Genomic DNA, 71,372 nt, shown 5'->3' on the forward strand with positions numbered 1-71,372 from the left:
TGGTAGCAGCTACAAGCATAGCCAGCTTCAAGAGGGGATTGGATTAACATATGGAGCAGAGGTCCATCAGTGGCTATTAGCCACAGCATATTATTGGAATTGTCTGGGGCAGTGATGTTCTGTATTCTTGGTGCTTGAGGGGGGGGGGTGCGGGTAGCAAAGTGGAAGGGCTTCTAGCCCCACTGGTGGAACTCCTGATGGCACTTGGGTTTTTTGGCCACTGTGTGACACAGAATGTTGGACTGGATGGGCCACTGGTCTGATCCAACATGGCTTCTCTTATGTTCTTATGTTTAAGTTGGGGCCCTTGGACTTAAAGACTCATCCCAGCTACCTTGCTTCTCAGATGGCAGGTACTGCGGCCCAGTGGAAGAGCCTCTGTTTTGCATGCAGCAAATCCTGAGGCAGCCCCATACATGGCTTTCTAGCTAAGGTTGCCAGCACACCCAGCCACTGGTGGGGGGATGTAGGGTTGCCAAGTCCAATTCAAGAAATATCTGGGGACTTTGGGGGCAGAGCCAGGAGATTTTGGGGGTGGAGCCAGAAGACATCGGGGGTGGAGGCAGGAACAAGGGTGTAACAAGCATAATTGAACTCCAAGGGAGTTCTGGCCATCATATTTAAAGGGACAGCACACCTTTGTAAATGTCTTTCTTCCATAGGAAATAATTAAGAATAAGGGCACCATCTTTTGGGGCTCATAGAATTGGACCCTCTGGTCCAATCGTTTTGAAACTTGGGGGGTATTTTGGGGAGAGGCACTAAATGCTATACTAAAAATTTGGTGCCTCTACCTCAAAAATAGCCCCCCCAGAGCCCCCAATACCCACAGATCAATTCCCTATTATTCCCTATGAGAATCATTCTCCATAGGGAATAATAGAGTGCCCAGTAGACATTCCCTCCCCACGCTTTCTAAAGGGGGGGAGGGCCTCCAAACCAGGGAATCCCCTGCCCCCTCCCTCTCTCACACACACAAATACTTACTAGATCTTCTTCCTGCAGAACATTACTTGCTGTAAAAACAAAAGCAAAAGAAAAGGAGGGGCCGTTCTCCATGGAAACTATTACTGACCCTTTCCAATGAAGCCCTTCCTGTTTCCTGTGCAGCCTTAAAGGCACTCATTTTACAAACGGATCAGTTTGCAGGTTTCTAAACCTGCAGGAGCTCTACAACTACATGATGCCTACACGCATGTTCTCCCCCGCCCCGCTTCTGGATTTTTGGAGAGCGGGGGAGGAGGCTGCAAATTTGGGGGTCCCCCACCAGGGCAGGGGGGTTGGGAAGCCTAGGGGGATGGGAGTAGGGTTGCCAAGTCCAATTAAAGAAAAATCTGGGGACTTTGGGGGCAGAGCCAAGAGACTTTGGGGGTGGAGCCAGGAGACATTGGGGGTGGAGCCAGGAACAAGGATGTGACAAGCATAATTGAACTCCAAGGGAGTTCTGGCCATCACATTTAAAGGGACAGCACGCCTTTTTAAATGCCTTTCTTCCATAGGAAATAATTAAGGATAGGGGCACCATCTTTTGGGGCTCATAGAATTGGACCCTCTAATCCAATCGTTTTGAAACTTGGGGAGTATTTTGGGGAGAGGCACTAGATGCTATACGAGAAATCTGGTGCCTCTACCTCAAAAAATAGCCCCCCCAGAGCCCCCAATACCCACAGATCAATTCCCTATTATTCCCTAAGGGAATTGTTCTCCATAGGGAATAATAGAGTGCCTAGTAGACATTTCCCTCCCCCACACACTTTCTAAAGTGGAGGGAGGGCCTCCATACCAGCGAATCCCCCCTCCCTGCCCCCTCCCTCTCTCACACACACAAATACTTACTTGGTCTTCTTCCAGCAGAACTTTGCTTACTGTGAAAACGAAAGCAAGGCTGCACAGGAAAAGAAAGGAAGGGGCCGTTCTCCATGGAAACTGTTACTGACCCTTTCCCATGAAGCCCTTCCTGTTTCCTGTGCAGCCTTAAAGGGGCACACATTTTAAAAACGGATCAGCTCTACAACAACATGATGCCTACAGGTATGTTCTCTCTCTCCCCCTGCCCCCCCTCCCGCTTCCAGATTTTTTGAGAGCGGGGGAGGAGGCTGCAAATTCGGGGGTTGGGAAGCCTAGATGGGAGGTAGGGTTGCCGGATCTAGGTTGGGGAATTCCTGGAGATTTGGGGATGGAGCCGAGGGAGGACAGCAACCTCACCAGGGTGCAATGCCATAGACTCCACCCTCCAAAGCATCCATTTTCCCCAGGGGAACTGATCTGTGCAGTCTGGGGATGAATTGTAATTCTCTGTCCTCCCCAGGGGACCACCGAGGACAGGGGATCCCCAAGGAATACCAGCATTGCTATGCAGGGGCAGGCAATTGCAAACCACCCCTGAACAGTTCTTTTCTTGAAAACTCTATAGCTTTGCCAAAAATTGTCTGCAACGATGACAAAAAAGAAAAAACAGTGTTCAGCTGTTAATTTTTTCCCTAGAATTCCTCTTGTCTCCTCTGCCACATCTTTTTGCTCAAATAAATGTATCAACTATTAGAAAATTACTGATGGGTTCACGCTCCCTATATTTTGCCAAAGGGACAGTCTTTTAATGAACACCCACGTATAGATTAAATGACTGAGATAATGTCAGAAGTTATTCATTAAGCCCAGAACCGTAGTACCATAAAACCTGACAACGGCAGATGCTTTTCCCAGTCAAGACAAAGGCTATTGAGTGCTAAAGGGAAATGGGCAACTTTCACGTAAGTAAACATCTCTCCTCCACTGACTCCTTCCCTCCATTTTTGCTCTGATGAGCTAACCGTCTGGCTTTTCCTAGGTGCTGCATGAATAAAAGGGAGCCCATATTAATATCTGGGTTGAGAATCAAAGGATTTGATCTGGTTTGCATCCTGAGGCTATTTGGGCTCCTTTATCTTAACTGCAATTCTAATCTCGAATTAAACATGCCAATTTTGTTGGTCCTCCTCAGTTGTGCGTGCATGTTAATGTCTGTAGATCTATTTACGCTTATTGTGCTGGTCCAGGCTAGCCTGACCTTGTCAGGATAAACATGCCAATTTTGTTGGTCCTCCTCGGTTGTGCGTGCATGTTAATGTCTGTAGATCTATTTATGCTTATTGTATCAGTCCAGGCTAGCCTGACCTCGTCAGATCTCAGAAGTTAAGCAGGGTCAGCCCTGGCTAGTATTTGGATGGAAGCAAGGGTCATTTTGTAGAAAAAGAGGCAGTGGAGCTCATCCAGGAATTGTTATGCTGCTGCACCTACTGTTCAATGGACACGGTGCGGGGGGAGGAGGCAGAAGCGTCAGAAAGGTTCAGGAGCTGTGTGTGCTCCTGTGAGCTCCTGCTGAATCCAAGGCCTGGATGGGAGACCTCCAAGGAAATACCAGGGCCCTGACATGGAGGGAGGCAAAAGAGAGCCAGTTTGGTGTAGTGGTTAAGTGTGCGGACTCTTGTATGGGAGAACAGAAGAAGAAGAAGACTGCAGATGTATACCCCGCCCTTCTCTCTGAATCAGAGACTCAGAGCGGTTTACAATCTCCTATATCTTCTCCCCTCACAACAGACATTCTGTGAGATGGGTTGGGCTGAGAGGGCTCCCACAGCAGCTGCCCTTTCAAGGACATCTCCTGCAATAGCTATGGTTGACCCAAGGCCATTCCAGCAGGTGGAGGAGTGGGGAATCAAACCCGGTTCTCCCAGATAAGAGTCTGGACAGGTAGGCTTAACCACTACACCAAACTGGCTTTGATTCCCGACTCCTCCACATGCAACTACTGGAGTGACCTTGGGTGAGTCCCAGTTCGCTCAGAGCAGTTCTGTCAGAGGTATCTCAATCCCACCTGCCTCAAAGGGTGTCTGTTGTAGGGAGGGGAAGGGAAAGGAGATTGTAAACCGCTGAGACTCCTTTGGGTAGTGAAGGGCAAGGTATAAATCCAATCTCTTCTTTTCTTCTTCAAACCACCTCTGAACATCTTTTGCCTTCAAAATCCTACTGGGTCACCATAAGTCTGCTTTGACTTTATGCCCAGAAGAAAAGTGCTTATTGTATCATTGAATATGTGTGTATCTGTGTGTGATGTTAATGTTTTGAATGTTTTAATGTTCGCTGATGTTCGCTGCCTTGGAAGATGCGTAAATGTACCACATTGGGGAAGTGGGGGGCGGGGAACCAAAACACTTTCTAACAACACTGAATCTGGGACAGATAACCCATGTTAGGGTTGCCAGCCTCCTGGTGGGACCTGGAGATCTCCTGCTTAGATCGGATCTGATTGGATTAGATTGGATCTGATCTCCAGCTCCCCTGGAGAAAATGGCTGCTTTGAAGGGTAGACTCTATGGCATTGCATTAGGGTTGCCAATCCCCAGTTGGGAGCAGAGGATCCCCCAGTTTGGAAGCCCCGCCCCCCTGCTTCAGGGTTATCAGAAGGGGGGAGTGCTGGACACTATTATTCCCTAAGGAGACTGATTCCAGTAGGGTATAATGGAGAATTGATCTGTGGGTATCTGGGGCTCTGCGGGGGGGGGGGGGGCTGTTTTTTAAGGTAGAGGCACCAAATTTTCAGCATAGCATCCGATGCCTCTCCTCAAAACAACACCCATGTTTTGAAAAGATTGGATTAGAGAATCCAAATGTATGAGCCCCAAAAGCAGAAGCCCCTGTCCTTCATTATTTCCAAATGGAGGGAAGACATTTAAAATTTCCAGGTATTTCCCAACCCTACCTGCCCAGCCCTATGGTTTTTCCTGGGACCAGGTTACCTGTCAGTGTGGTGTGGTAGTCCAGATCAAAACCAGAGAGATGCTTCTCTCCCTACTGTGTCGTGATACTAACTGAGAAGAATTTGGGCCAGGCACTGTGAAGATAAAAAAGATGAGACTTACACCATCCAGAGCATCTTGGAGAAAGGGCAGGACTTTAAAAAGGTGAACTGATAGCCCTGTGGGAGAACGGTGCAGTTCTGTATTCATGTAGTGAAACAGGAAAAGAGGCCAACCCACCTGGGCTTAAGGTCCATAAAGATCAATGCAATCAGGGATAAAGGAGACTTTTCCCAGCAGTTTGAATATTTAGGTGCTGGGGAGAGGGGACAGAGGAGGGACTTGGGCAGGTTCTGTTCTCTGTTTTTAAAAAGAGGAGCAGAGGACTAGATTAAAAAGTCATAATTGACTTCCCAGCTGAGCTCTCTTTCTCTTTCTTAGCCAACCGTTCGACGGCATCATGATTTCAACGCAGAGCGAGATGCCAAGAAGATACATAAAGCTTGCAAAGGGATGGGTAAGTAAGAATGCTGCCCGTTGTTATGTGAGAGTCCCAGGGTTGCCAACCTACAGGTAGTAACAAAACAAATAGGAGAATCATGGAAAAAGCACCACACCCAAGTATAACCGTGAAACTAATAATGAAAAAAAAATATTTGGAAAATAATATTTTTTAGAATGCATATGATTTTTATCAAACATGCAAAATTTAAAGTGACAACATAACACTATAGCCATATCACAATTACAAAACTCAGGGTGATGCACCCATAGAAAACTAACCACACATTCACACACACAATTATCACAGACACACCGCGCTCTCAAACTCACAACAATCTCTACACCATTATTTCCCATCCAACATAACACTACTTTTCAATAAATGGCTGCAAGGAGTCCTTTGAAAATTACGACAGAACGGACTCTTATAAGCGCTTTTAGTGTACAAGCACTTTTTTCCCAATGTTTGTAAAGTATTATTCTATTTATTGTCTAAAATGCAGTATGGTCCTGTCCAGTGTTCCCTCTAAACTGCAGAGTCTTGTGAGCAAAAATTCTACTTTGTGAGCTACTGGCATTAAAGTTGTGAGCTACTGCACACATTAGTGTGCTCTAGGGCCATTTTTCCTGAGCTAAGACAAAAATGTGTCAGCTGGAGGCTAAAAATCTGTGAGCTAGCTCACGCCACTCAGCTTAGTGGGAACACTGTGAGCTACTGGTATTAAAGTTGTGAACTACTGGCATTAAAGCTGTGAGCTACTGCATAAATTATTGTGCTCTGGGGCCATTTTTCATGAGCTAAGACAAAAATGTGTGAGCTGGAGGCTCAAGATCTGTGAGTTAGCTCACACTAATTCAGCTTAGAGGGAACACCGGTCCTGTCTCACCTTTTGTCCTTTCATAACAACATGGGAATCTATTCCAGAGGGGTAGCCAGGAGTTTTTTTGTAGAAAAAGCCCAGGAGGAACTTATTTGCATATTAGGCCACACCCCCTGGTGCCAAGCCAGCTAGAACTGTGTTCCTGTGCGTTCCTGCCAAAAAAATAAAAATAAATAAAAGCCCTGGGGGTACCATATTGTTTGTGCATGTTAAATGCTGTCAAGTCGCTTCTGATTTAGGGTGACCCTCTGATGACCTCCAAAATGCCCTCTCCTTAACAGCCTTGTGTAGGTCTTGCAGGCAGAGCTTCCTTGACTGAGTCCATCCATCTCATGTTGGCTCTTACTGTTTTCCTGCTGCCTTCAACTTTCCCGAGTGCTATCGCCTTTTCCAGTGACTCTTCTCATAATATAATACTGGGGTGGCCAAACTGTGGCTTGGGAGCCACATGTGGCTCTTTCACACATTGTGTGTGGCTCTTGAAGCCCCCATCACCCTGTCAGCTGGCTTGGAGAATGCATTTGAAGCTGAAGTTGCTTTCTTTCCACCTCTCTTTCCCTCCTCCCTCCATCTATTTGCCTTCTTTCCTTCTTTTCTGTCTTGTGGCTCTCAAACATCTGATGTTCCTGTCTCGTGACTCTCAAACATATGATATTTATTCTACGTGGCTCTTGTATTAAGCAAGTTTGGCCACCCCTGCTATAATACAATGCGACCAAAGTCTCTGTTTAGTCATTTTAGCTTCTAGGGAGAGTTCCGGCTTGTCAGGCGCAGCAATAATAAACCTCCAAGGTGCTGCTGGACTCCTGTTTATATTAAGTAGCAAGTGATTATACGCACGTACTTCTGCAATGCAGCTTTATTTACCTGAATATCCTTGCAACCCGGATAATAAGATAAGCAGAGGTATCAATTACAGTAGATTACGCAGCTATTTAAGGGATGCAGAAAGGCATGGGGCTACCTGGGGTTTCACTTCCTTGAAGTTCAGATAATGGGCCATCAGCTATATTCATTGTCAAAATTGTTTGTGATTGACTGTGCCAGTTCTTTGGCATTGTTTGTTTACTTTTATACTCTTAGGCTATTCATATGTGCATCTCTTGACAAAGGTACTAATCGAAACGGGAAATATAACGATCGAAATTTCGTTGAGAACATATTTTATGCACAGTGGGAGAATATATTTATTTCGCCTTTGAGTGTTGTACAAGTCTTTACATATTCCTTGGAAGCCTGGAACTGTAATGGAACTTGGTGGTTTGGTTTATGTTATTCTGGATATTGTATTTTTGGCAACAGTGTGTGTGTGACAACATTTTGAATTTTTCTCATAAGTAATACTAGTGTTTTGTGCATTATTTGTATGCTGGAGATATTAGTGCATTGTTTTCATTATACAAGGGAGATATCTGGTGTTTTCTGGCTGTTTAGTTCTTTGGTGCCAGCAGTGGGCCCGTAGGTGTAGAGGAAATAAGTGAACCTTCCTTTGCAGGTAACTCTGAGGGGGGTGATGGTGTTACATTCTCCCGATCATATTTTGTAGGGACCGATGAAAAGGTTATCATCGAGCTCCTCTCCACACGTTCGTCCGACCAGAGGCTACAAATGAAACAGAAGTACAAAACCATGTATGGCAAGGTATATTCATTGGGATAAATTTGTGTGCGTTTGTCATGCGTCAACAGAGCCATTTCTGATATACGCTAATGAAGAAAGGTGCCATTTCTGACAATTAATGATATTCAATATTTAGAGTTCCCAGCCTCCCGCCAGGCGAAGGGGTTCCCCTGATTTCAGGGCCCCAACCCATCACGCAGCTGGCCAGCAGGGGGAGCTCCGCCCCTAAAGCCTGCCAGCACCATAGAGTTTTTCCCCAAGTGATACAACATCCCCCCACTGAACCCATCACGTAGCTGGCCAGCAGGGGGAGCCCTGTCCCTAAAGCATGCCAGCACCATAGAGTTTTTCCCCAAGTGATACAACATTCCCCCACTGAACCCATCACGTAGCTGGCCAGCAGGGGGAGCTCCGCCCCTAAAGCATGCCAGCTCCATAGAGTTTTTTCCCAAGTGATACAGTGTCCCCCCCACCCCTGGCAATGAGCTCAGTGTGATAACATCACTTCCAGGTGACATCATTGTGCCACACATGCTTCATGCGTGTAAAGAGGATTCCCCATCGGGATCTGGATAAAACTTGGCAGCTCTATCAATATTATTTTTAATGAAACATGGCCACTTAAGGCTAGTTTCCAGTTCCTAATGCAACTGGTTACATGTTTAGGCCCACCTCTCATATATTTTATTACGCTCTCCTGGTGGGGACCAGAAAAGGTGCTGTTGAATGCCCCAAGGGGCACCAAAAGGGCTTTTTTTTTACAGCAGGAACTCCTTTGCATATTAGGCCACACACCCCTGATGCAGCCAATCCTCCTGGAGCTTACAGTAGGCTCTGTACGAAGAGCCCTATAACCTCTTGGAGGATTGGTTACATCAGGAGAGTGTGGCCTAATATGCAAAGGAGTTCCTGCTCCTAAAAATCCCTGGGTATCACATTGGGAACTAGGCTTGCCAATCCCCAGGTCCAGCGGGGGTTCTCCCGCTTTCCCAGGCTCCTTCCCACCCCAGTCAACTGACCGGCAGGGGAAGCCCCGCCCCCACAGCCACCATGTGACTTTCCACCTCAGACACCTTTTGCAAAGGCTTCCTCTTTGGATGGTGTGCCTGCGTCTTTAAGGCTGAAGGGGAGGGGGGGAGGCAGAACAACATGGCTGTGAATGCAGCCCAGACCCCTCCCCCCGTTTGTTACACAATCTTTGCAGAGGTCGCTTGCATAGTGTGAAGGAAAACTTGAAACTTTGGTTACCCTGTGTTACTGTGAAAAACTTGGAAGTTCAGCAACTTGTGAGTAGAGGTGCCAATCCCCTGGTGGGAGCAGGGATCCCTGGTTTAGAGGCCCTCCGGAGCTTCAGGGTCATCAGAAACCAGAGTGGGGGGGGGGGGGGCGGGAAATGTCTGCTGGGCCATATGGTATATTAATCCTGTGGTATCTGGGGCTCTAGAGGGGAGGTTTTTTGAGGTAGAGGTACCAAATATTCAGCGTAGCATCTGATGACTCGCCTCAAAATGCTCTCCAAGTTTCAAAAAGATTGGACCAGGGGATCCAATTCTATGAGCCCCAAAAGAAGGTGCCCCTATCCTTCATTATTTCTAACGTAGGGAATGCATTAAAAAGGTATGTGGTCCCCTTAAATGTGATGGCCAGAACTCCCTTTGGAGTTCAGTTGTGCTTGTTACAGCTTTGCTTATGGCTCCACCTCCAATGCCTCCTGGCTCCACCCCCAAAGTCCCCAGATATTTCTTGAATTGGACTTGGCAACCCTATTGGGAACCCCTGCGATAGGGTTTGGATTGCAGAAACAAAGTCTGAGCAATAGTGTTTAGACTGCAGAAATCTGAAAGGCAGAAATCAGACACAGCTGGAAAAAAGCTGGAACAAAGCATAAGCATTTAAATACAAAATATCAAACAATGCAGAAATTACACATTAAGAATAGTTTAATGATAATATGGGTTCAATCAGATTGATTGTATTCTGATGCAGGAATTATTGCCTTAATGTTAATCTTGTTTTCATCTTGATCTCTCTCCTTGGATAGAAAATGGTCTACGTATCTAGACACATCTATATAACTTAAAATTCTTACTAGATATTTTATTGTATGTAAGTATTTATGCTTGTTTATAACCTGATTCCATAAGATTAATTGTATATGATTATTAATATTGATATTAACTTGTATATTTTCAAAATTCAATAAAATATATAAATGGGAAAAAAAGAATATACTTACAGTAACAGCCAGTACCCAATAGTATAGTTCACAGTCCCTATCCTTTTACTAGAGCATATTTCTGAATTATTCCATTATAGTACCACACTATTACCTGTGTTTTTAAAAAGCCTGTTTGTGTGCACATGAAAGCTTATAATTTGAATAAAACTTAGTTGGTCTTAAAGGTGCCATTGCACTTGAATTTTGTTCAAATTGGCATAGTCTGTGGAAAGCCACAAGAGTTCTCCCTTGCTGGACTGGGGTGGTGCTCTCTGAACACTTCACACCCATCCTCTGACTTCCAGTCTGACTGACATGTCTTTGTACGTCTTTGCTATGATCTTTTGCTCAGGATTTGGAAGAAGTTCTTAAAGGAGAGCTGAGTGGGAACTTTGAAAAGACAGCACTGGCCCTCCTGGACCGGCCATGTGAATACAATGCCAGAGAACTTCGGAAAGCAATGAAAGGAGCAGGGACTGATGAATCTGTACTCATTGAGGTCCTTTGTACACTGGTCAACCAGGTAGGGGGGCTGTATTTTTGAATCTTTGGCATGCCTTTAAGAAAAATGACTGCAGAGGAGGCCAGTCTTAGTCAAGAAGTCTTGGGATCAGTGTTCCCTCTAAGCTGAGTTAGCGTGAGCGAGCCGACAGATCTTTAGCCTCCAGATAATACCGTTTTGTCTTAGCTCTGGAAAAATGGCCCCAGACCACAATAATTGATGCAGTAGCTTACTACTTTAATGCCAGTAGCCCACAAAGTAGAATTTTTGCTCACAGGACTCTGCAGCTTAGAGGGAACATTGCTTGGGATGGAACTAGAAGTCAACGTTCTGGTTTAGAACCCCAGGGTTCTGAATCCCACGTCACCATTGGAATGGAAATGCAAGACAGATGTAGTTAGGGTTGCAAGATACCCCCTCCCCAGCCACCCATGGGGGGATGGGGAAAGTACAATTGCCAGATCCAGGTTGAAAAGCTCCCAGAGATTTGGGGATGGAGCCTGGGGAAGGCAGGGACCTCAGTGAAGTACAATGCTCTAGAGCAGGGGTGTCGAACTCATTTGTTATGAGGGCTGAATCTGACATAAATGAGACCTTGTCGAGCCAGACCATGTCGGACCAGGCCATGCGTGTACCTATTTAAGATTAGGTAGCAGAGTGGTAAAGCTGCAGTAATGCAGTCGGAGCTCTCTGCTCACAACCTGAGTTTGATCTCAGCAGAAGCTGGTTCAGGTAGCTGGCTCGAGGTTGACTCAGCCTTCCATCCTTCCGAGGTCGGTAAAATGAGTCCCCAGCTTGCTGGGGGGAAAGTGTAGATGACCAGGGAAGGCAATGGCAAACCACCCCATAAAAGGTCTGCCGTGAAAATGTCGTGAAAGCAACGTCGCCTCAGAGTCAGAAACGACTGGTGCTTGCGCAGGGACTACCTTTACTTTTTTTTAGGAGAGCTATAAACTTTATAAAGGACACAGACAAACACAATTCGATTGTGAGACCCGATAGATGTTGTTTACCTTGACTTCCAGAAAGCTTTTGATAAAGTTCCTCATCAAAGGCTCCTTAGAAAGCTTGAGAATCATGGAGTAAAAGGACAGGTCCTCTTGTGGATCAAAAACTGGCTGAGTAATAGGAAGCAGAGAGTGAGTATAAATGGGCAGTCTTCGCAGTGGAGGACGGTAAGCAGTGGGGTGCCGCAGGGCTCGGTACTGGGTCCCATGCTCTTTAACTTGTTCATAAATGATTTAGAGTTGGGAGTGAGCAGTGAAGTGGCCAAGTTTGCGGATGACACTAAATTGTTCAGGGTGGTGAGAACCAGAGAGGATTGTGAGGAACTCCAAAGGGATCTGTTGAGGCTGGGTGAGTGGGCGTCAACGTGGCAGATGCGGTTCAATGTGGCCAAGTGCAAAGTAATGCACATTGGGGCTAAGAATCCCAGCTACAAATACAAGTTGATGGGGTGTGAACTGGCAGAGACTGATCAAGAGAGAGATCTTGGGGTCATGATAGATAACTCACTGAAAGTGTCAAGACAGTGTGCGTTTGCAATAAAAAAGGCCAACACCATGCTGGGAATTATTAGGAAGGGAATTGAAAACAAATCAGCCAGTATCATAATGCCCCTGTATAAATCGATGGTGCGGTCTCATTTGGAGTACTGTGTGCAGTTCTGGTCGCCGCACCTCAAAAAGGATATTATAGCTTTAGAGAAGGTGCAGAGAAGGGCAACTAGAATGATTAAAGGGCTGGAACGCTTGGGACTCTTTAGCTTGGAGAAACGTCGACTGCGGGGTGACATGATAGAGGTTTACAAGATAATGCATGGAATGGAGAAAGTAGAGAAAGAAGTACTTTTCTCCCTTTCTCACAATACAAGAACTCGTGGGCATTCGATGAAATTGCTGAGCAGACAGGTTAAAACGGATAAAAGGAAGTACTTCTTCACCCAAAGGGTGATTAACATGTGGAATTCACTGCCACAGGAGGTGGTGGCGGCCACAAGTATAGCCACCTTCAAGAGGGGTTTAGATAAAAATATGGAGCAGAGGTCCATCAGTGGCTATTAGCCACAGTGCATCTGTGTATATAACATTTTTTGCCACTGTGTGACACAGAGTGTTGGACTTGATGGGCCGTTGGCCTGATCCAACATGGCTTCTCTTATGTTCTTATGTTCTTACAATTAAAGATTTTTTAAAAAACTTAAAAAATAAAACATGCTTAAAACATTAACACTCATTGGTCTCAAAGGCGTTTTCCTTTTATTTCTTCCATGGTATCCTAGGAACTGGGCAAAAGAAACTCTGGCTCTTTCCTTCCTTCTCCAGGGGAAGAGGAGGGGGAGGAGCCTCAGCTAACAGAAGGAAGGCTCAGTAGCTCTGCTGTGCGATTGCAAAGCAAGCCTTGCAAAGCAAGCTGATATGCAGAAGGAAGCAAGAGAAAGGGAGAAGGAAGCAGATGACAGCCAGATGCTCAGGGGCCTGATTTGGCCCCTGGGCCACATATTTGACATCCCTGCTCTAGAGTCCCCCCTCAAAGCATCCGTTTTCTGCAGGGGAACTGATCTCTATAGTCTGGATATGAGCTGCAATTCCAGGGGATCTCCAGGTCCCCCCTTGAGGCAGACATCCCTTTCTCAAGTATATTTAGCTAACATCAGGGCTTTTTTTTTAGCAGGATCACACAGCAGCGCAGTTCTGGCTGGCTTGGCACCAGGGGGTGTGGCTTAATAGTCAAATGAGTTCCTGCTGGCTCCCCCCCCCCCCAAAAAAAAAAGCCCTGCTAACATCATCAAACTTCCTCTTGAGAGTATTCCTGTAAAGATCCATAGATGGTTAGAAGGTTGATATCTTCCCTTTGGGGAACAGTTCACTGGCCTCTGCCTCCAGCAACTCAGATGGCGTACTTTAGCACAAAGGCTTCCAGCAAATTATTAACACTATTTAGTCATTTTCTGCAGGGAAACTGGTCTCTGTAATCTAGAGATGAGCTGTAATTCTGCGGGATCTCCATGTCCCAAATGGAGGTTGGCATCCCTAGCAGAGAACACCCTTAGTACAAACAATATTTTGCCAGTCTGGATATAATTTAGAGAGAAGGGCTGGCTGGGAGGCAGCGGCGTTTACTCATGTTGCCATAAATCACAGTTTGCAATGATTTCCAAACCAGCGTGGTTTCTAAAATCATGTACACGTTACTGATCATGTGTGTTTATTATCTCTCTCCCAGCAAATCATAGCCATGAAGGATGCCTACAAAAGGAGTAAGTGAAATCTTTTTTATAGATAGAACCTGCTCCCATTCACAAAAACAGCTGTGTGTACTGGTGGTCAGTGTTCCCTCTAAGCTGAGTTAGTGTAAGCTAGCTCAGAGATTTTGAGCCTCCAGTTCACACCTGAGCTAAGACAAAAATGGCCCCAGAGCACAATAATTTATGCGGTAGCTCACAACTTTAATGGCAGTAGCTCACAAAGTAGAACTTTTGCTCACAAGACTCCGCGGCTTCGAGGAAACATTGCTGCCGGGTGCTGGAAAATGTTATCAAGTTGAACATATGAACATATGAAGCTGCCTTATACTGAATCAGACCCTTGGTCCATCAAAGTCAGTATTGTCTTCTCAGACTGGCAGCGGCTCTCCAGGGTCTCAAGCTGAGGTTTTTCACACCTATTTGCCTGGACCCTTTTTTGGAGATGCCAGGGATTGAACCTGGGACCTTCTGCTTCCCAAGCAGATGCTCTACCACTGAGCCACCGTCCCTCCCCAGTTGCAGGCAGGCTGTGGAGTTTTCAATGCAAGAGGCGGTGGTTTGCCATTGCCTTCCTCTGCAGAGTCTTCATTGGTGGTGTCCCATCTAAGGACTGACCCTGTTTAGCTTCCAAGATCTGACAAGAGCAGGCTATACCATACCATTCCACATCCCATATTACATTGGCGGTGGTGGAAAATGCCGTCAAGTCACAACTGGCTTTTAGTGACCCTGTAACTAAAGGCAGGCAAGAGATGAACAGAGGGGGTTTGCCATTGTCTGCCTCTGCATAGCAACTGTGGACTTCCTTGGTGGTCTCCCAGCCAAGCACTTATGGTGACCATGTAAGGTTTTCAAGGCAACAGGGGGTTTGCCATTGCCTGCCTCTGCATAATAACCCTGAACTTCTTTGGCAGTCATCCAGCCAAGTGCTAACGGGCTGCTTAGCTTCTGAGATCTGATACGAGTGGGCAAATCTGGAACATCCAGGGCAGGGCAGGGCACACAAGGTTTCTCTTTTCTGCACAGTTTTCGACAGGAACTTGGAATCTGATGTTCAGAGTGAGACGAGTGGGTCCCTAAGAAAGATCCTTCTGTCTGTGCTGAAGGTAAGAGTCTGGTTGTTGCTGTATCGTGACTGAGAAGACACTAGAAAGACCTGATCTAAAAATGGTCCTGATGAAGCAAATAAATTCACCAGTCTGGCTTTGGGCACTTTCACATGCATTAAATAACACCCTTTCAATACACTATGAAACTGGGTGAAACAGCAAAATCCACTTGCAAATGGTTGCTGCAGTGGATTGAAACTGCATTATTTAGCATGTGTGAAAGCATCCACTAGCTGTGATCACACACATTAAATAATGCACTTTCAACCCACTTTAAATGCACTTTCTAACTGGATTGGACTGTGTGAACTGGCAAAATCCAGTTGGAAAGTGCATTTAAAGTGAGTTGAAAGTGCATTATTTAGTGTGTGTGATCACAGCCTTTGTCTGCCCCAGTAACTTTAAAAAGGAGCTGCTACCCATGCATAATGTGTTTAGTTCCTTCCTTCCTTCCTTCCTTCCTTCCTTCCTTCCTTCCTTCCTTCCTTCCTTCCTTCCTTCCTTCCTTCCTTCCTTCCTTCCTTCCTTCCTTCCTTCCTTCCTTCCTTCCTTCCTTCCTTCCTTCCTTCCTTCCTTCCTTCCTCTCTTTCCCAGATAGACAAGATAAATTAAAATCAAATAAATATCAGCCCTCCTGGTATGGTAGCCCCGCATACCCCACTGCCTCTTATTTTTACAGTGGAGGAAAAATGCTTGGAGAGCCAGTTTGGTGTGGTGGTTAAGTGTGTGGACTCTTATCTGGGAGAACTGGGTTTGATTCCCCACTCCTCCACTTGCAGCTGCTGGAATGGCCTTGGGTCAGCCATAGCTCTGGCAGAGGTTGTCCTTGAAAGGGCAGCTGCTGTGAGAGCCCTCTCCAGCCCCACCCACATCACAGGGTGTCTGTTGTGGGGGAGGAAGGGAAAGGAGATTGTGAGCCGTTCTGAGACTCTTCGGAGTGGAGGGCGGGATATAAATCCAATATCGTCTTCTTCTTCTTGGTGGGGGGAACAGCATTGTGCAATACTACAGCATTGCAACTGTAAAACTGGAATTGAAGTTGCCGCATCACACAATGCTTTAGGAATCACCCCAAACGCTGTGGTTTTTACCACAGCATTTTGGTGAAATCCTAGAATGTCCGGTGACACAATAACATCACTTCCTCTTTTGCCAGAAATGGTGTCATGTGGTTCTGTTTTGTATGTCTCTGTCCCCTAATCCTCCTGCCAACTGCCAAGCAAGGGCTGGTGACCCTACCCTTTCCCCACTCTTGTAGTATAAAGATAAAGATAGACCACTGCTCAAGCACCAGTATAGCCCCCTCATTATTCAATACCATCAAATGAAGTCAATACCATCAAATGAAGTGACTGCTAGGGGAAGAAGAAAACAAGGGAAAGATCCTCATTATTCAGTTCCTTCCCTGACAGGTCGCCAGATCCAGCCTCCTGTGTCATGTCGCACGTTGCCTAGAAAAATCTCTTGCCTTTTTAGTTCCTTTTTGTTAACTTTTTGCAGAGAACAAAAAGCTTCTTTTTGCAGGAGGAAAGGGAAAGAACTGCCTTTAGCGTACATTTTCCAACATGACAATATTCACTAGAGGGCAGTATAAAAGTTGTGAATGTCTTTGTGAGACTTCTTTTTACATGCAAAAGAACCAAAGTATCCTGTGAGGTAGCACAGTTACAGAGGTGTGTTTCCAGAAAAGAAAAGGAAGAAGAAGGGGAAAAAACCCTGTTTCATTATATGCAATGCATCACCTGTGGCTGTTGTTAGCACAGGTAGAAAAAAACCTATTTTAAATAGAACATTATAGACAGTGCAGGTGATGCAAAGAAAATGCAAAGAAAATGCAAGGGAAGTTGGCCAAGTTTTCTGGGGGCTGACCAGCTCCCAGAAGCAGCATTTTGGGGGGCATTTGGGGCCACAGCAGGAAGGGGGAAGTGGGGTAATCCTATTTCCACAGTTGGGAATGCCATCTACTGAAATCTAGATAGGATCCAATTGCCAACTTTGGGAATTCCCCCAACAGCCGGGTCTTTGAAAAATACCCAGAGACTTTGGGGCTGGATCCAGGAGAAGGTGGGGTTTGGAGAGGGGAGGGGCTTCAGCAGGGTACAATGCCATAAAGTCCACCCTTCCAAGCAGCCATTTTCTCCAGGGGAGCCAATCTCTGCCAGCTGGAGATCAGTTGTAAAAGCAGGAGATCTCCAAGCCCCACCTGGAGGCTGGCAACCCTAATCCAAACCAAAGTGTTGGTTTAGGAATGGGCCCTATTCAGTGGGGAGACCAAATTCCCACTCTCCCATGAAGTTCTCTGGGTCACCTTGGGCTACTCATTCTTTCTCAGTCTAATCTTCCATGCAGAGTTTTTGTGGACATAAAATGGAGGAGATGAGTGTTGGAATAAGCGACTCAACATGCCTGGAGTAGACGTTGAGGAGCACCACATTGCTCTAACTTTATATAAGTGTTATCTTCTTCATGAGGGTATCTCTGTCTTAACCTGGGAGCTGCTCTCTGACCCTTTGTCTGTGTGACTTTCACCACTTCTCCTCATGGCTCTTCACAGAGTCTAGGGTTGCCAATCCCCAGGCGGGGGCAGGGGATCCCCCGGTTTGGAGATCCTCCCCCCACTTCAGAGTCATCAGAAAGCGGGGGGAGGGGAGGAAAATGTCTGCTGGGAACTCTCTTATTACCTATAGAGATTTATTCCCATAGAAAATAATGGAGAATTGATCCGTGAGTACCTGGGGCTCTGGGGGGGCTGTGTTTTGAGGTAGAGGCACCAAATTTTCAGTACAGCATCTAGTGCCTCTCCCCAAAATATCCCCCAAGTTTCAAAACGATTGGACCAGGGGGTCCAATTCTATGAGCCCCAAAAGAAGGTGCCCCTATCCATCATTATTTCCTAGGGAAGGAAGGCATTGAAAAGGTGTGCCGTCCCTTTAAATGTGATGGCCAGAACTCCCTTGGAGTTCAATTATGCTTGTCATAGCCTTGATCTCGGCTCCACCCCAATGTCTCCTGGCTTCACTCCCAAAGTCTCCTGGCTCCACCCCCAAAGTTCCCAGATATTTCTTAAATTGGACTTGGCAACCCTAACGGAGTCAGATGCATCTCTAGCTCTCTTCAGCAGAAGCTGTGGCCTCATATTTCCATGTGCATGATGCTGATTTAGCTAGCCACTTGTGATAGGGATTAGTATTCTTTAGATTAGGGATCTCTCTCTCCTTTCTGCTGCAACCTGAATATGAACCAAATCTACCTATTGGCAGCAGAGGAGAAGACTCACAATAATAGGTTGGGTGGGAAAGTACCGGCTGCATATTAGGAAAAAAACTTTTTCACAGTAAGGTCGTTTTCGCACTCACCTTCCGCCGGCGCGACCCCCCTCTTCACCGCGCAGGATCTGCGCGGATTTTGCACTAAACGCTGCGGAGCAGCCAGAAAAGCCGGAAGCTCCCGGCGCAAAAGCCGCTCAAACTGAAACCGCCAAAAAGCAGTTTGGCGTTTTGCGCGGCTTTTGCGACGGGAGCTTCCAGCTTTTCTGGCTGCTCCGCAGCGTTTAGTGCAAAATCCGCGCAGATCCTGCGCGGTGAAGAGGGGGGTCGCGCCAGCGGAAGGTGAGTGCGAAAACGACCTTGTTCAACAGTGGAATCAGCTCCCTAGATAGGTGGTAAGCTCCCCCTCCCTGACAGTCTTCCAGCAGTGGTGGGACAAATGCCTGTCAAGGATGTTCTAGGTTGATCCTGCATTGAGCAGGGGATGGGACTAGATGGCCTGTATGGCCCCTGCCAACTCTGTGATTCTATGATTCTACCTGCATAAATGTATGTTTTACTTTTGCAATATACTTATTGGGAGTTTTATTTACTGCACTGTCATGCTTCTCTGATTGGGCCAACTCTGCTACTGGAGAGCCAGTTTGGTGTAGTGGTTAAGTGTGCAGACTCTTATCTGGGAGAACTGGGTTTGATTCCCCACTCCTCCACTTTCACCTGCTGGAATGGCCTTGGGTCAGCCATAGCTATCGCGGGAGTTGTCCCTGAAAGGGCAGCTTCTGGGAGAGCTCTCTCAGCCCCAGGGTGACTGTTGTGGGGGGGAGAAGATATAGAAGATTGTAAGCCACTCTGATTCAGAGAGAAGGGTGGGGTATAAAACTGCAGTCTTCTTCTTCTGCTATATTAACCAAATATCTCAACAAGGAGAACTATCAGCGTCACCCTGAGCCCCTAAAAATGTGTTAGAGAGTACATTCTTATCCTGGCTTTCCTCTGAGGAACTCAGGGTGACATACATGGTTCTCCTCTCCTCAGTTTGTCAGAAATGAAGTTTGTCTTATGGAAGTTGATACCCCGAAAAATGTTGTTGGTCTGCAAGGCACTACTGGACTTGAATTTTCTTCTGCTACAGCACACTAACATAGCAAACCACCTGAAACTACTTCCCATTGATGTTTGACATCTTTTTTTATTGTTTGTTCCCCACACAATATCATTTTCACCAGGCTAACAGAGAGGAAGGACTGGAGATCAATGACAGCCTAGCTCAAAAAGATGCCAAGGATCTTTACGAAGTAAGCATAACCTTAGTGCAAGATGGAAATTGAGTTGGTACGTGGAGAGCACAAAGCAAGGTTGTCTGCTCTGGGTTGGGAAATACCTGGAAATTTGAAGGTTGGGGCCTGGTTAGTAGGGTTGCCAGGTCTGTGTTGGAAAATACCTGGAGACTTTGGGGGTGGATCTGAGAGAGGCAGGGTTTGGGGAAGGGAGGGGCCTCAGCATGGTACAATGCCATAGAGTCCACCCTTCCAAGCAGCCATTTTCTCCTGGGGAGCTAATTTCTGCCAGCCGGGGACTGTTATGCATTGTGTTGTACTGGGGTCTTGTTGCCTGTACTTGAGACTGACACTCCTTGCAAACCAGGATCCTGAAGCCTGGAAGAACTGGCCAGTCAGGATGCTAGGCATATAACAACTTGTAACGAAGAGATGCAAATGAAGGATTCTGGAGATAGCCAATCAGGAGGCTAGGCATGTAACAACTTGTAACAAAGAGATGCAAATGAAGGATTCTGAAGTGAGCCAGTAGAAGTAACTGTTGCCTGCTGGGAGGGCGTGGTTAATTATGGCCAGAGTGTATATAATGAGTGAAATGCATGTGCTGTTTGTGACTGTTTCTTCTTGCAATAAAGTGCTCTTGGTTAATTCAGAACTGGCTGAATTCTATTTCAGGGATCACTTGTAAAAGCAGGTCTCCAGGCCTCACCTGGAGGGTGGCAACGCTAGGGCAGGGCTTGAGGGGGCATCAGCAGGGTATAATGTCATAGAGCAGGGGTGTCAAACGTGTGGCCTGGGGGCCGAATCAGGCCCTCAAGCAACTGGCTGTCATCTGCTTCCTTCTCCCTTTCTCTTGGTTCCTTCAATATCACAGCTTGCTTTGCCAGGCTTGCTCAATTGCACAGGAGCTACAGAGCAAAACCTCGATTTTCTCCATTGGTTAAGGCTGCTCCCCCTCCTGGTCCCCTGGGGAGGGAGGGAAAGAGCCAGAGCTTCCTTTGCCCAGGTCCCTGGATCCCATGGGAGAAATACAAAGAAAGCACTTTTAAGACAAACAATTGCTAATGTTTTAAGCATGTTTTATTTTAAGTATAACAGTTTGCTTTGCAAGATTTGCTCAATCACATAGGAACTACAGAGGAAAACCTCTATTTTCTCAATTGGCTGATGGAGGAAGGTGGGGAGGGATAGCCTGCTCCGGCGGGGAGGACAGGATATAAATCCAATAAACCTAAATCTTTGTTAGGCTCTCTCAATCGCACAGCAGAGCTAATGAGCCAAGTCTCTCTTTCCTTCAATTGGCTGAGACTCTTCCCCCCACCCCCAGTTCCCTGGGGAAGGAAGGAAAGAGGGGTTTGGATAAAAATATGGAGCAGAGGTCCATCAGTGGCTATTAGCCACAGCATATTATTGGAACTGTCTGGGGCAGTAATGCTCTGTATTCTTGGTGCTTGTGGGGGGGGGGGGGGTGGGCAAAGTGGAAGGGCTTCTAGCCCCACTTGTGAACCGTCTTTTTTTGGCCTGATCCATTGGCCTGATCCAGCATGGCTTCTCTTATGTTCTTATGTAAAGCGTCAGGAAAGCACTTTTAAGACCAACGTGCTAATGTTTTAAGGATGTTGTAAGGATTTTTTAAACATTGTGTTTGCCTGTGTCCTTTATAAAGTTTAAATCTCTGCTACCAGATCATAAATAGGTACACACATGGCCAGGCTGAACCCAACATGGCCCGGCCCAACAAGGTCTCATTTATGTCAGATTCGGCTCTCATAACAAATGAGTTTGACACCCCTGCCATAGAGCCTGCCCTAAAAAGCAGCCATTTCCTCCAGAAGAGCTGGTCAGCTGTAATTCTGAGAGATCTCCAGGCTCCATCTGGAGCTTGGCAACAGAGACAAGGCAGTGCAGCTACCCAGAGGAACCCCTGTGCCCTTAAGCAGGTTGGCAGCCAAATGAAAAAACTCTCTTTTTATAGCTCCAGTTCTTTCTCAACCAGCACAGACCAAAACAACAACAACACGGGTTGATCTCTTCACCCTACGCTTTCTTCTTTCCCTTCCCTAACATTCCAGCCAGGCACTTGGAAACTGTCAACTGCTCCTCAGTTCCTATTAAGCAAAGTCTGAATGTTCACAATTTAATTTATTTATTTTAACATGGAGTTAAAAGCTTCCTTGGCGGCTCGCTGCATCGCTGAACGGCCCTTATAAGTACGGACATCTTCTCCCCCTGGCCTGAACTTTTAAATTACACTTGCATTGCTGTTTAAAATCTCGGGTGGGGGTTGTCCTCTTCGCGGAAGATTGGGCAGCAAGGCCAGCCTGATAACCATTTTCCGTTTCTGAGGCAGGAGAAGGCCGCTGGGGGACGGATGAATCGGCTTTCAGTCAAGTCTTGGCACAGAGGAATTACATGCAGCTCAGAGCTACCTTTGAGGCCTACAAGCGTGTAAGTATCCTTGTTCAGGATGCGGCCTAGGGCTGGCGCAGGGTTGATTTACCAGATTGAGCTATTTGCTACTCTCTTGCTTGAGAGCATGTTCTCTATAGCTACAAAGCTGAGGCAGAAAATAACTAAAAGCTAGGGTTGCCAAGTCCTCTTCAAGTCCCAGCAGGACTTTATACCATAGAGTTTTACCTCCCAAATGGCTAGATCATCCAGGAAAACCATAGAGTTTTCCAGAAAATGCCTAGAGCAGCCCACGTGCGCGCCACCATTTTGATGATGTCACTACCAGGTGACGTCATCGTTCCAGCAATGCAGGGGGGGGGGGGCTGCGAACCTCCCGCGTGGGAGATTCCCCGCCCGGACCAGGGGCTTGGCAGCCCTACTAAAAGCAATGAGTCCTTTGTATATCTGTTTTTGTTTCAGCTGCTTTCTGGTGGGAGACTTTGTACTGGCAACCTTCTTTACACACTGCTACTATGAGCAGCAGCAGTGGGAGGGGGGGAAACAGCAATATGGCAGTATCATTACATCACTTCTGGTACAGTGACACAGGGTAGTTCTAGGAACTGCCTGAAATATACCATAGAAACTTTTGCCATCGAGTTTCTGATGATACTTGGAGCTGCCCTTTGTCACTTCCAGGTTTTTCTCAAAAGTGACATAGCAACACAGCCAACATGTCCCCACCCTCCAGACCTCTCACCTCCAGGCTCAGCTTGGCAGAGCCAGTTCTTTCACTAGGCAAATTAGGCATTTGCCTAGGGCACCAGGTGGGGGGGGGGCACTGAATTGGGCACTCCTCCCCTCCTGGTGCTCTAGGCAAATGCCCTGGTTGTAAAGCGGCTGGCTGGCTCCACTTTGCCTCCCTTTCTGATAGGAGCAAAGCCAACAGTTGCATAGCAGCCTGCTGGCTTTGGTCCATCTCCCAATCAGAAGGGAGGCGGAACAAAGCCAGCCGTCTGACTGGCTTGCGCAGCTTTGCCTCCCTTCCTGGGTGCCCCCCCCCACCCTACTTCATGTGAGCGGCAGAGGGGGCACTGCAGAGGGGGGGCTCTGGCAGTGGCCTGCCTAGGGCACCATGCACATTTTAATTCTCCAACTAAGACCGCTGTCTTTCAAGACAACCACTGATCAGTCCTCTTGAAATGTACTGGGTCTCAATTGCAGGAGACTCATTGCAGTTGATCGTAGCTCTTTATGGGTGATCACAGCACGGCAATGGTTAAACTGCTGAACTGGGTCAACAGGGCCAACTCAAAGTCCCCACGCTTGAACATCATTGGATCATTTGAACCAGCACAGGGATGGCAATTGGTCTGGGGAAGTGAGATTTGAATCCTGCTTCCCACTGTTTCAGTGTCCCCAAGCTCAGTCACGTTTGCTTCTTGGGAGGACAGCTATGGCGAACCTGGGCAGTATGATAAAAAGTAGAGACATCACCCCGCCAACAAAAGTCCGTATAGTCAAAGCGATGGTATTCCCAGTAGTAATGTATGGCTGTGAGAGCTGGACCATAAGGAAGGCCGAGTGCAGAAGAATAGATGCTTTTGAGCTGTGATGCTGGAGAAGACTCTTGAGAGTCCCTTGGACTGCAAGAAGATCAAATCAGTCAGTCCTAAGGGAAATCAACCCAGACTGTTCCCTGGAAGGTCAGATGCTGAAGCTGAAGCTCAAATACTTTGGCCACCAAATGAGAAGGGAGCACTCACTGGAGAAGACCCTGATGCTGGGAAAGACAGAAGGCAAGAGAAGAAGGGGACGGCAAAAGATTAGATGGCTGGACAACATTACTGATGTAACTAACATAAATTTGTGCAGACTTCGGAGGATGGTAGAAGGCAGGAGGGCCTGGCGTGACTTTGTCCATGGGGTCGCAAAGAGTCGAACTTGACTGTGCGAATGAACAACAACACATACACAACGCCTCTTGAGAGCTAAACTCCCCTCCTAAATAGTTGTTTTGCAACTGCAAGAGAAACATTGATTTTCTGATTTCCTATTCCATTTGCCATCTTTTTGGTCCTGCGTCCACGTCTTTAACAACTGACTGGCACACACAAAGATTTTCCCCACCCCATCATTATTCCTGGAAAAGCTTGTTCTGGACCAAGAGCAGGGCTAGAAAAATAAAACTCTTAATGTGATTTGTGCCCTGACACAATAATCTCCAGCACCGTAAAAATATTTACATTATTCCTGTTGTTTTGATTACAGTTAACCGGCAAAGACATTGAAGACGCGATTAAGAGTGAAACTTCTGGAGATCTTGAGAAGGTTTATCTAACTCTTGGTAAAAATTGATTTTTTAAATCGTGATCACTTGGCATCCATAATGGGTTGGACTGAATTGGTAAATGCCACTAATCCCCCTTTCTCACTGCAGCCTCACCCCCTATTGCTTGGGATTCTATAGAAAATGCCTTTCATGGAATGGATTCAGAGGAGTTAGCTGTGTTATTCTGTTGCTGCAATCCAGTGAAGAGTCCCAGAGCACCTTTAAGACCAGGGCTTTTTTTGTTGCAGGAACTCCATTGCATATTAGGCCACACACTCCTGACATAGCCAATCCTCCCCGAGCTTACAGTAGGCCCTGTGCTAAGAGCCCTGTAAGCTCCTAGAGGATTGGCTATATCAGGGGGGGTGGCCTAATATGCAAATGAATTCTTTCTACCAAAAAAAGCCCTGTTTAAGACTAACAAATTTTATTGTAGTGTAAGCTTTCGAGAAACACAGCTCTCTTTGTCAGATGCATGGAGGGTATGTAGAAAGTGGCCAGAGATATATAGGTGGTAAGGGGGCAGTGGATATGGGAAGTGAATGCCATGTAAATATTTCATGGAATAGGCTGCAGTGGGAAAGCAAGAGACAGGAAAGTTCCATCCTGCTAATGGAAAATTTAGTCTGGGCAGAATTTGCCCAGTCATAGATCCATGATATTGCATGCAGTAAATAAATTTCCCAAGAAGTATATTGCAAATTTATAGAACTTAAATTTATTCAAGTCGATTCAGTTCACATGTGGGTTGCAGTTGAAAGGAAAGAAAAAAACCTAATCTAAAGAGTACTTTCCCTCTCACAAGTGGCCAGGTAAATCCTGCATTACATATGTGGAAGTATGAGGGCATTGTTTCTACAGGAGACACCTGCAGAAATGTGTGACTCCAAGAGCCATGTGAGGATTGGGGGGAAACAAAGTGCACAGAGAGAAAGAGAGGAAGGGTCAGAGGGCAGCTCCCAGATGAAGACAAACAGAGGCAATCTAATTCAAAGAGATAACACTCAGGGGTGGAATTCTAGCGGAAGTGTCTTTGCATATTAGGCCACACCCCCGATGCAGCCAATACTCCAGAAGTTTACAAGGCTCTTTTTTATAAGCTCTTGGCTACATCAGTGAGTGTGGCCTAATATGCAAAGACACTCCTGCTAGAATTCTACCCCTGATAAGACTTATACAATATTAGAGGAATGTAGCACCTCTCAGTGTCCAGTCATACTGAGTTGCTTGCTCCAACAATTTTGGGAGGACCACCACATTGGCAAAATGGCATCATCTTTTTGGATCAATCAGTGTTTCACAGTCCACCCTTCTGGTCTCTAATGCCTTTCAAAAGTTTATTAGTAAGATGGAGCCAGCCTGATCTTCAGTGTGTTCTCAGCATTTACGAATGAGTTGTAGATGGCCACTTAACATGAAAGTTCTGCTTTAGCTTTCAGAGCTAACAAGCCATCGAGAAGTGGCATCGTGTTTCTCTTTCACACACGTACTATGTCTAAAATGAAACCATGATAAGGCAGATGAAAAATCTGCAAATTTCAGTCCCACAATACATAGTGTGCTGCCCAGAGAAGGGAGATAGCTTAATCAAAAACACCACCCAGCATATGCATACAATTTCAACAGTAATCCTTAAACAGACTTACTCCAGTACCCCAATTTTGTCAGATCTTGGAAGCTAAACTGGGTCAGCCCTGGTTAGTTGTCGGATGGGAGACTACCAATGACGTCTAGGGTCACTGTGTAGAGGCAGGCAATAGCAAACCACCTCTGTTCATTTCTTTCATTGAAAACCCTATAGGGATGCCATAAATTGGCTGCAACTTGATAGCACTTCCCACCAACACCAAAGCTCATCCAAGCTCAGTTGAACTGCCTGGATGACTTTGCAGTGAGTACCCTCCAGGGGTTTTTTTGTAGAAAAGGCTCAGTGGGATCTAATTTGCATATTAGGCCACACCCCCTGACATCACCATTATTCAGCACATGACTTTTTGTGGGAAAAGGCCAGCAGGAGTTCATTTGCATATTAGACCACACACCCTGACATCACCATTGTTCAGCACAGGGCTTTTGTGTATAAAAAGCCCAGCAGGAACATATTTACATATTAGGCCACACCCCCTGACATCAAGCCAGCCAGAACTGCATTCCTGTGTGTTCCTGCTCAAAAAAAGCATTGGTACCCTAGCTCAGGGTTCTTAGCATGATGGCTGGCAGAGCAGGTGGCTTGCATTTTATATCTAAAACCAAATGCTCACAGAGTTTTCCTCCAGACACCAAGTTACTTGGCCACACATTTATTTATTTTTTGGGGGGGGGGGGCGGGGAGTGTGTGGGGCTTGTTGTTGATCTGAAAGTCCTGATAAAATGTTATTCTTTAGTAAGGTGTACAAAAGATTGCCAAGAATACTTTGCTACCCGTCTCTATGATGCTATGAAAGGAGCAGGAACGGATGAGGAAACGTTAATTCGTATTTTGGTGACAAGGGCTGAGGTAAGTGAGAATCATGTTCAGACAGGGAGAGGCACAAGCTTCTAACCAGGGTTTATTTTTTTTGGTAGCAGGAACTCCTTTGCATATTAGGCCACACATCCCTGATGTAGCCAATCCTCCAAGAGCTTACAGGGCTCTTAGTACAGGGCTGACTGTAAGCTCCAGGAGGACTGGCTACATCAGGGGTGTGTGGCCTAACGTGCAAAGGAGTTCCTGCTACAAAAAAAGCCCTGCTTCTAACCCTCAGTAGTGATACAATGGCGTCCAGATGCCGCCCCCTCAGTCAAAACATATCAATTTTTTAAAAGTACTAATTTTGTTAATTCTCTTACTACTGCGGCACCATTGTTCTTGGGAGGTCGCAATTAAATATCCCAAATAAAATAACTATCCTGAAGGGAGCAGTTTCAAATTCTACTTATGTTTGCTTGTCACTAGTTACAGCATTTTAAAGACCAGCTGAATTCAATGTTTTACAATAATAAAATAAAACAAGACCCCCGATAATATCTCTCTTAAAATTTGCTAGATATTAAATAAAGTTACCAAAGGTAACACTGACATCCCCTTTCAAAGGCCATCGCTATATTTAGAACCAGAAAGCTCTTTTATTTAGTGAGAAGCGATTCACATTTCAAATGCTCTTCCTAGCCACCTAGCCTTCACTTTTCCACCATGAGAAACCATGCCAGAAACTGTCCCAAGCAAAGCCTTTCTGTTAGATGACAGACTAACATACGAAACTGGAATTCTAATTCTGCCTGCCCCAGAGACAGCATGGTATAGTGGTTAAAGCAGGGGTCATTTTGTAGAAAAATAGGTGGCAGAGCTCATTAGCATAACTCATTAGCATATGCTGTCGTCCCCCCCCAGCCAAAAGCAACCGGATGCAAGAAAGGAGAGCCCTGGGCGAGCGAGGACTGCTTGGGCTGGCTAGAGATCCAGCCAGCCCAAGCAGGCCTCGCTCACCTGGGGCTCTCCTTGCTCCCCCCAGTCAAAAGACCAGCAAGCTACTGCCACCCAAAATCACATAAGTGGAGAAAGGGTGGCACGGGCTTCTCCAGGAGTTAATGAGGGCTGCTGGGGGTGTGGCAAAGCCCCTGGTGGCTGGCTGGCTACCTGCTCTCCCAATCCAGGGATTGTTATGCAGCTGCACCTGCTATTCGATGGACAAGGTAGGTGGGGAGGAAGAGGGGGAACCTTCAGGAAGGTTCAGGAGCTGTGCTCCTGTAAGCTCCTGCTGAATCTGAGGCCTGGGTTAAAGTGTCAGTCTAGGGGTCTGAGAAACTCAGGTTTAAATCCCCGCTCTGCCATGGAAGCTTGCTGGGTGGTCTTGGGACGATCACATACTCTCTCCCTAACCTAGCTCACAGAGTTGTTGAGAAAATAAAAGAGAGCAGAGGCGAATGCTGTAAGCGATTTTGGGTTCCCATTAGGGAGAAAAGGCGGAATATAAATAAAATAAATAATAATGTAATTAACATGTTTCTTCTGAATTATCTGGGAAGAATGCTGAGCAAAACCAGAGCAGTTCTATTGTATGCATTCTCTGCAGCATGTATTGCTATTGTCCATCGTTTGGAAAACAAATATTCTCCAAATATACAAGAATGGCAGGGAAAATGAAGAGCTTTTTGTATGGTCAGATTGACTTATCTTCTGAAAACGAAAGGCTTTACTGGCACAGACAATTGGAATGAGGCAATGGCACTGTGGAAAAATATCGGCTCTGTATTGCATATGATTTGGTTAGGAATTAATGTTATACTTGTATTTGGGGGTTTTCCCATGTATTTTTTAAACAAAAAAATCAAAAACTTTAAAGCAAAGAAAGAAACCATGCCGGAGAAAATGACAGATTCAACAACAGAGGTTGTCGTCGGACACAGTTTCCTTTTTACTACCAGAATGTGTTTCTAGGATTGCTTCTGGAAGTTCCTTTTTCTGGGACTTTGCTGAAGTTAATGGCATAGGGTTGCCAATCCCCAGGTGGGGGCAGGGTATCCCCTGGTTTGGAGGCCCTCCCCCTGCTTTAGGGTCATTAGAAAGCAGGGGGAGGGAAATGCCTGCTGCACACTCCATTATTCCCTATGGAGACTGATTCCCCATAGGGTATAATGGAGAATTGATTGGCATGTATCTGAAGCTCTGAGAGGGCTGTTTTTTTGAGGTAGAGGCACCAAATTTTCAGCATAGCATCCGGTGCCTCTCCTCAAAATACCCCCCAAGTTTCAAAACGATTGGACCAAGAGGTTCAATTCTATGAGCCCCCAAAGAAGGTGCCCCTATCCTTCATTATTTCCAATGGAGGGATGGCATTTAAAAGGTGTCCTATCCCTTTAAATGTGATGACCACAACTCCCTTTGGAATTCAATTATGCTTGTCACAACCTTGCTTATGGCTCCACCCCCAAAGTCTCCTGGCTCCACCCCCAAAGTCCCCTGATATTTCTTGAATTGGACCTGGCAACCCTATGATGGCAGTTTTTTCCAGGGAAGGGACTCTGAATAATGCACATTTAAAATTATTCCCACCACACCACCCTTCATACAATGCTGTTTTGGGCAGATTCTGAAGAGTAGCGGATATAAATCTTCTTAAATAAATGCAATACCAAGGAAATATGTTAATGTGTATGTTTCAGACAGTTGCCTTACTATCCAAAGTATGGTGTTGGTCTCACTTATCTGGAAAATCACGGTTTCTGGAATTATTGGGAGGCATTTTTTGTATGTGAGCTACTCACCCAAACTAGGTATACACAGGGCTTTTTTTGTAGCAGGAACTCCTTTGCATATTAGGCCACACCCCCTGGTGTAGCCAATCCTATTGGAGCTTACAGTAGGCCCTGTACTAAGAGCCCTGTAAGCTCTTGGAGGATTGGCTACATCAGGAGGATTGGCTACATTGGAGGATTGGCTACATTAAGCAAACATATCTACTTGCAAGGAGTTCCTGCTACAAAAAAAGCCCTGTCAGAAATCAACCCTAGAGTTATGCAGACATCTGAATAGGCCCTAAGATGCCTCTTCACTGCCAAAAGTAAAAGCTCTTACTCTAGAAGAAAACAGAGACAATAAAGATGCAATACGCAATATTACCTGATCCTCTCCCAGATGGGAATTTTGTCTTCTCGCACCTGTCTCCCCAAGAATCCAGGACTCGGAAAGTGAAAAGTTGGGATGCTCAGTCCTCTTGTCCTCCTGTTCCATGTGTTCTCTGCAGGGCAAAACTGGCAGCAGAAGAGCAAGATAATGTCCAAAGCTCCTGGGAGAATCTTAAACTCCTTGGTTGGTTCAAAGCTTTGTCTAATTTTAGGGCAGGGTTTGAGGTGCATAAATGATAGCCAGAAAACTGCAAGTGGAGGTTATTGCAGAGCTTACCTATCTTATGCGATTTTTCCAAGTATTTAAACTTAGAAGTCCAAAGAGCATTTCCCAGACTGGCAAAATGGTTGCTCATAATTTCTTCCTCTGTCTTTCCTTTGAAGATTGACCTTCAAACCATCAAGGAGAAGTTCCAGAACAAGTACCACAAGTCCCTGGCAGCAGCCATCCAATCGGATACTTCAGGAGACTTCAAGAAGCTGCTGATTGCACTGCTACATTAAGCGAGCACATCTACTTGAAAGGAAGTGCCATTGTATTCAATGGTGCTTTGTCCCATGAAGTTGTTCTTAAGATAGCTCTGTAAGGATGCAGTCCTAAAAACCCTTATCCAGGGGCAGTGTTCCCTCTAAGCTGACTGAGTGTGAGCTAGCTTTTTTTAGCCTCCGGCTCACACTTTTTTGTCTTAGCTCAGGAAAAAATGGCCCCAGAGCAAACTAATTTATGCAGTAGCTCACAACATTAATGCCAGTAGCTCACAAAGTAGAATTTTTGCTCACAAGACTCCAAAGCTTAGAGGGAGCATTGTCCAGGGGAAAGGCCTAGTGATTCTAGTGGGGCTTTCTTCGGAGTAAATATGCATAGGGCTGCATTGTGTGTCACAAAAGATGCCTAAATTATAGGAGTCTTTTATAATATATGAAAAGTAGTGCTATCCTTAAAATAATTCAGGGTTATTTCTCTTTGCAGCCGCAAAATACGCTGCTTTGTAATCCCAGGATTTTATTATGTCAGATATGCATAGGGTTGCCAAGTCCAATTCAAGAAATATCTGGGGACTTTGGGGGCGGAGCCAGGAGACTTTGGGGGTGGAGCCAGGAGATATTGGGGGTGAAGCCAGGAGCAAGATGTGACAAGCATAATTGAACTCCAAAGGGAGTTCTGGCCATCACATTTAAAGGGACCACACACCTTTTTCAATGCCTTCCTTCCATAGGAAATAATGGATAGGAGCACCTTCTTTTGGAGCTCATGGAATTGGACCCCCTGGTCCAATCTTTTTGAAACTTGGGGGGTATTTTGGGGAGAGGCACTGGATGCTATACTGAAAATGTGGTGCCTCTACCTCATAAAATAGCCCCCCGGAGCCCCAGATACCCGTGGATCAATTCTCCATTATTTCCTATGGGAATAAATCTCCATAATAGAGTTCCCAGCAGACATTTCTCTCCCCCTCCCCCGCTTTCTGATGACCCTGAAATGGAGGGAGGGCCTCCAAACCGGGGGATCCCCTGCCCCTACCTGGGGATTGGCAACCCTAGATATGCAGCTAGATATCACCATGCATGCTTTTATGTAGTTAAACCATTTTTAAGGAAATAAACTGTTATATTGTTCTTGGTACATAAAACTGATTCATATCCTAAATGATGCTGGAAGGTTGTATCTCATTACTTTGTTCTGCAAACAGCAGAACTTTCCACTGGTGTAAGAAGAATCTTCCACCTACAGTTAGCTCCTTCCACCAGCAGCAATCTTCATCATCAGCGGAACAGATTTGTAGGATCCAGCCCAGGGAAGTGTGTTTAAACTTGGATGTCCAAAGAGCATTGTGCAGAAAGTCCAAAGATCTCGTTGCACACACAGAGGATAGTTATATTTTTTTTTAAGTGTAGACCATCCAAAATGCAGCTGCTAGGTTGCTAAGATGGCAGGATTATTTGGAGCATCTAACTCCAGTTCTGAAACAATTTCACGGGATTCCATTTAATGTCCAGGCCCAATTCAAAGTGTCTGTTTTGACCTCTAAAACTCTGAATGAAGTTGGACTCATTAAGGATTGCCTTGTTCTCTGTGAATCTCCCCAGCATCTCTGCTTTATTAACCAGCAACACAAGACAGCAATTTTCTATATGCCTTTTTCAATTATGTCATTAAGGGTAAAGGTGATTATGCATGGCATTAAAAAAATCCTTCTTCAAGCCAGTTTAGTGTAGTGGTTAAGTGCTCTTACCTGGGAGAACTGGGTTTGATTCCCAACTCCTCCACATACACCTGCTGATGTGACCTTGGGTCAGCCACAAGGTCTCTAAAAGGTGTTCAGCTGAAGAGCAGTTCTGGGAGAGCTCTCTCAGTCCCACCTACCTCACAGGATGTCTGTTGTGGGGAAGGGAAGGGAAAGGCAATCGTAAGCCACTCTGAGACTCTGAGTGAAGGGTGGGGTATAAATCCAATCTCTTCTTCTTCTTGAATTGGGCTGATTCAATACTTGAATCAATATTGTCTACTCAGATTGGCAGCAGCTCTCCAGGTTCTCAGGCTGAAGTCTTTCAGATCACCTGCTACCTGATCCTTTTACCTGGAGATGCTGGGGACCAAACCTGGGACCTTCTGCCTGCAAAGCAGATGACCATCACTGAGCTACACACCCTTTCAGCCTGCACCAGGGCGCGAAAGCTGGACAATGAAGGACAAAGGCATAGAGCAGGGGTGGCCAACGGTAGCTCTCCAGATGTTTTTTGCCTACAACTCCCATCAGCCCCAGCCATTGGCCATGCTGGCTGGGGCTGATGGGAGTTGTAGGCAAAAACATCTGGAGAGCTACCTCTATGCCACCCCTGGCATAGAGGAAGGGTCAGAGGGCAGCTCCAAGCTTAAGACAAAGAGAGGTATCCCATTTCTGGAGAACACCAATACACACAGAGAGTGATCTAGCGCCTGCCCCCCCCAGTCCAGGTATGCTGAGTGACAACAGTTTTCACATGGGGAACTATTTAAAATCACCTCTCCTATCAGTAGGGTTGCCAAGTCCCCCGGATGCTCTAGCAATTTGGGAGGAAAACTCTAGAGTTTTCCTCCCAAATTGCTAGTGTGTCTGGAAAAACAGTTTTCCTGGAAACGCCCAGAGCGGCCAGCACGTGCCATCACCAGCATGATGATGTCACTTCCTGGTGATGTCATCGTGCAGGCGACGCCACATGGGGCACCTCCCCGCCAGCCCACTACTGGCCAGCGGATTAGGGACCCCCAAAGCGGGAGAACTCTTGCCTCCTCCAGAAGCTTGGCAACCCTGCCTATCAGCATTCTGAAGTGGTGCAGCCTATTCTACGGCCTCAGAATTCTGCCTTCTCACTCTGTCACCCGTTTGGACCAGGCATGCTAACAAAACACTTGATAAGGCATATATTTTATCACGTGTCCCTTTATGTGTAAAAGGCATGGTTCTCTTCTGGGCAAAGAAGAGTCCAGTGCAAGAGACATGCCACATCATTGCCTTAGTCCTCCTGTAACAGGAGCATGTTGAAACACGTTTATAAGTAATTACTCAGGTAACAAATGTACCAAGGGAACAGTTGCCATTCTGAGATCACCCATGTCTCGTCTTTAAAAAAAAACAAAAACATGAGGAAGAAGTCCTATTATGCACCAAAAAAGCAAGGAGGTTCTGTGCTATTCTCAACTGAACGCCATTTGAGTCCAGTAGCACCTTAAAGACCAAGAACATTTTCTAGGGTATAGGTTTTCATGAGTCAGCTCAGTTTAGTGTTGCTAGTTCTGCTTTGTGAAATACCTGGCATTTTTCAGGGTAGAGCATGAGAGGGGCGCCGCTTGGGAAGGGGCAGGACATTAGTGAGGTATAATGCCATAAAGGCCACTGTCCAAAGAGGCCATTTTCGCCAGGTGAACTGTCCCCTGGAGATCAGTTGTAATTCCAGGAAATCTCCAGCTACCACCTGGAGGCTGACAACCCTAGCTCAGCAAATTTCTGGCTGCCAGTTAATCTCTGTGGTCTTCTGTGAATCTGCCCTGTAAGTTAAAGGCCCAGTCCACCCTGATGCCACAGAAGGGACTAATATGTTATTATGCCCCATTGAAGTCCCATCCTTCCACAAACTCTGTCCTCCTCATGGCCCACCCCCAAAATCTCTAGGTGTTTCCCCTCCTACAGCTGGCAACCCTAATTTGCAAATAATTTTTTTTTTTAAAAAAAACCCTTTAGAACAGGGGTGTTGAATTCATTTGTTTTGAGGGCTGGAGCTGACATAAATGAGACCTTGTTGAGCCGGGCCATTTGTGTCATAAAATGTAATGCCAGGTATCAGAGATATAAACTTTATAGAAGACACAGACAAACATAATTAAAGATTTTTAAAAACTTAAAACATGCTTAAAACATCAGCAGTTGTTGGTCTTAATGGTACTTTTTTGTAACTCTCCTGTGCAATCCAAGGAACTGGGCAAAGGAAGCTCTGGCTCTTTCCTTCCTTCCCCAGGGAACCAGGAGGGAGAGGAGCCTCAGCCAATAGAGGGAAGAGAGGCTTGGCTCAGTAGCTCTGCTGTGTAATTGAAAGAGCCTGGCAAAGCAAGCTATTCCTCCTACCCTTCCTCCCCAAGGGAGGAGCCTCAGCCAATGGAGAAAATGGGGGCTTTGCTCTGTAGCTCCTGTGCAATTGAGCAAGCCTGGCAAAGCAAGTTGTGATGCAGAAGGAAGCAAGAGAGAGGAAGAAGGAAGCAGGTGACAGCCAGTTGCTCAGAAGGAAGCAGATGACAACCAGTTGCTCAGGGGCCTGATAGGAGCCCTCCGAGGCGAGGAGGATAGGGGCATGATAGGAGCCTGATTTGGCCCCCAGGTGGCATGTTTGACACCCCTGTTTTAGAAGGTAGAAATTGGAAATTATTCCAGAAGTTGCCTGGGCAACATTACGATTACCAGCTCTTAGGTGGATCCTGGAGTTCACCTGTGAACTCCAGACTATAGTGATCAGTTCCTCTGGAGGAAATGGCAGTTTGGAGGGCATCAGACCCCTGCCAAGATATTTCTCCTTCCCACGCTTTGCCTCCAAATTTCCAGGAATTTCCCAATCTGGAGTGCACAACCCCTAGCTACAGAGCTCAGTTCCCGTGGAGAAAATGACTGCTTTGGAGGGTGAACTCCATGGCATTATAATCCTCTTAAGATTCCTTCCCAAATTCCTCTCTCCTTCATCTCTACCCCCAAATCTCCAGGAATTTCTGAACCCAGAGCTGGCAACCTCAAATGGTCTCTAATTTTGTTGCTCCAGCAGAACGTGGCTGTTCAGTTAATGTGTAAGCAGAAGTTTCCACGAAAGAAGGTCTTTCTTGATTCCCCAAGACTTGAATTCTCAATACTAAACACACACGCACACCTAAGCTTGTAGTTCTCTCTCTCTCTCTCTCTCTCGGCTTGGCTTCGCGAACGAAGATTTAAGAAGGGTGCAATAGTCCACGTTTGCTGCAGGCTCGCTGGTGGCTGACAAGACCAATGTGGGACAGGCAGGTCCGGCCACAGCGGCTGCAGGGAAAAGTCTGATTTAGGGTTTAGGGTTAAGCTTGTAGTTAGTGCTGGATTAAACCTGTGGAGGGCGAGGCCCCTGGGGAGTCAAAATCTTGGGGGGCCCCCTTGCAAATTATCTCAGAGTTGGAGTGCGCACCCCACTGCCTGTGGGCCCCGCTGGAGCCTGCAGGCACCTTCTCAAAGGCCCCTTTGACAAAGCTGTGGGGGAGAGGCAGAGAGAGGCAAACTTGGCGATGATGCCAGAAGCAGCCACATTAGAGAAGTAGGGCAAAAGGTGGCTCAGCTGCTAACTGTGCACGAAGGCTGGAAGGGAAAGCAGAGGGAAAACTGGGGGGGGGACCCCTAGAGGTGTGGGGGCCCATAGGCCAGTGCCTACTTGGCCTAATTGTTGACCTGGCCCTGCTTGTAGTGTTTTAGCATTAGTTAGCAGAAATGAAAAGTCGTCATGGTCAGCAGTTAGAAAGATTCGGGCTGCTGCTCTGAAAAGGCCCTAATATTTATAGAGCAATGGACAGGAGATGAATGTGTCCAGGTGTGTTTATTTAAATCATTTATTTGGATGCCTTTTCCTGTCCCAGTTCTAAGGGCAGCCATATCATCTCATTTTATCAACACTGCAACGAGGAGGGCTCGACGGAGCAGGGCTTGCCATGACCACCCAGGGAGTTGTGCGGCTGAGCGAGGATTACATCCAACAGACAAGTAGATTACATTTTTTTTCCTCGAGTATATCCACAGATACGATCGTGGTAGAGAAACATAACTTTTGCTAAAAACCAATGGGAGTAACAGTTGTTATTACAACTTGCAGTAGGAAATATTACCCATATCATTTTCTTGTCCGATCAGTAAATGAATATCTAAAGAATCCTGACGTTCTGGTTCTGGACTTTTATTGTGCTTCTCTAATTCTTTCCGTCTTCATTTATTTACAGCATTTATATACAGCCTTCCTAGGACCGGGAAGTCAAGGACAGCTAGCAAAATGTGAATCCCTGAAACAACTCCAGTAAAAACAACCCCAAGGCTGTTTAAAATACATCAGACCAAATAACACACATGTCATGAAACAACAGAAGATTGCTAAAAGCTGCATTTAAACTGGGGCTGCTATTGAGTTGTCTCAGGCAGTATCTGGAATGAAAACTGAGGTATCCTCTTCATAATCATGTCCCTGGCAACCCTACACTAGGCCTAGGATCATGACATCCAGGGGTCGTTTTTGTAGAAAAATAGGTGGTGGAGCTCATTAGCATAACTCATTAGCATATGCCATCACCACCCCCAGCCAAATGCAACCCGATGCAAGAAAGGAGAGCCCTGGGCGAGCAAGGCCTGTTTAGGCTGGTCTCACTCACCTGGGGCTCTTCTTGGCTGCCCCCCCCACACACAGTCAAAAGGCCAGCAAGACACCCACCACCCAAAATCACTTAAGAAGTGGAGAAAAGGTAATGCAGGCTTCTCCAGGGGTTAATGAGGCTGCAGGGGGTGTGGCAAAGCCCCTGGTGGCTAGTTGGTTGCCCACTCTCCTAATCCAGGGATTGTTATGCAGCTGCACCTACTATTCAATGAACAAGGTAGGTGGGGAGGAGTAGGGGGAACCTTCAGAAAGGTTCAGGAGCTGTGCTCCTGTGAGCTCCTGCTGAATTCAAGGCCTGATGACATCAGGTTAGATATATAGGTTAATAGTAGTGGTTTCATATCTTCTGTGTGGGGCCTTCGTTCTTCTTGGATGCTGTGGACTCATGCCTTTTTAGTGTGAAAGGAAGCCTTTTCTGTGGCACACCCTTTATGGCTACCACATCACTACTGTTTTCATGTTTTTGTAATAGGCCATATAAAAACACTTTTAAATAAACCAGTTTACATTTAGGAATGTCTTTTTTGAGACTTTCACATCATAGAAAAACCTTTTGTTAACAGGAATAAGCCATGTAGCACATCATAGGTACTACTACTAAACAATATATAACATCAGTAGGTGAAAGTATGACCTCCATTAAAGCAAAGAAGGGATCGTCAGAGTTCAACACTGTCTTCATTCCATTTGAGGCAGAGCCAAAATTAGAAAGTAGCCTCTGCAAGAGGTTGGCAGGAGGCAAAGGTTTCTTGGTGTCAAGTTAAAAGTTTCATCAGGCAGTTTAAACATATGGGTCAGATTCTGAGTTCAGCTAGGGTTTGCTAGAGCAGGGCTCAAATCAAGATCTCAAACTCAAGCAGTCTTGGTAGAGAGCAGAAGTGCAAAAACCCAAGGGCTGAATACTGTGTGTCACTTCTACTCACAGTGGGTGCTCTTCGGCCATGCCTCCTGCTTACGTTTGCATGCTCCAGATTGGGAAATTTCTGGAGATTTGGGGATAGACTCTAGGGAGGATGGAATCTGGGGAGGAGAGGGATCTCAGCAGGCAGGGCTATTTTTGCATATTAGGCCACACACTCCTTTGCATATTAGGCCACACACCCCTGATGTAACCAATCCTCCTGGAGCTTACAGTAGGCCCTACACTAAGAGCCCTGTAAACCCTTGGAGGATTGGCTACATCAGGGGTGTGTGGCCTAATATGCAAAGGAGTTCCTGCTCCAAAAAAGCCCTGTCAGCAGGGATGTGATGTCACTCTAAGACTTCAGTTTCTCCTAGACTCTGGTATACCATAGAGTCTGCCCTCCAAAGGTGCCATTTCCTCCAGGGGAATTGGGGTCTGTAGCCTAGAGATCAGTTGTAATTCCAGGAGCTCTCTAGGCCCCACCTAATGCCAGTTCCCACCTAATGCTCTAGGCAACCCAATGCTTCAGGGGAAGACCTTTTGAGGCAGAAGAAGGCACCACCGATAGCAAAACAAGTCTACAGGATTCAGCCGCTTGACACAGTATAATGTTGCCATTTGCAATTCTCCTACTGAGATGTATGTTTTCAAATGGAAGAATTATGGGAGTATCTGGGTTTGTGGTAGTAACTCCACAGATGTTTTGGCTACACCGGCTTTCCATTTGCCTGCCCAAGGAGACAGGGAATTACTAGCCCCAGACTCAATTTCTCACTCCCAAGGAATTCAGGAATGGGAGAAAAAACAGCATCCACATGTGATGTTCTAGGAACTTCCCCAGTCAGAAGGAGATTGACTTCTGTAACCGGGAGATTAGTTGTAATCCCAGGAGATCTCTGGCCACCACCTGGATGACATATTTGTCTATGTAAATACATAACTGGGGAGGCATTATGATGGTTCACATGAAGATAGAACATAGCAGAAGTCAATCATGAAAAGTATTTCTTCTTCCTCTGAGGATTGCATCATATTCTAGCATTACTCAGCACCAGTGTTCCCTCTAAGCTGAGTTAGTGTGAGCTAGCTCACCGTTTTTTAACCTCTGGCTCAGTGTTTTTTAACCTCCTGCTCACATATTTTTGTCTTAGCTTAAGAAGGATGGCCCCAGAGCAAACTAATTTATGCAACAGCCAAATCACTCACAACTTTAATGCCAGTTCCTCACAAAGTAGAATTTTTGCTCACAAGACTCCACAGCTTAGAGGAAACACTGCAGCACTCAGGTTTTAATGAAACTAACCACAGTTTCAAAGGCACAAGATCCCCCTGTACACCCACTGGGCAGAGCAAAAGCTAAGCCAAACAATAACTAACTCGGGTTGAACAGATACTAGAAGAAGCCTCTAGAAGTTGCAGACTGTTTACGAGCTTCTAGAATTACTAGTTTACCTCAGGGCCCTTTCACTAATTCAGGCCAGATCTCTTGTAAGCTGCCCGTCCTTCAGTTCTGTGTCTATTTTTGTACGTAAAATACTTGCCAGAAAAACACCACCCCATCCCCGGGCATGGTTGGTAGCTCAGCTTTCTGTGTACCTCACTGTGGCTGGCAAGTGGAAAGTCACATGTGACAACACTGTGAAAAGTACATGGATAGCTATTCTTAGACCAGGAATGTATACAGTGCCTCACTGTGGTACCTAGTTAAGCCATCTCTAGGTAGCAGTGACAGTGCCTTGGTGCTAAACAAACCTGAAAAATCACCCCCTATGAATTATTTCACCAGCGAAAGAGCCAACACGAGAAGGTTTAATAGCTGTTCTTTAAAAAATTAGTCTTCATATTCACGGTCTAGCCATGGAAAGTTTCAGCTGAGAATAAACAACCCCCCAGCGACTGAAGGCAGGGAACGAAGAAGGTAAACTAATCTGCCACCATTTTTCACTGCAAATGCGAGCTATGAGGTTGGGGGAGAGGTTTTGCCTGGGTTTTGCCTGTTTTGTGTGTAGCCACTGCAGTTCAGCAGAGACGGCCACAGAAGGAACAAGTTTATATATTTTGTGTTGTATCTGATATAGGAGAGGAGCGTTAAAATGCCAGATAGCAGCTGCTCTCCTCAGTCAAAGGTAGCAACAGCTTTGAAAATTCATTTTCTTTTCCTTCGAAAACGATTGCTGAAACTGGTCCTTTTTTAAAAAATAAAACCTAAATCAGGCTTGATTTGAACATGACACTGGCAAAACAAATGGACGTCTCTTGTGGGATTTTATTTTTTGCTCGCCCTGTGCCTTGTCGAAACTGCATGTTCAGACCAGCTACGTGTCCCTCGTGGATGTTTTGCACATGTAGCAGCCCAGTTTGAACAAGACGCTGTGGGAGTGCAGAGTCCCACAGGAGACTGCTTTTCCTTCAGACAGTATCATGTTCAGATCAGGCCTTACCCATGATGCTTGCATCCATTTTATCGCACAGAATATTATGATGATGGAACGGGGAGAAGGGTAACAGCCTGGCAGACTTCAGCACAAAGTAAACAGAAAAGAATCTACAGTCCCAGTGCTTCTCTTGGTTGATATGAAAGCAAAAATCAATGGCCGGGTAAATAAATGTATCATTTTCTCCTCAAATTCCCAGTGTCTAGGCATTTTGTTTGTCATGCTGGTCTGCCAGAGCTACATTCTTTGGAAATGAGTAAAATGGGGGGGGGGGGGGGATGGAGGAGATTAAAGATTCTTAAACTACAAGTGCTTCATGAGAACGAAAGGCCAACATCACATCCGCGTTCAAAATATTTATCATGAACAAGTTGTTTGCTTTGAGGCTGAAGCAGTAATCAGTTTGTTCATTTCGCTGCATCTACTTTTTAAAAAAACATATCCCTTTAAAATTGTGGCTTGCCTTAATCGAGCTGTTAAATAGTGGTAGCTCAAGATGGTGCAGGACTTTTTTTTTTTTTAACCAGAAAATCCTTTACATATTGGGCCACACACCCCTGAAGTCGCCAATCCTCCAAGAGCTTACAGGGCTCTTCGTACACGGCCTACTGTAAGCTCCAGGAGGATTGGCCACATCAGGAGTGTATGGCCTAATATACAAAGGAGTTCCTGCCAAAAAAACAAAAAACCCTGCGGTTCGGCGTTTGAGGCGCTGGCAAGAATCACATCCCCCTCAGGTTACCAACTCAAGGTGGGATCTGGAGTTCTCCTGGAATTAAAACTGATCTCCAGGCTATGGACATCAGTTTCCCTAGAGAAAATAGCACTTCAGAGAGAGGACTCCATGGTATACCACAGAATCTAGAAAAACAGAATTTCTAGAGTCACTCCACATTCCTGATGAGTAGAGTTGCCAATTCCAGGTTAGGAAATTCCTGGACCATGGGTAGGGTAGGATTTGGGGAATGCAAGGAACTCAGCAGTGTATAATGCCAGAGTCCATCCTCCAAAGCAGCCATTTTCTCTTAAAACAGAACTCTATACTCCAAAAATCAGTTTTAATTCCAGGCGATCTCCAGGCTTCACCTGTAGATTGACCACACTACTGCTGAACTTACTCCCCTCCCCAAACTCTGACCTCACTAAGCCACAGCCTGAATTTCCAGGAATTTCCCCAAACCAGAGTTGAGAACCATCCTCCTCACTCAGGCTATTACTGACCATGAGCTGATTGGAAATGACCTTCGTTAGCTCTTAATTAACCCTAATCTCTTTAACAAATAGTGCGCCAAGCTGTGTATTCTCTATAAAGCATCATGAATTATGAGATTACTTCATCTCAATGAGACTTTGGCTACCATTTTATTGTCCAGGTAACCAAGCTCTCACGGGGAAAAGGAATCTTGTAAGCATTTGAGAACTAGTATAAGCAAATTGGGAGGGAAGGTGACGTGGTATAGCCTGCAGATTTTGGAAGCTAAGCGGGGTCAGTACTTGGAAGAGAGACCACGAAGGAAGTCAATGAAGGCAATGGCGAACCACCTTTGCTTCAAAGTTGCCTTGCCAGCCCCTTGCTGAGGTCACCATAAGTTGACCGTTACCCAACAGCACTTCACACACACATATGCAGCTTGCCATGCTGCTTTGCAAGAGACTTGGGAGAACAAGAAGAATAGGGTTGCCAAGCCCCCAGTACAATAGGTACCATAGAGTTTTCCCCTCCCAAATGGCTAGTGTCCTGGAAAACCATCGTTTTCCTGGAAATGCCTAGAGAGGCCTTACGCAACGTTGCTGGTGCAATAACGTCACTTCTGGGTGACATCATCGCGCTGGTGATGTAGGAGAATGTTCCCTCCGCTGGTCCAATGTGGGCCGGCGGGTTGGGAACCTCCTGCTTGAGAACACAGGGGACTTGGCAACCCTAAAGAAGAATAAGGAGGACAGTCTCTTGGGTGGATCAGCAAGTGGGCAGACTCTGGTTAGGGGCAGGCAGAGCAAGAGGTTAACATCCACCAAATCTGTGGCCTGGAGCAACCACTTCATCAGGTATCCTCATCACAGAGCTGGCCTTGACCTGAAACATGGGTAACCCCAGGATTCCAACATTCCTGATTTAATTTATAAAATAAGATGCTGTGCATTCTTTCCTTGACACGCATGATCTTCTGCTGGTATACGTTGCTGGTTTTTCTCATTTCTGATCTAGACAGGCCATATTTAAAGAACTGTTGGATTTTGAGCTTCTAAGCTGAAAACTGCAAGGAAACATCACTGAAAATTAATGTTGATATCTCTTTGAGCTTCACTATGGAAGACTTACTCTTCCAAGACCAGGATTTCTCTTCTGAACTGCTAAGGCAGCTTAATGTTTTACGGCAAAACAGAATCCTAACGGACGTCATTCTGTGCACAAGTGACATTGAAATCCCTTGCCACAGGAATGTGCTTGCTTCCAGCAGCCCTTACTTCAAGGCAATGTTTTGCAACAACTTCATAGAGAGTTGTCAGGAAAAAGTCAACCTCCAAGGTATCGACTCAGACATTCTTCATTGGATCATCAATTACGTCTACACAGGAGAGATTCTCATAACAGCGGAGAACGTTTTGTACCTAATGGAGACTGCTTCCATGCTCCAATATGCACGACTATTTGAGGCCTCTTCGGCCTACCTCCAGAACCACCTCACACCAGATAACTGCCTCAGCATGATTAGGATCTCAGAAAACTTACACTGTGAAAATCTCAACAAGAAAGCGAAAGCAATGGCTCTGAAGCATTTCGCTGAAGTAGCCACTTCTGAGGACCTGAAAGAACTTTGCGCCTTGGAATTGTTGAACTATCTGGGAGACGACGAGCTCTGTGGAGAGGAAGAACAGGTCTTTGAGGCCCTCATGGCCTGGGTTCGGCATGATGTCCAAACACGCCAAGGCTACATCCAAGACTTGTTCAAGAAGGTAAGGATTCAGTATGTCCACCCTACCTTCTTCTTCCACTTCATTGCCAATGACTCACTCATTCAGTCATCACCTGCTTGTCAAAGTATCCTGGAACTGGCAAGTAAGCAGATGTTTTCTTTGTACAGCACCAGCGCTCCTGACGTCAAGCCCATGTGGCACGTTCCACGGCGATATTCATACCGAGAATTCCTCATCCTCGTCGGTGGTCAGAAGGACAACCAGCAGACCATGAGAGATGTATTGCTGTATGATGAGAAGATGAACCACTGGATGACCCTTGCCAAATACCCAACACATCTCTATAAGGCCTCTGCGGTGAGCTTGCACAGTAACGTGTATCTCCTTGGGGGCATCCTCATTGGCAATGGAAAGGGACAAGTTAGTGACAATGTTTACATCTTCTCACTTAAACTTAATCAGTGGCGGTTGGTAGAACCCATGCTGGTTCCACGCTATTCCCACAGGAGTGTTGCCTATAAAAACTACATTTTTGCCATTGGAGGTATTGGGCAGAACCAGGACATCCTAAATTGCATGGAAAGGTATGACAGCATCTACAACGTCTGGGAACATATGGCAAATATGCCTGTTGCTGTTCTTCATCCGGCGGTGTCTGCTAAAGACCAAAGAATCTACCTTTTCGGAGGAGAGGATATTATGCAAAATCCTGTCCGGCTAGTACAGGTAACTACGAATCCTCAGCGCCTTACCTGCTCTGTCAGTTGCTCAGTCTTGGAGGCAATACTGGGCAAACGCAGAGATGGGATTCCAAATTTATGAGACCACCACTTCTCACTGTGTTTGACTCTTCCAGTGTTCGCCAACATACTGAATGACTTGTTTCTGGACTTAATAGGCAGTATAAAGTTCTGTCCTTTACCAAGATCAGGCCTCAGATTCAGCAGGAGCTCACAGGAGCACTTTCTGAGGGTTCCCCCTCTTCCTCCCCACCTACCTTGTCGGTTGAATAGTAGGTGCAGCTGGATAACAATCTCTGGATTAGGAGAGGGCAGCCAGCCAGCCACCAGGGGCTTTGCCACGCCCCCAGCAGTTCTCATTAACCCCTGGAGAAGCTCACACCACCCTTTCTCCACTTCTTATGTGATTTTGGGTGGTAGGTGGCTTGCTGGCCTTTTGACTATGGGGGGGGGGCAGCCAAGGAGAGCCCCAGGTGAGCGAGGCCTGCTTGGGCTGACTGGATCTCTAACCAGCCCAAGCAGGCCTCATTCTCCCGGGGCTCTCCTTTCTTGCACCGGGTTGCTTTTGGCTGGGGGGGGGGGTGGCATATGCTAATGAGTTATGCTAATGTGCTCCACTACCTATTTTTCTGCAAAACGATCCCCGACCAAAATGATCTATCTTGAATTCTTTATGATAGACAGCCAGATGCACTTGCCTAACCGAGAATGACCCTCTCCAGAAAATCACCTCTAAAATTTGTGTTTGCACAATTATTTCATTATGATCAACTACTGCCACAATGATGCTTTGGTTACTTTGGAGAAGGCCCACCAAGGACATGGGCACCAGTTTGCAGTATTTTATAGGGTCGCCGATCTCCAGGGGGTCTGGAGGTCACCTGGAATTACAATTGATCCCCAGACTGCAGAGATCAGTTCCTTTGGAGAAAATGGCTGCTTTGGAAGGTAAACACTATGGCATTATACCCCACTGAGGTCCCTTCACTCCCCAAACACTGCCCTCTCCAGCTTCTACCCTGAAATCTCCAGGAATTCCCCAACCCAGAATTGGCAGCCCTAGCAGTACCAGCCCTAGCAGGATCCAGGCCTGAAGCTCTTGCTGTGAGCCTGGCAACAAAATGCTGATGCCATTGGCTGGACCAAGGTCCAATCAGAGCCTGAGTCCTGAAATGGCTCTGGAATGGCATCTGCCTTTCTGCCTGCTTGTGCCCACAGAGGCCTGACCCTGCCTTGGGTGCCTTTTTACTATTAAATGTCAGCAGCCTTAAATATCTAAATGCAACTATTTTGGAGCATAGAAAAGACTGAAGTTTAAAGAAGGCACCCAGCAAACAGGCTGTGGGGAAAGCAAGCAGCAGAATGTTCTGTTACGTAGAGAAGAGTCTTCCTTAAAAAAAAATAATGGCTGTATTCTGATGTCATTTGCAAGCAACATTACACCAGCATGTGCACAACCCTGGCTTCTTGTTAACACGCTTGCATGCAAGCCTCCTTTCCCTCTTCAGCCTTCCTTTACAAAATCCAGTTTATAAATTCGCTCCAGCTTCCTGCGATGTATGAATATCGGCCTACAAGATCAATTTCCTCTCCCTTCTAAGGATCCCAGTTCGCCAAGGGCAAACTGATTCTGGTTAACCAAAGAGCCTGCATTCTTTCAAAATGGGCTGTGAGAAAGCTATAACTTTGTTTACGACCGCACTATTAGTTTTTAACTAGGTTCTCTGGGCAGGAATAGAAGGGGACATGGGAGGTATGGATGCAAGCTCGCCAGCAAGCCATGTTCATGTACATTTACATGTTCAATTATTTATTATTGTTTATTAAGCACCCCCTTAACACCATCCTTGGAATGTGAAATGGTATGGTGTAGCCCAATCTCAGAAGCTAAGCAATGTGTATGAGAGACCACTAAGGAAGGCTCTGCAGAGGAAGGCAATGGCAAACAAGCCTCTGCTTCTCACTTGCTTTGAAAGCCCCTTGCTGGGGTTGCCATAAATTGACAGAATGTCCATGCAACAAATCTTCCTGCAAGAAGTTCAGGGTGGTAGACATGATTCTGCCCTGTTCCATTTTGAAGCTGGCAGTGTCTGATTGACCTAAGGTCACCCAGCCAGCCTTCATGGCAAAGTGGTGCTTTGAACTTGGATCTCCCAGTTCTCACCCTGACACTCTAACCACCACTCTACACTAGCTCTGTCTGAACATAGCCATTAATGTCACATCTGCAGTGCAGCAATTGTGTTTTATAACACAGCCATTTCTGCAGAGGATTTTGAGGTCAGATATTCTCTTATCGCAGACCAAGAAGGAGATCTGCAGTTGGGGTTGCCAGCTCTGGATTTGGTAATATCTGGAGGTTTCCTCTCAGACCATAGATCAACCATCCTTCACTTCAGAAAACAAAAGGGAAGTATGATGTTAGGGGTAGTATTTTACCCCCTGTCCAGGAAAATATTTCATGCCGTTGTGTTTCTCAGGTGTACCATGTGTCTCGGAACATGTGGTTCCGAATGGAGACTCGAATGGTGAAGAATGTTTGCGCACCAGCAGCTGTGATTGGAGACCGGATTTTCATTGCTGGAGGTAATGTTTATTGAAACGTTTTCACTGTGCAGAATCCCAAGCTAAAACTTCTTCCATACTGCATGACAGGGCTCTTTTTGTAGAAAAAAAAACTCAGAAGGAACTAATTTGCATATTAAGCCACCCTCCACGTCACCATTGTTTTGCACATGGCTTTTTTGTAGAAAAGCCCAGCAGGAACTCACCTGCATATTAGGCCACACCCCCTGACACCAACCCAGCCGGAACTTCATTCCCGTGCGTTCCTGCTCAAAAAAAGCCCTGCTGTACGACAATGCGGAATGGTTCCTTCTTCCAATTGTAGATTTTCAAGGCAAGAGATGAAAAGAGGCAGTTTGCCGTTGCCTGCCTTTGCACAGCAAGCCAGGACTTCCTTAGAGGTCCAAGTACTAACCTCAGAACTTGGAAGGGAAGCTGGGAGTCCTGATTCTCCCAGTGGGCAATCCTGGCAAAAGGTCTGGTGGTGGTGGCAAGCTACCTGAGAGTGGAATAAAAGCCCCTCTCCGTTTGGAGAAACACATAGGAGGGCGGACAGGGTAGAACAAGGCCTGCAGGCCAGAGCAGGCACATTCTGCCGCCACCTCCTTGCAGTGTTTCCAGGTCTGATTCAAGACATATCTGGGAACTTTGGGGGTGGAGCCAGGAAACATTGGGGGTGAAGCCAGGAGCAAGGCTGTGACAAGCACAATTGAACTCCAAAGAAAGTTTAAAGGGACTGCACGCCTTTTAAATGCCTTCCCTCCATTGGGAAACAATGAAGGATAGGGGGGACTTCTTTTGCGGTTCATAGAATTGGACTCCCTGGTCCAATCTTTTTGAAACTTTGGGAGGGAGTGTTTTGAGAGGAGGTGCCAGATGCTATGTTGAAAATTTAGCGCCTCTATCTCAAAAAATCACCCCCCAGAGCCCCAGATACCCACAGATCTATTCTCCATTATACCTTATGGGAATCAGTCTTTGTAGAGTATAATGGAATGCTCAGCAGACATTTCTCCCCCCCCCCCCTCACTGCTTTCTGATAACTGGGGATTGGCAATCTTACCTCCTTGGTTTCTCACTGCATGGACACACAAGGGAAATCAACATGTGTCTGTGTGTCATGCATATAACACACATAGATTTCCGATGTGGAAAAAGCAAAACGTGGGAAGCGATTCTGTGTGTACGAAACAGAGAGCCCCAAATGTGTCTGGGGAAAAGCTCTGCAAATTTAATGCCTCCAAATGTATTTATTCTGAAACTCTGTGCCAGTAATTCAACTGATGAGCTTAAGCCCTAAGCTTTTCGGTTTATTCAATAAAGTATACAAACTTTTCAGTTCATTTCAAAACATAATTCATTCTTCTTTAAAGGGGAGAGTTTTACGACTGATAAGTTTTCATTTACCAGTAAGTATGCCATAACATCATCCCATTGTTCCTGGCTTATCAGCAACTGGAACTGAAAAAAAAACCAAAATAATAATAAACACATTTTAAAAAATTTTTAAAGCATCCAATATATCTGAAGTCTTCCCTAGACAATTCACTTCAAAACAAAGCTGGGTTTATTGGCCTGAGTAATGGGATTCTTGGCTTTCATGACATATTGTTGAGGGTGTGATGTTACGTGTTGTAATTCTGTCTGGATTTACAATGGCATCCTTCTGAAACCGTTTCACGTTAAAACACAGAAATTTAGAAGAGAACAATGTTGCAGGAAGATAACCATGCAAGGCCAATTAGCAAGACCTTTAGTTTTGTGGGGTCGTATAATATAATATAGTGGGTTCAACGCAATGAAGAGGCAAGGTGGTAGTGATCATAGCTCTTTATTTCAGTACAGCATAGTATAGGGCTGCACTGTAAGACAAAAAACTGGGCCAACGGGGCCAACTTATATACACTTCAAGATTCCTGCGCCAGCATGCCATTGGGTCATTCAAACCAGCCAGGGGCTCCTGATTGGATCAGGGCAATAGGTATTTGGATCCTGCTGCCCATTGTTCCTGAGTCCCCAAGCTCAGTCCTTATGGCTCCAATGAGCCAGGCAGGAACACACACAATAGTCTTCACTTTGGGGTGCATACCCAACGGGTTGCCAACCTCCAGGTGGAAACTGGAATTCTCCCAGAATTACAACTGATCTCCAAACTACTCACATCAGTTCCCCTGGAGAAAACAGCTGCTTTGGAAGTTAGATTATATAGCATTACACCCTGATAAGCTCCTTGTCCTCCCATACCCAAACCTTGCCTTTCCAAGGCTCTGCTTCCCAAATCTTCAGGAATTTTCCTACCCAGAATTGGCAGACCTAGAGTTATCTACTAAATCAGGTTTGACAAAGACATGACAATCCTTCTTCGATCACTGTGAGTGTAGGAAGGAGCAGGAAGAAGGAGAAAGTCCTGTTCTCCCCTAACCACTTACCACCCTGCCATGGCCATGTTCATCTACTGGCAAGTGGATAGAAAGACCCTATAGTCTCTCTTGCCACTGCAGTGTGATGAACCCCAGAGAAATCATAAGGGAGAGTAGCTTGTCTCCAGAAAGTCTCCAGAGACTACAGCGATCAGTTCCCCTGGAGACAACTGCTTTGTAGGGTGGACTCAATTTTGGCATTATTATTCTTTGTAACTCCAAAGCCAGGACTGGCCCTGCCACTAGGCACACTAGGTAACTGTCTAGGGCGCCAACCTTCTGGGAGCACCAAACTGGGTGCCCTCCATGTGACTCAGTGATTAGGCAAACTAGATAACTTCCTAAGGCGCCAACCTTCTGGGAGCATTAAACTGGGTGCCCTCCATGTGACTCAGTGACTAGGCAAACTAGGTAACTGTCTAGGGTGCCAACCTTGTGGGGGAACCAAACTGGGTGCCCTCCATGTGACTCAGTGATATTATCAATGCGGGGGGGACGACCAAAAATTAGCCTTGCCTAGGGTGCCAGACAGTCTAAGGCCAGCCCTTTCCAAAGCCCCCCTTTATACCCTTGCTATGAAGAACTTTCCCCATTCAGGTTTTTTGGCCTTTGTTCTAGGGTACACCCGGCGAGTCATTGCTTACGATACCAAGGCCAATAAATTTGTGAAGTGTGCAGACATGAAGGACAGGAGGATGCATCACGGCGTGGCAGTGATCAATGAGAAACTGTATTTGACAGGAGGCCGATGCCTCAGCAGCGACAATGCTATCGAAGACTCTGACTCACTTGAGTGTTACGACCCCAAGACAGACACCTGGGCTTCAAAGGGGAAACTGCCACACAAGCTGTTTGACCATGGCTGCCTTGCCCTCCAATGTGTCCCCTACTCCAACCTCTTGTGGGAGGAGGACTGAGGGAGAGGGGTGTTGTTATCTTAAAGTGAAAGGCCCTGATTGTTATCTGCTTATTGAATTCTGAGACACAGCTGCCAGTGGATTCCGAGATATAGTATCCAAGGAAATCACCGAAAGGGATTTGATTCCTGAGGCAGTAAAGTAAGGTGACAGTTTCCTATCCACTCTCTGGTTCTGTCATGACGTCAAGTTAGCTGTCTATCCAAGCTGTAGATTTGGGGTGAATAAAAGGATAATAAATGGTCCATCATTAACTATTTACTTTCAGCCTCCAGCACCAAAAGATTTTTGTCGTCAATTCTGAGTTTACAGCTTTCCTCACAGCTTCTAAAAGGCTTTCTGGGAAACCTGAAGGACAACAAGAGAGGCCAAATATGGGGTAAATTGATGTGTCTTCTTAGCAAAGCCATCTAGGCAACAGTAGTTCTTGGTTCTTTTGTTGGTCATCATGGGTATGACCTTTAATTGTAGTGTTCATGCATCCATATGAACAGACAATGAATGGATTATTCATTTATATTCAGTGCTTCATAGAAGTAGTGACAAACCAAGCAGCTAGGAAATGGGAACATGAACACCTCACCCATGGCCCCAAGGAGATAGTCTGAAATGGAGTAGGCAGTGCCACCCAGTGATTAAATAGCTGTGCACCTTTCGGCTGTGAGAGGACTTAAAGAGAGGCAGGTGGGCCCTGGTGTGGAAACAGGAAGTGGCAAAAGGCAGAATGGGATGAAAGGGATGGGAAGGTGCAGGAAGAAAATAGAACCACCCCCACACATCCAGTCTGGCAACAAGTCCCTCATGTGAGGGGCCCAATCCCAGCCTTTTAGACCCACAGGAAGTGAGCAGCACTTTCCTTAAATGCAAGGAGGGAAAATGGGGCTTGAATAAAGCCACCTCCACATAATTGGCCTGCTGAAAAGAATTGTGTTGACAGTTTTCTTACATGTGTGTATCCTAATAAAGAAGGAATTCCACAGTATTCTTCCCTGTTTGGCTTGGTTATTTGGGGTTCTCTCTGGGTTATTTAGGGTTCACTCACTGGAGAAGATCTTGATGCTGGGAAAAACAGAAGGCAAAAGAAGATGGGGACAGCAAAAGATGAGATGGCTGGACAGTGTTACTGATTTAACAAACACGAATTTGAACAGACTTCGGAGGATGGTAGAAGACAGGAGGGCCTGGCATGACTTTTTCTGTGGGGTCGCAAAGAGTTGACTGTGTGACTGAACAACAACAACAAATCAAAGTAAGATGTTTCCTTGAGAATAAAGAAAAAGAAGTTTGTACAGAGAGTTTCAGAGGACAGCTGCGTTGTTGGTCTGCAGTAGAACAGATGGACTTGAGTCCAGTAGGCCCTGAGAGACCAACAAGACTTTTGGGGTATAAGCTTTTGAGAGACAAAGCTCCCTTTATCAGATACCTTGCAGACACTGGACTTGAATATACCTGAAAATATAGAATTTGTACATACCAGAGCCAGTTTGTTGTAGTGGTTAAGAGTGCAGACTCTAATTGATTCCCCACTCCTCCTCCACAGCTGCTGAAGTGACCTTGGATCAGTCGCATAGCTGTTCTCTCAAGAGCAGTTCTCTCAGAGCTCTCTCAGCCCCACGTACTTCAGAGGGTGTCTGTTATGGGAGATGAAGGAAAGGAGATTGTAATCTGCTCTGAGCGAAGGGCGGAGTATAAATCCAATCTCCTACTCCCCCTCCCCCGTCTCCTCCTCTTATTATTATTATTCTTCTGCCACCTTACTTTTCATGTGCAAGTCCAAATGTAACGAAATATAATGTGTTACAGCCCTTCCTAGACTGAATCATTTCAGATTGCCAATTTCCCTTACTTAAAAACTTTCCCTTTAGGAAATCTACCAAAGGACAGAAAAGGATTTTAACCTCATCTAGTTTTCTCAACCATGTGTCAGTTTCCAGTGTGTATGGAGTTTGGGGTGGGGGGTTTACATGAGGCAGCTTTCATACATGCCAGTTCTCCCTAGCAGTCTGAATTGGCCTAGTCCAGAGGGTCTATATTAGTGATCCCCAATATAACATCCATGAGCGCCGTGATGACTGTGTGCTGGCACCAAGTTGCTTCTTTTCTAAAGCGTATCTACCCTTAAGGACTAATCCTGGCTTTCTTCCACCTCACTGGAGCAGAAGGTACTTCTGAACACACCATCAAAAGGAAAAGCTCTAGCTCTTAGGGTTGCCAATCCCAAGGTGGGGGCAGGGGATCCCCAGTTTGGAGGCCCTCCCCCTGCTTCAGGGTCATCAGAAAGGGGGGAGGCAGGGAAATGTCTGCTGAGCACTCCATTATTCCCTATGCAGATTCCAATAGGGTATAATGGAGAATTGATCAGTGGGTATCTGGGGCTCTGGAGGGGCTGTTTTTTGAGGTTGATGCACCAAATTTGCAGCATAGCATCCAGTGCCTCTCCCCAAAATACCTTCCAGGTTTCAAGAGGGGTCCAATTCTATGAGTCCCAAAAGAAGGTACCCCTATTCTTCATTATTTCCAATGGAGGGAAGGCATTTAAAAGGTGTGTGGTCCCTTTAAATGTGATTGCCAGAACTCCCTTTGGAGTTCAGTTATGCTTGTCACACCCTGGCTCCACCCCAACATCTCCTGGCTCCACCCCCATATTTCTTGAATTGGACTTGGCAACCCTACTAGCTCCATCCAGTGTGGAGGTATAAGAGAAAATGTTCTGCAGGTAGTCGGCTATGAGAGATCTCTCTCCCTGAGACCTTGGAGAGCGTCTGCCAGTCAGAGTTGACAGTCCTGACCTCAATAGCTCAACGGTCTGACTCAGTATAAGGCAGCGACCAGTGTTCCTTCAGGCCTCAGTCATCTCTGCTCTCTCCCTTGAGTCTCTTTCCCTACAACTGCAGGAACCATTTGCAGGATGAAAGCATTGCCTCTTTAATCATCAAGAGTTAGCGGGGGGTTATGCTCTTCTTCTTTTTCTAAGTCCAAGCATTTCTCAAGGAGCAAGGCTGGTTCCAAAGGACAGTGTTTTTCTTGTGCTGTCATCTGTTTTAATGCATTTCTCTTTGAGTTTTTGATTAAATGCACCTGACAAATTATGAAAGAATTCAAGGCAGAGATAAACGAGTATTCCAGTTTGGCCTCTGCCTGTGTCCCTTGCCTGCTTTCAAAATGCAGTGGGTTTGACTTCTAACTTAATAGGTGAAGAAAATAAATATGGATGGAAGAGTGATCTGATTGAGCACAATTATTTAGCACTGTTTCTAGAAGTGAAGTCCTGGAAAGCACTGGAACACACATCAAAGGCATCATGGTGCTTATGCATGTTATCTTAGGGATCACTGATATTGACCTTCCGGACTACACCACATCAGACTGCAAGGGAGAACTTGCATTTATCCAGGACTATTTTTGTAGCAGGAACTTCTTTGCATATTGGGTCACTCACGCACCCCTGATGTAGCCAATCCTCCAAGAGCTTACAGGGCTCTTAGTACAGGGCCTACTGTAAGCTCCAGGAGGATTGGCTACATCAGAGGGGTGTGGCCCAATATGCAAAGGAGTTCCTGCTACAAAAAAGACCCTGCATTTATGAATGTTCCCTCATGTAAAAATCATCATCATCATCATCATCTTCTCCTGCTGCTGCTCCTCCTCCTCCTCTCCTTCCACCTTTCTCCCCAGTGAGGACTCATTCTCTTCCCCCTCTGTTTTATCCTCATAATAACCCTGTGAGGTAGGTTAAGCTGACAGACTATGCCTGGCCCAAGATTACCTCACAAGTTTCCATGGCAGAGTGGAGATTCAACTCTGGGCCTTTCAGATCCCAATCTGGCTATATCCCACTGGCTGTTAAGTATTAGAGTGCCTGAAAGCCATGCAGTCACCCCTGAAGCCTTTGTTACTGAACTGGAGCTTGAATAAGGAACTTCATGGCCAGAGGCTGCTCATGCTCTGGAATCTAATTCAGATAAAGAATTGAGCAGGGATTGCAATGGTAGATAGTTTGATAGTTACTAATGGTAGATAGTTTGAAACATATGCATTGTCAGGGCTGGTGAAATTGGAGGAGGCTGCCCTGTTGCATTTATCCAGTTAACAAAGTACCTTCTGCTAGCTGAATTTCAGGCTCCAGTCCCTGGTGTGAACAATGCATCCCCCATGTCTAGATTTGATTGGACACAGGGTCAAGAACTTTTCTGTTAGTTATCTCACACTAACGCCCTGAGCCACTTGTGGGAAGGGCGGGATATAAATTCTAAATAAATAAATAAAACTTAAAAGGTCCTGTGAGTTACTGGAGCTACCCCCTCTAAGCTGTGGAGTCTTGAGCAAAAATTCTACTATGTGAGCTACTGGCATTAAAGTTGTGAGCTACTGTATATATTAGTTTGCTCTGAGGCCATTTTTCCTGAGCTAAGACATAAATGTGTGAGCCGGAAGCTAAAAAACTGAGCTAGCTCACACTAATTCAGTTTAGAGGGAACACTGCCTGTGGGTAGTACCAGTCATGCAGGTCCATGATCCCAAATACATGGGTAAACACCTGTGTAATTAGTCCCCACATAGTTGAAACTTACTGCCATGGGGGAATTCTATGGAAAAGTGTCTCCTATGATAGTATTGGGAGGGTAGTAGTCATGTTGGTCTGTAGCAGAAGTTCTAAATCTATCAAAGAGTGCTTTGACTCTCAAAAGCATATACCTCAAAAACCTTGTTTCTAAGGTGCTACTGGATTCATATCTAACACATATTTATTTATTTTATTAATACATAGTACTGTTAGTGCTGTTTCAAAGGCACCTCAGCATTTAACTACTAGCACTATGCTGAGGGACAAGCTCAGGTAAAGAAAATAGATTCCTTTTTTTAAGGCATAACGGCACAAATTAAAGGTATGAGGCACAATTAAGTCAGGTCAGTGTTGACACTGAATTATTTAGCCATCTTCATGGAACAGGATGAGGGGGTGAGGGAGAGAGGAAAAGATGCCTGCTTTATGTGGTTATGACACATGTGTATACTTCCCTCTAAACATTTAAAAGCACAGAGGGTGTGATGCCATTGAGTTTGTGAAGGTTTCTCAGCTGGGTCTCATATTCCACCCAGCAAAGTAAACATCACGGGACAGGGCTACTGGAGCGAAGCAACTTGTGAGCGGCCCTTGATTTGTTCGCACTAACAAATCCTTTCTTCGCCACCTGCGCAGCTGATCCAAGTACAGACAAATAAAAGGTAATATTTATGAGGAATTTTTTTGAAAAAAACAAATCACCTATATGAAAGCCTGGCTCCTGGGTTTTGTCCCTTTGTCACACCACAGAAAGAAACAAGAAACCAAGAAGCCAAACCCAGGATACTCCTATGCAGGGTGTGTGTATGCCCCTTAGAATAGTTCTACAAGGCTCAGTTTAAACCTGATCATGAGCCCCCTTGAAGGAAGGTATGTGGAACTGAGCAATAACTCAAAGCGGTATGGGGCCAGAACTAACAACAACAACAACAACAAAAACCCTCATGAGGAAAAGCACTTTGCCTGTCCAATATTATGACTATCATGCTTAAGGATTAGGGATTCCTTGATATATTCCTTTAATTCTTTTTTTTTTTAAAACAAATTTACAAAAATAATACAAATGTTAAGGTAGGCAATACAACCCTTGCTATTCATTCTATTGACAAGATTATTGTGATGATACTGGATTTATACCCCAGCCTTCACTCTGAATCTCAGAGTCTCAGAATGGCTTACAATCTCCTTTACCTTCCTCCACCACAACAGACTCCTTGTGAGGTGGGTGGGGCTGAGAGAGCTCTCACAGAAGCTGCTCTTTTAAGGACATCTCTGCGAGAGCTATGACTGGCCATTCCAGCAGCTGCAAGTGGAGGAGTGGGGAATCAAACCTGATTCTCCCAGATAAGAGTCCATGTACTTAACCACTACAACAAACTGGCTCTCAAGAGTGAAGAGGTTATGCTCCAAACCGCTTTTGGAAGGAGCAGGGTATACATTAACGGAAATAAATAAAATTTACAGCACAATCCAAAGCAGAGTTACACCCTTCAAAATCCAATGGTGTAATTCTGTTTACAGTTGCCATGCTAATCCTAAATGAAAGTTGGGGGCAAAATCTACTCCCCCTACAAGCTGCTGGCGTGGTCCTGCTTCTAGTGACAAAAAGCTGGGGGAGGGGGGTCAGAAAAGCAGAAACTTCCAATTTTTTCAATAGTGTTAATGCTATATATATATATACACATTCACTCATAAATGATACATGCAAGCCATATTGTTGAAGCGGTTCGATGAATTAAAATGAAAACTGGCTATTTTTGTGACTTTCTGAAGTAAGTGTTGTGTGCATGATAAATGCTGTCAAACTGCTTCCGGCTTAATAGCAACCCTATGAATTAATGTCCTCCAAAACACCCTATTGTTAACAGCTTTGCTCAGGTCTTGCAAACTGAGGGCTGTGGTCTCCTTGACTCAGTCCATCCATCTCATGTTCCTGCTGCCTTCAACTTTTCCTAACCTTATTGTCTTTTCCAGGCAGCGACTCCTGCCTTATAATATGACCAAAGTTCTACAGCCTCAGATCAGTCATTTTAGCTTCTAGGGAGGGTTCAGGCTTGATTTGATCTAAAACCTACATAGTTAGCTTATTGGCGATCCATGGTATCCATAAAACTCCCCTCTAACATCACAGTTCAAATGACTCATCATAGGGTTTTCAGGGAAAGAGATGGTCAGAGGTGGTTTATCATTGCCTTTTTCTGTACCATACTAAAACATACCTCCACAAAAAAATCAAAATACAGGGCTGATAACTATATGTTCAGGTTTTTAATGAGTTGAGTATGGGTGGCCTAGATTCAACTCAGGTTCCCCACAGCCACACAGCAGCAGCAGAAGAAGAAGAAGATATTGGATTTATATCCCGCCCTCCACTCCGAAGAGTCTCAGAGCGGCTCACAATCTCCTTTACCTTCCTCTCCCACAACAGACACCCTGTGAGGTGGGTGGGGCTGGAGAGGGCTCTCACAGCAGCTGCCCTTTCAAGGACAACCTCTGCCAGGCCATAACAGCAGGTGCGAGTGGAGGAGTGGGGAATCAAACCCGGTTCTCCCAGATAAGAGTCCGCACACTTAACCACTACACCAAACTGGCTCTCCGCATTGAATGACTGGGGACAGGGCCAGCTCTGCCGCTAGGCAAACTAGGTGATTGCCTAGGGCGCCAGCCTTCTGGGGTACCAAATTGGGTGTTCCCATGCGACTCAGTGAAGTTATCAGTTGAAGGAAGGGGGTGCCAGAAGTTAGCCTTGCCTAGGGTACCAGACAGTCTAGGGCTGGCCCTGGCTGGGGTGGGAGAGAAGGAGAATAGTTCAGATCACTGCCACGAAGGGATGAAGAGTTTTCCTGCATGGGAATAGCACTTGGGGGGAGTTATTTCCCAGTTTTTGCTGTTCCACATGCACAGAATACTCCATGTGATGCAGCAAAAATGGGGGAAATAACTCCCCTCCAGTGCTGCATCTGTGGTGGGGAGAAAACCTTGGGGGAGAAGGCAGGACCCTTCCTCCCCCGCCCCACAGCAACATTCCAAGCCTCTCCTTTATTTTTAAAAAGCCATTCCCCACAACTGCTGTGTGATGAATCCAGGGTTCCCAGACCCAACACGTTTAAAAACCCAAATGTGTAGTTTGGCCTGACACTCTCTCTAGGCTGCTGGTTCTTCAACCAGCGTTTTCTCCGTGGGTTCTGTGTAGGTTTTTCATGTAAACAGGGAATTGGATGATTATATTGCTATAAAGCTTGTATAAACAGAGCAGTGAGCAAACACCAATGGCGGGCACGGTTTGGGGGAAAGAGTTGGGTGCACAGAGTATGCCAAAGATCTGTGTTTGTTGCAAGTTTGCCTGTAGCTGAACTTTAGAAACTCTGAGGCTGCACTCAGAAATCATACTTGACAGCAGTTGCAGATTATTGTGCTCAAACCCCAATTGCTGACCTTGTGGGCACACCCCACTTTCTCCTCTCACATAGGCAATTGCCAGTAAAAGCTAACTCCAGTTACAATTATTCACATGGGTTAATCAGAGCTAGCTTTTTTATCTCTTCAAACTAATGTCTCGTTTTGGGCTGCCAGATCCAATTCAAGAAATATCTGGGGACTTTGTGGAGGCAAGAGACTTTGGGGGTGGAGCCAGGAGATATTGGAATGGAGCCAGGTGCAAGGTTGTGACAAGCATAACTGAACTTCAAAGGGAGTTCTGGCCATCACATTTAAAGGGACAGCACACGTTTTAAATGCCTTCCTCCACTGGAAATAATGGATAGGGGCACCTTCTTTGGGGGCTCATAGAATTGGACCCCCTGGTCCAATATTTTTGAAACTTGGCAAGTATTTTGAGGAGAGGTACCAGATACTATGCTGAAAATGTGGTGCCTCTACTTCAAAAAACAGCTGCCCCAGATACCCGTGGATCAATTCTTCATTCTACCCTATGGGAATTGGTCTGGTGATGCCGTTTGGGCTGAAGGGTGCACTCGGGGTGTTTATGAACTTGATCAACAAAGTCCTGCAGCAATTTCTGTACAAAGCCATGGATGACATGTTAATTTATTTACAAGACCTCCCCTCACACGTTGAACTAGTGAGGCAGGTGCTGCAAACACTGTATGAGAACAAACTATTTGCAAAACTGTACAAGTGTGAATTTCACCGGACAGAACTTGATTTCCTGCGGTACCACATCTCAGAGGGAGGGCTGGGGATGGATCCCGCCAAGATAAGAGCCATAGTAGACTGGGAGGCCCCCCAAACCCATAAACAACTACAAGGCTTCCTTAAGCTCGCCAATTTCTACAGGGGGTTCATAAACAATTTTGCCAAGGTGACCCTCCCCCTGACAGACCTATTAAAAACAAAGGGGAAGGGTCCAGGGGCTCTGAAGGGCAACGCCAGCTTAAACTGGACACCTCAATGCCAGGCGACGTTTGAGGAACTGAAAGCTAAATTCATGTCCAAACCCTGTCTGGTCCACCCCGATGAGAATAAGAAATTTGTGGTTCAATGTGACACCAGCAATGTGGCCCATGCTGCTATATTGCTCCAGGAGGGGGAGGACAGGAAGTTGCACCCTTGTGCATATCTGTCCCAAAAATTCAGCTCCACTGAGTGGAACTGGTCAGTGTGGGACAAAGAGGCTTCTGCCATCAAACTGGCCCTAGAGAAATGGAGGCATTATTTGGAAGGGGTGAGAGAGCCGTTTGAACTGTGGACAGATCACAAAAATTTAGCAGCTCTCATCGCCACCAGAAAGCTCAACAATAAGCAAGTCCAGTGGGCGGGGGTTTTCCACCAACTCAAATTTACGCTAGGCCACATACCCAGGAGGTTGAACTTCCTGGCTGACGCACTGTCCCACCTCCCGCAACACGACAGCTGAAGGGAGGAAGTCATCATTGACTCCCTCTTCACCCCCACTTCAACTAAGCGCATTAGTCACCACCCGCTCACAAGCCTGGAAGAAGGTGAAAACCTCCAATACTTTTTACGAAGCCATCAAAGAATCCCTGGCATGTGAGCCACCAGATGACGGATTACAATTACAATGCTCCAAATAGGGGTTATACCAAAAGGGTGACAAATTATTTATGCTGAACAGTTTGCGGGGCAAAGTGATCAAGAGGGCCCATGATTCAAAACTGGGGGGGCATTTCGGCATTGTGAAAACTGTTCATTTAGTGCAGCGGCAATTCTGGTGGCCGGGATTGTGAAAAGACACAGCGGAGTATGTGGCAAGCTGCCCTACTTGCATGATGACTAAAAAACCGGGGGGGGGGGTTTGCCCCCGGAAAGCTACAACCATTACCCTCTGCGTCCAGACTGTGGGAATGCATTTCTATGGATTTTATTACAGACCTTCTCCCTTCCCAAGGGAAGACCGTAGTGCGGGTGTTAGTGGACACATTTTCCAAACAGGCCCATATCATCCCCTGTAAACAGCTACCCGCTAAAAAAACTGGCTGTTTATACAGCATGTATTCCGCCTCCAAGCTTTCCCAAATAAGGTCATTTCTGACCGCGGTGCACAATTTGTTGCTAAATTCTGGGAGTACCTATACAGTCTGGCTGGGGTCGAAAGGGAGGTCAGTTCGGCCTATCACCCCCAGACCGACGGCCAGACGGAACGAACCAACGCGGTGCTCGAACAGTTTTTGAGATGCTATACGTCCTTCCAGCAGGACAATTGGGTGGAACTTTTGCCATTTGCAGAGTATGCCTATAATAACAGTGTGCATAGTGCCACAAAAGCCTCACTGTTCCAGATTGTAAATGGATACGAAGGGAAGCCTTTCCCCGAACTGCCATCTCCCCCCTCTGCACCTGTGGAGTTCACAGACTGGTAGTCCAAAATTGCACAGGGTTGGGGGGCTATACAGAAAGAACTAATTTGAGCCCAGGAAGCGTACAAGGAACAGTATGATAAAAAACACCTTCCCAACACGCAAAACTGTAAGAGACTAGGCATGAAGTATTTGGGACCATTCCCCATTAAGCGGATTATAAATGATGTAACTGTTGAACTGGAATTGGCTAAAAACTTAAAACATGTGCACCGCTGTTTTCATTCCAGCTACCTCAAGCGCAGCCCTGGTCTCTCACCCTGGCACCTGCAACAACCATCACCAGCTCCGACTCTGATACGTGGTCAAATTCATCATGAAGTGCAGGACATTTTAGATTCAAAAGTAAAGTGGGGTGAACTGTGGTACCTGATTAAATGGACTCATTTTCCTATTAGCCAAGCTGAGTGGGTTCCAGCTTCTGAAACCAACTGTCGTAAATTGATTAAAGACTTTCACAGCAAATATCCAGCTAAAGCTGGAGGGAGGGTATTTTAGGGGGGGCAGAATGTCAAGAGTCTACCCCAAACTGTATCCTCTTGCCATATAACAACATGCTATTGTTAACCCAAGAACCAGGGGCATTCTGTAACTGTTGATTGAGGCAGTCTGTACTCTAATCTAAGAATTATAACTTTCGCTTTGCTTCGCATTACTTTCATTTTTGCTAATAGGCACATCCCCAACAGCTATCTCTGCAGCTTCTTAACATGGCAACCAAGGTCGCGCTGAAGGAGACCAGAGGAAATAGTAGATACGGCACCTGGACTGTAGTAGGAGGGGAAGGGAGATGTAGAGTAAATGTACTCGCTGCTTTTTGCCGCACTTTGCTTGAAATGATAATGGTCCACCGAGGATATATAGGTGGAACCTTTAGACTGATGCCTCAGTTTCAGCAACATCTTGTATTGCCTTAAGATGCTTGGAAAAAAATGAGTTAATTCTTTGCGTGCTCCTTGACTCTGGGGTCTGACATAATGGAGTGTCCAGCAGATATTTCCCTCTCTCCCTCCCACTTTCTGATGGCCCTTGGTTTCCAAGCGTAGGTCTCTATGTAAGAGAAGTGGTGCCTGCAAACAATCTGAGTTCATGCATATTCTGCCTTAACCACAGTCCAATATACCAAAGTTAGAGTCCAGTGGCACCTTAAGACCAACAAAGCTTGGTTCAAGACATGAGCTTTTGGGTGCCTGCACACTTCTTCGGATACCTAGAAATGGAAGATAACCGTTCAGACTTATAGACTGGGGCTGAACATCTATTTAGCATGTGACATGATGAAGATATTTTAAGATATGCAGAGACAAAACAGGAATAACAAGCTTATAGGGTCAACAGTTGCTTTGGATTTAGTTAAGAGGGAATAACAGTGAAACAATAAATATGTCACAATATGAGATAAATGCGTAAAATAATCCTTTCTAATTGTGGGAAGTTAAATGAGACTCCCGTGCGATGCACTATTCTGCGACGCTCTGGTTTGAGGGCAAACTCTATGGTAAAAGTGCCCACCCAAAATCACATAAGAAGTGAAGAAAGCGTGGCATGAGCTTCTCCAGGGGTTAATGAGGGCTGCTGGGGGTGTGGCAAAGCTCCTGGTGGCTGGCTGGCTGGCTGTCCACTCTCCTAATCCAGGGATTGTTAAACACAGGGGTCGTTTTGTAGAAAAATAGGTTGTGGAGCTCATCCAGGGATTGTTATGCAGCTGCACCTACTATTCAATGGACAAGGTGGGAAGGAGGAGGTGGAACTATCAGAAAGGTTCAGGAGCTGTGCTCCTGTGAGCTCCTGCTGAATCTGAGGCCTGGCATGCAGCTGCACCTACTATTCAATGGACAAGGTGGGAAGGAGGAGGTGGAACTATCAGAAAGGTTCAGGAGCTGTGCTCCTGTGAGCTCCTGCTGAATCTGAGGCCTGGCATGCAGCTGCACCTACTATTCAATGGACAAGGTAGGTGGGGAGGAGGGGGGGCGTTAGAAAGGTTCAGGAGCAGTGCTCCTGTGAGCTCCTGCTGAATTCAAGGTCTGCACATTCCTTCTTTCGAAGAGTAACATTTTGTGGCAAAAAAAAAGGCAAAATAGATCTTCCAAGCAGGTGAAGCTGCAGTATATTAAGCCAAACCCTTTGTCCATCTAGCCCAGTATTGTCTGCTTTTACTGGCACCTGCTCTCGAGTTTTTGGGAACACCAGATAACAGCACTCCTTTAACTGGACATGCCAAGAACTGAATCTGCTGCCCTCTACATAGAAAGCAGATGCTCTGCTACTGAGTCACGATCACTCCACAGCAATACAGTATTTCTTTTGAGCTACAAAAATGATCCGATCCAATTGTTTTTCTCTATGGCTTATCCCTCACATACATTTCACAGAAACGATGCTTCTGTTTTTAGACTAAGCCGAATCGTACCTGGCCTGGGTACAGGGTCTGTTCATAACAATTAGTAGTAAGTGTTCTATATGCAACCCCAGACTTTCTGGAAACAAACCGATCTGTTTATAGGACAGAGCAGCCGACACTGTACATATCCCCATGTGATGGTACACGAGTTTTGACAGCGCAAGCCAGAGGGGGTGGGGTGTGGGGGTGGAATGGAGGGAGCTCCACAGTAACAGAGGCTTCAGGAAGAGAGAGGAGAGCAAAGTTGTGAAGTCGAGCCGAGGACTAACAGCAACAGGTGGTCTTCTTGCCTCTGTCCTCAAGCAAACCCACAAGCGAATATCACAGGCCTAGATTGGAGGATCCTTTGCAGCTCACGGGAAGCAAGCTCCAGTTGGGAATGTAAACAGCTCGGGAAACGATCTGCTCTTTGGAAGCTGCTCTGACAGTAAATCTCATCATCGCCTTTTGCTTTGGCAGTCCTGGAGCATGGAGCTGAGCGCTCACAAGCCCACGAAAGAACCACAAAGATGCACAACTTCCCAGCAAGCAAATGACAGTACATTTGCTTGGCCATGCACTGCTCTCCTTTCCTGAAGCAGTGAGACATGCAGGGTTCTCTAGCGGGGGAAAGACGACGACACAGAGTGCTGCATGTAGGCATGCGGCATTTTTGTAGAAATCTGTTTCTTTGCCAATGTACAGTTGAGGAAGGCGACTCTAGCCGAGGTTACCAGTGCATAAGTCAACAGGGAGATGCATTCAGATAGTAAGTAAACAAAACCTGAACGGATAATGCCAGCTTCCAGGTGTGGCCTGGAGATCTCCTGCTTTTACAACTGATTTTCAGCTGGCAGAGGTCAGCTCCCCTGGAGAAAATGGCTGCTTTGAAAGGTGGCTTCTATGACATGCTGAGGCCCCTCCCCTCCCCAAACCCTGCCCTCTCCGGGCTCCACACCCAAAGTCTCCAGGTATTTTCCAACCCAGACCTGGCAACGAAACTAATAAAAATAAAGTGCACCATTTTATCATCCCGAAACCATCCCCCACCCCCACCCCCAGTCCATGGAAAAATTGTCTTCCACAAAACCAGTCCCTGGTGCCCAAAAGGTTGGGACCACTGGACTAGGCAACAGGTGGTGTGAAAGTCCTCATCCTGAGACACCAGAGAGCCTCTGCCGATCTAAGTAGACAATACTGACCTTGATGGACAAATGGTCTGATTCAGTATAACGCAGCTACGTGTGAGATGTACTTGGAGATACAGACTTCTGAATGGGTAGTAGACAGTGATGAACATCTGGTACACATCTATGCCCATAATATGGTGTTCATCTTGGACTAATTGAACTTTGCAAGATTACTTCTGTGGGAATACAGATGTGCGTCCCCACCTAAGACTAATAATTGTTTGCACATGGCTAGATCTGGATTGGAGCCTCTTGTAGAAACTCTTCAGATTGCAAGTGTGTGCCTATCTGTCCTCTAAAAACGCAGTCTTGAAAAGTTTTTTTAAAAGAAAAATCAGCATCATCATAAGGACAGAACTGCGCCTTTGCTGATTTATACCAAGTGGGGACCTTGCTTTGATTATTTAGAGTACACTGTGTATTTGGCTCGTGCCTGTGTTCTGCTTTGCCCATTCGCTTTGAAGATGTGGTGTTCTTGGTCTAAAGGTATCTCCCCAGCTATAAAACCTTTTTTTAAAAAAAATAAGCAAGACATAAATCCTTTTTAAAAGGCTGTACAACATCACAAGTGTTCATGGCTGTAGGGCATCAGATTTTGGGCTGTGTTCAGAAAGGAATAAAGGCGATCCTGTCTTTATACTCAGTGAAGGGAGGACTGTGATTTTGCACAACTACTGTTTTAAGATATGCTCGGGTGTTGATATTTATTTCAGGGCTTTTTTGTAGGGGAAAAAACCCAATGGGAACTCATTTGCATACTAGACCACACCCCCTGACATCACCATTGTTTTACACAGGGCTTTTTTGTAGAAAAAAACAACAGGACTCATTTGCATACTAGGCCACACCCCCTGACATCGCCATTGTTTCGTGCAGGTTTTTAAAATAAAAAGCCCAGCAGGAACACATTTGCATATTAGGCCACACCCCTGACACCAGAACTGCATTTCTGTGCATTTCTGCTATAAAAAAGCCCTGATTTGTTTTATTTACTTCATTTATACCCCACCTTTCTCCTCAATGGGGACCCAAACTGGCTTACATCATTCTCCTCTCCTCCATTTAATCTTAACCAGGGCTTTTTTGTAGCAGGAACTCCTTTGCATATTAGGCCACACCCCTCTGATGTAGCCAATCTTCCAAGAGCTTACAGGGCTCTTCTTATATTGATTATACTTTTTGCAATAAAAAAACAATGGATGTCATGGAAGCCATGCTTGCAGAGGGGATGGATAAAGAACTGGAGTTCCCAGTTTGGGGGCAACATAAATGTTATTCAAGAGCAGATGTAGCAGCATTGAAGATGGACATTATTTAAAAAACCATGAACCCATTATCTTGAGTTTGCACCTGAAAGGCTCCTGCCAGACTCAAAACAAGAACATGAGTTTGGTGCAGCATGCATCCCCCATAGATCATTTACTGGTCATCCCTGTCCCACATTTCCTAGCCACTGGGGGATTTCTCAAGGACCACTGCCCTCCAAATGCAAATTTACGTCTTTGAGCAGAACCATTTCTGTGTGCAAGGCGCTTCACGTGTTGCTGACGTTAGAAGCAGCCCTTCGAATCAGACACTGAAGGGTAAATCTGTGGAATCAACATAGTATCCACCGTAAGAGGATAAGAAGGCCCTTTCACATCAGCAAACAATACCAGGGTCCTCTGTTCTGCCTCTGTATCTGGAAAACAAAAGGCAACGAAAGCAAGCGGGCTGTACATAAACAGACAGCATTAGAAAGTACAGAATGTTTCAGAACCACGTGACTTTAGGGACTTGAGCAAGGGGAGGCTGGTGCAGATGGAACGAATCCAGCAGCTGCCTGCAAGCGGCTCAGCGAGCTGGAGATGGAGAACATGCAGCGGGAATTCATGAGGCAAGTTAATTTCACGTGCGGATTAGAATTAAACACCCCAGACTGTCATAAATCAGGGCGATGAGAAGCTGTAGATTTGGGTTTCAAACAACTGCAAATCCAAGCCAGTCTGGAACAACATGTTTTCATCTGAACCATTCTTATAAGGCAAAGGGCACTATTCATTTTAAAAGAGTGGAGTTTGGATCGTCTTTGTCAGCACTGGGACCGGCAGCAAGAAGTGGATCTGACTCCAGGAATTCGAAGGAACTGGGCTGAAGCAGCCCCCTGAAGCCATCTAAGGGTCCTGTTCATCTCCCGAGTACAAAATGAAACAGGACAGGAGCAGGGGGGTTTTTTATGTAGCAGGAACACCATTGCATATTAGGCTACACACCCTTGATGTAGCCAATCCTCCAAGAGCTTTCAAAAGGCCCTGTAAGAAGAGCCCTGTAAACTCCAGGAGGATTGGCTACATCAGGGGGACATGGCCTAATATGCAAAGGAGTTCCTATTACAAGAAAAGCCCTGGACAGGAGTATAGTGGAATCTTTAAACGAACTTTTAATTCAGCATAAATGTTTGCGCAATGCACCAGATGAAGCAAATTCTCATTTCCATAAGAACAGAAGAAGAACCATCTAGTCCAGCATCCTGTCTCACACAGTAGCCATCCAGTTACTCTGGAGGGCCAAAACAAGGCACAGAGGACGAGCCCCCCCCCCCGATGTTGCCTCCTGGCTCTGGGATTCAGAGGTTTACTGTCTCTGATGTGGAGGTTACCTTTAGTTACCATGGCTCATCGCCACTGAGAGACCAGGAATCTGTCTAATCCCCTTTCAGATCTATACTTGTGGCCATCTATACATCTATACTTGTGGCCATCCTCTGACAATGAATACCACATTTTAATCACTTGTCAAGTAAACAAATATTTCCTTTTGTTCATCTGAATCTACTGCCCATCAACTTCATTCGATGCCTTTGACTTTTAGCGGTGTAGGGAAGGGGTAAAAAGTTCTCTCAGTCCACCACCTGAGTTCTATGAAGTGGAGGGCGGGATATAAATCCAATATCTTCTTCTTCTATGCACAATTCACAAAAGCTTATGCTGGAATCAGCGTTGTTAGTTTTTAAGATTCTACTGGACTCCAGTTTTATTTTCTTGGAGTTCTTTTACCAGCTCTTCTCTTCACCTCTCTCATCCCCCTGCTGAGGCCAGTCCTGCTGTCTGTTTCTCTTCCTTCCCAGGATTTTGACCTCAGCTTGCCTGTCAAGCTGTGGTTCTTGCTTGGCCTTCTTGGTCCAGACACATTGATGCACTCCCTCTCTTTGGCAGGGGCTGCCCGGTTCATGAAAGTTACAGCCATTCTCAGCAGAGGAGTAACAGCATACCCAGCATGGGATGGGAGAACCCCAAGAGGCTAAATACACTGTAGTGCACGTCCATTTGACAAGAAGGAGGAGGAGAAAAAGTGATGATCTGATTGTCTGGTGCCTCAATATGAAGCAGATCCAGAGGAGTTAGCAGTGTAAGTCTGTTGCTGCAAAATAGTAGTCCAGTAGCACCTTTAAGACTAACACATTTTATTGTAGCATAAGCTTTCAAGAAATATAGCTCTCTTCGGGTGCGGTCACACTCACCATAATATCCATCTGCAACGCGCCTGTATTATAATCCGCACAACCAATTTTCCGATCAGACAACAGCCAGGCTCCCGTTCTATCCCATGTGGGTCCCGTCGCTGGTCGATCAGATTGCTCTACCAGACCTCATTTCATGAGACATCAATCTGCATTAGCGCAGGCGCAGTGATGCCCGCTATATGCAGCACGTCGCTTTTAAATGGGTCAGATCACTAAAGTTTTGCTAGTCCGTTGGCACTACTTTTCCAGCACGAGCACTACGCATGCAGAAAAGAACCCAGGAATTCAAATCAGTTCACATCTAGTTCACATCTACTTTCAAAAGTGATTTTTGTTTCCAGACATAAGGGTGGGTAAACGATTTATCGAGCCAACATTCGTTCGCTCATTCACTGGCGCAGTGATATCACTTGCAGGAACTTTGGGAGAGAAGCGGTAGTGCGCTTCCGCCGAGTCGCCAACGATGGAGCGTTCAAACAGAGAAACTCCGCTCAGGAACCATCAGAAGGATTTTGTTCCTGATTTAAAGCAGTATCAAATTAGTCCGCGCCCCAGTCGTCTCAACGCGGGACTCGAATGAGCTAACCACCATTCGCAGATGCTGACGTTTGGACAACTGCTTAAAATCCGACATGCTTCCGGAATCCACTCATGCTCGTAGCGGGATTTTATGAATGTCTGACCTCACCCACCATCAGAAGAACCAAGGCTTCCTTTTTTTAAGCAGGAATGCCCAGGAACGCAGTTCCAGCTGGCTTGGCATCAGGGGGTGTGGCCTAATATGCAAATGAGCTCTTGCTGGGCTTTTTCTACCAAAAAGCCCTAAGAATACTCTGCATTCTTGGTGCTGTGTTTGTCAGAAGAGAGTTGAGTTTCTCAAAAGCTTATGGTCAAGACTTTATTGGTAGAAAAAGCCCAGCAGAAATTTATTTGCATATTAGGCCACACCCCCTGACATCACCGTTGTTTTACACAGGGTGTAAAACAACCAGGAAAAAACCAGCAGAGACTCATTTGCATATTAGGCCCCACCCCGTTGCCAAGCCGGCTGGAACTGCTTTCCTGTGCATTCCTGCTAAAAAATAACCCTGCTTATGCTACCATAAAATTTGTTAGTCTTAAATGTGCTACTGCACTCTTTGCTATAATGTGAAGCAGAGCACAAATTGATTCAGAGCAGGAGTTGCTTTCAAGTAGATATGCTTACAATTGGGCTATGTACAAGTTCTTGTGGTTGTGGGATCTGAAAATCTACTACAACATCAAGCATATTGCAACAAACATCTTATACTGTAATAGCCACCCATGGCCCCCCACTGCGGATAGCTAAATCCAAAGACTAGAGCCATAGGAAGTCTAAAGAGAGGGAAATTTAAAGCCTCACCTCCAAAATACAGCTGTGTTGCCTGTACATGAGCAGACAATGCACTTCAGGAAACAGCTCTAGCTGGCTCCATGGCAGAGGAGGATGCCAGCTGCTGCTCTGGGGTGGCAGGCCAAGCCTTGGCAGTGGACACCAGCAGCCACTGAGGGTCTGGCATCAAGAAATGAGGATGCCAGCAGTTGCTTTGGGTCCATGCACTGCGGCAGCAGACACCAGCAACCACTGCTGACCCAGTTAGCAATGGTGGTGGACATCAGCTGCCAGGCTCATTGTTGGGTGGTGGTCAGGGCTTTTTTTGAGCAGGAACACAGTACTGGCTGGCTTGGCATCAAAGGGCGTGACCTAATATGCAAATGAGCTCCTGCTATGCCTTTTCTACAAAAAAAGCCCTGGTGGTGGTAGGGGCTGGAGCAATACCAGTTCAGCAATGGAGGTGGGGATATGGGATCCCCCCATACAAGTCTCGTGGGCCCTCCCTTGTTAAATACTAGCCATAACAGTTTTGTAGAAAAGAGGATTTCAGTGTGTTCCCCCCTCCCCACCGTGTAGTTGGTTCCCTGCAACGGCTCTAAGGAGAAGCAAGCAAAACACGTCTCCGGTTTCTCATTTTGCTTTCTATTTTGGGAAATCACCTTTGGCACAATTGCACAGCTTTGCTGTACTCAGAAAAGGTCCCTTCCGTAAGATCAGGAAGGCTTACCCATGAAAACTCACTCTAGCTGTTGTAGCATTGTCAATTTTTCTTTGGCTGAGATATACAGTTGATTATCCCCCCCCACCACTTTCTTCTCTAGGTATGTATGGCAAATCTTGTTTTCTACTGGACTGACAAGATCTGGCCTAGAGAAGGTGGATTTAGGACACATGCCCTATTACCAGGGACCTCTTGAATGCCTTCTGTTACACTAAGATCTCTTTTGAGAAGCCCTGAACAAAATTATGGACTTGATGAAGCTCTTATTAATGACTTGTAATTCTCATTTGCTTCGGACCATCTCTGTGTCTCATAAACATTCCCTCTGGGGGCACACACAATAGTGGCTCATTGCTAAAGTCCAAAGGATATTCTGTATTTACACTTTAGCTGGGCATCTGACTTTTGCTCTCTCTTGTGCTAATCTTACTGACTTTCTCCTCCTTCATGCACTCTCTTTCTCCAGGATCATTCTAGAATTCAGCCCTAGCAAATTAAGAATATAAGAACATAAGAGAAGCCATGTTGGACCAGGCCAATGGCCCATCCAACACTCTGTGCACACAGTGGCCAAAACCCAGGTGTCATCAGGAGGTCCATCAGTGGGGCCAGGACACTAGAATCCCTCCCTCTGTTGCCCCCTAGCACCAAGAATACAGAGCATCACTGCCCCAGGCAGATAGTTCCATCAATACCCTGTGGCTAATAGCCACTGATGGACTTCTGCTCATATGTTTATCCAACCACCTCTTGAAGCTGTCTATGCTTGCAGCTACCACCACCTCCTGTGGCAGTGAATTCCATGTGTTAATCACTCTTTGGGTGAAGAAGTACTTCCTTTTATCTGTTCTAACCTGACTGGTCAGCAATTTCATCGAGTGTCCATGAGTTCTTGTATTGCGAGAAAGGGAGAAAAGTACTTCTTTCTCTACCTTCTCTATCCCGTGCAAATCTTGTAAACCTCTATCATGTCACCCCTCAGGCAACATTTTTCCAAGCTAAAGAGCCCCAAACACTTTAACCTTTAATCACTTTAATCAACCTTTAAGGGTGATTAACACATGGAATTAACTGCCACAGGAGGTGGTGGCATCTACAAGCATTTGTTGTTCAATTGCACAGTCAAGTCTGCCTCTTTGCGACCCCATGGACCAAGTCACGCCAAGTCACGCCAGGTCTTCCACCATCCTCTGAAGTCTGCTCAAATTTGTGTTTGTTACATCAGTAACGCTGTCCAGCCATCTCATCTTTTGCCGTCTCCTTCTTCTTTTGCCTTCTGTCTTTCCCAGCATCAGGATCTTCTCCAGTGAGTGCTCCCTTCTCATTTGGTGGCCAAAGTATCTGAGCTTCTTTTGCCGTCTCCTTCTTCTTTTGCCTTCTGTCTTTCCCAGCATCAGGATCTTCTCCAGTGAGTGCTCCCTTCTCATTTGGTGGCCAAAGTATCTGAGCTTTTTTTGCCGTCTCCTTCTTCTTTTGCCTTCTGTCTTTCCCAGCATCAGGATCTTCTCCAGTGAGTGCTCCCTTCTCATTTGGTGGCCAAAGTATCTGAGCTTCTTTTGCCGTCTCCTTCTTCTTTTGCCTTCTGTCTTTCCCAGCATCAGGATCTTCTCCAGTGAGTGCTCCCTTCTCATTTGGTGGCCAAAGTATCTGAGCTTCAGCATCTGACCTTCCAGGGAACAGTCAGGGTTGATTTCCCTTAGGAATGACTTAGGACTGTCTTTTCCAGCACCACAGCTCAAAAGCATCTATTCTTCTGCGCTTGGCCTTCCTTATAGTCCAGCTCTCACAGCGATACATTACTACTGGGAATACCATCGCTTTGACTATACAGACTTTGTTGACAGGGTGATGTCTCTTCTTTTGATTATACTGTCTAGGTTTGCCATAGCTGTCCTCCCAAGGAGCAACTTTCTTTTTAATTTCATGGCTACAGTCACCATCTGCAGTGATCCTGGATCCCAGAAATGTGAAGTCTGTCACTACTTCCATGTCTTCCCCTTCTGTTTGCCAAGGTGTGATGGTGCCATGATCTTAGTTTTTTTTGATGTTGAGTTTCAAGCCTACTTTTGTGCTCTCCTCTTTCACCCTCAACAAGAGGTTCTTTAGGTCAGCTTCAAGAGGGGATTCGATAAAACATGTGGAGCAGAGATCCATCAGCCACAGGGTATAGATGAAACTCTCTGTCTGGGGCAGTGATGCTCTGTATTTTTGGTGCTGGCGGGCAACAGAGGGAGGCATCTAGGGTCCTGGCCCCACTGATGGACCTCCTGATGGCACCTGGTTTATTTGGCCACTGTGTGA

At 46.0% G+C, this 71,372-nt stretch overlaps 2 protein-coding genes across 2 annotated transcripts; both read left to right on the top strand.

The window, feature by feature from the left end:
* The first annotated feature begins 2,701 nt into the window (after nt 1–2,701).
* ANXA13 (annexin A13) lies at nt 2,702–30,237 on the top strand. Its single transcript, XM_060242932.1, has 11 exons — nt 2,702–2,750; nt 5,217–5,292; nt 7,707–7,801; nt 10,351–10,521; nt 13,726–13,759; nt 14,774–14,853; nt 19,349–19,417; nt 21,746–21,847; nt 24,062–24,137; nt 26,507–26,619; nt 30,111–30,237. The coding sequence occupies exons 1-11, from the start codon at nt 2,736–2,738 to the stop codon at nt 30,228–30,230; spliced, it is 951 nt and encodes a 316-aa protein (XP_060098915.1). The 5' UTR covers nt 2,702–2,735; the 3' UTR covers nt 30,231–30,237.
* Nucleotides 30,238–42,269: 12,032 nt separating this feature from the next.
* Nucleotides 42,270–49,521, top strand: KLHL38 (kelch like family member 38). The gene is made up of 3 exons (XM_060243247.1): nt 42,270–43,604; nt 46,099–46,204; nt 49,222–49,521. Exons 1-3 carry the CDS (start codon nt 42,270–42,272, stop codon nt 49,518–49,520), a joined length of 1,740 nt encoding a protein of 579 aa, XP_060099230.1. The 3' UTR covers nt 49,521.
* The last annotated feature ends 21,851 nt before the right edge of the window (nt 49,522–71,372 follow it).

This window comes from Heteronotia binoei, chromosome 7 (genome assembly GCF_032191835.1).
Source record: "Heteronotia binoei isolate CCM8104 ecotype False Entrance Well chromosome 7, APGP_CSIRO_Hbin_v1, whole genome shotgun sequence".
Classification (NCBI taxonomy): domain Eukaryota; kingdom Metazoa; phylum Chordata; class Lepidosauria; order Squamata; family Gekkonidae; genus Heteronotia; species Heteronotia binoei.

Excerpts from the sequence above, each read along its gene's own strand:
- ANXA13 (XM_060242932.1), top strand. Across the intron at positions 5,293-7,706 it reads TAAAGCTTGCAAAGGGATGG|GGACCGATGAAAAGGTTATC; the intron begins GTAAGTAAGAAT and ends CATATTTTGTAG. Across the intron at positions 14,854-19,348 it reads TCCTTCTGTCTGTGCTGAAG|GCTAACAGAGAGGAAGGACT; the intron begins GTAAGAGTCTGG and ends CATTTTCACCAG.
- KLHL38 (XM_060243247.1), top strand. The coding sequence starts at position 42,270 with ATGGAAGACTTACTCTTCCAAGACCAGGATTTCTCTTCTGAACTGCTA. Across the intron at positions 43,605-46,098 it reads ATCCTGTCCGGCTAGTACAG|GTGTACCATGTGTCTCGGAA; the intron begins GTAACTACGAAT and ends TGTGTTTCTCAG. Across the intron at positions 46,205-49,221 it reads CCGGATTTTCATTGCTGGAG|GGTACACCCGGCGAGTCATT; the intron begins GTAATGTTTATT and ends CCTTTGTTCTAG.